Below are 62968 nucleotides of genomic sequence, written 5' to 3' on the forward strand. Positions count from 1 at the left end.
TATATACTTGTTCATATTCTTTTCCATTATGGTTTATCACAGGATATTGAATACAGTTCCCTGTGCTATACAGCAGGACCTTGTTGTTTATCCATTCTATATATAATAGTTTGCACCTGCTAACCCCAAACTCCCACCCCATCCCTGTCCCCAGCCTTGGCAACCACTAGTCTGTTCCTTACATCTGTGAGTCTGTTTCGTAGGTAAGTTCATTTGTGTCATACTTTAGATTCCACGTATAAGTGATATCATATGGTATTTGTTTTTCTCTGTCTGACTTACTTCACTTAGCATGATAATCTCTAGGTTCATCCATGTTGCTGCAAATGGCATTATTTCATTCTTTTTTATGGCTGAGTGATATTCCATTGTATATGTGCCACATCTTCTTTACCCATTCCTCTGTCAATGGCTATTTAGGTTGCTTCCATGTCTTGGCTATTGTTAATAGTGCTGCTATGATCATAAAGGTGCGTGTAGCTTTTTGAATTGTAGTTTTGTCTGAGGACACCAATTTCTTTTTTTTTTAACATCTTTATTGGAGTGTAATTGCTTTACAATTGTGTGTTAGTTTCTGCTTTATAACAAAGTGAATCAGCTATACATATATATATATCCCCATATCTCCTCCCTCTTGCGTCTCCCTCCCACCCTCCCTATCCCACCCCTCTAGGTGGTCACAAAGCATTGAGCTGATCTCCCTGTGCTATACGGCTCCTTCCCACTTGAGGACACCAATTTCTTACTCTGAAAATTGGCAATTAGAAGGAAAGAGTTATCTTGCCTTTCAGGATAATCAAATAGCCCTAACTGAAGAGTGACAGTTCTTATTTACAGAGGAATTCCAGCTAATACATACGAAAGAAATGATAGGAAAGTATCACTTAGCCACCCCTAATGAAATAATTGAATCAGGCAATAGTCATCAAAGGATAATATCACTTGACCAATGATTGGTGGGGAGCTATGATGGAGAGATCAGGCTGTCACCACCCACACCCTTTGATCAGTCTTAGCATCACTAAAAATAGAAACCAGACATTAGGTGCCTCCAGATGTAATGCAATATGAAGAGCACAGCACCAGCTGTAACATATTCTTGCCAAAAAAAAAAGTTAAACCTGAATCTAATCAAGTCTCTAGGGCGAACTAGAAGACATACAGGGGATAGAAAAGAAGTTAAATAAAATCACAGAGATACGAAAAAACAAATCAGAATGTGGGACATTCTATAGGACAACTGGTCTGGCTTATTGAACAAGCCAATTGTGGAGGAAGGGGGAGGACTCAGTTTGATGAAAAGAGCCTTAAAAAGCACAACCAACAAATGTAATGAGTGGACCCTGATTCCATTCTATTTTGAATAATGTGAACAAATATGTTAAGATAATCAGGAGAACTTGATCGTAAAATGGTTCTGAAGAATTACTGTTAATTTTATTACATGTGATAATAACATTGTGATTAAAGAAGAAAATGTTTTTATATTTTAGGGACTAAAATATGCTGGAGGGAAATGACATGTCTAGGATTCTCTTGAAAATACTTTAGCAAAGAAAAAGAAAACAGACATGCATAGTTGAAATAAATGTGGAAAAATCTTGTTAACTGTTGAATCTGGGGAAATGGTATATAGGCATTCATGGCACTGTTCTCTGAAATTTGGGACATGTTTTATAATAAAATCATTTAAAGTCTTTTAGACAATAGATGAAGTAATACAACAAAGTAGAAATTAGAAACCATTAAAATGAGCAGAAAAGGAACAAAGTATCAAAAATTCAGGGGACATGTAAAAAAATATTCACCAGAAAAATTGTAGCCTTAAATGTATTTATTATTTTTTTTAAAGAGTGACAAAGATAAAAAAGAATTTAAAGCTTAGGAAAAGGTACACTTCTGCACATGGTTGAGATGGGACTGGGTTTACCCACCTGCCTGAAACAACAAAAAACTAGGCAACATGTAGAAAACAGTGGTTGCCAACATACTGAACATCAGGCAACAAAAGAAAGTGATCCCAGAGAAACAGAAAACACGAGAGGTGAGCCCTGTGATGAACCCATTTTCTTGCATCAGGTTTCCAGGCCATAGAGAAGTGGGCGTGAACCCAGGACTATGTTCCAGAACTGTGGCTCCATAGTTGAGTAAAAAGTTAAACAAAGGTCTGACATAAAATCCAGCCATTCACTTAGGTGTTTACATAAATGAAATGAGGGAGAACATCTATACAAAGATGTGTACGTGGATGCTCCTAGCAACTTTATTCACAGTAGCCAAAAGCTAGACATTACTCTATTGTTTAACAATAGGTGAATTGATACATTATGGTATATTCATACAACGAAACGAAGTACTACTTAGCAGTAAGAAGGAATGAGCAGGGCTTCCCTGGTGGCGCAGTGGTTGAGAGTCCGCCTGCCGATGCAGGGGACACAGGTTCGTGCCCCGGTCTGGGAAGATCCCATATGCCGCGGAGCAGCTGGGTCCGTGAGCCATGGCCGCTGAGCCTGCGCGTCCGGAGCCTGTGCTCCGCAACGGGAGAGGCCACAACAGTAAGGGGCCCGCGTACCGCAAAAAAAAAAAAAAAAAAAAAAAAGAAGGAATGAGCAATTGATATATGCAACATCATGGATGAATCTCAAAATAATTATGTTATTTATATAAAATTCTACAAAATGCAAACTAATTATCGTGTCAGAAAGCAGACCAGTGGTTTCCTGCAGAATGAGGGTGGAGCGGGTGAAGAAAGGCAGGATGGAGACATTTTTTTAAAAAGCACAAGGAAATTTTGGGGAGTGATGTATATGTTTATTATTTTGTTTGTGGTGGTGGTTTCATGGGTGTCAAATGTGTTGAACATAGAAAATTGTACATTTGAAGAATATGTAGTTTAGTGTGTTCAACTCTATCTCGATAAAGCTATTTAAACAATAACAATGAAATACCATTTAATATTCATTAGATGGAAAAATTTTTTAAAGATTGACAGTATCTAATCATTATGAGGTTGTAGAAGAAAGAACATGATCATATATTATGGTATATGAGTAGGGAATGGCATCGTGGAGGGTAATTGGTCAGAATTCTTCGCGATTTCACAGGTGCATTTACAAAGTGCTGTGAATATAGGGAGCTCTCTGGGGAGATGGTGACCCAAACGCTTCTGTGCCCCCTTCCTCGCCCAACTACTACTTTTTTTTTGCAGTACGTGGGCCTCTCACTGTTGTGGCCTCTCCCGTTGCGGAGCACAGGCTCCGGACGCGCAGGCTCAGCGGCCATGGCTCACGGGCCCAGCCGCTCCGCGGCACGCAGGATCCTTCCGGGCCGGGGCACGAACCCGTGTTGCCTGCATGAGCAGGCGGACTCTCAACCACTGCGCCACCAGGGAAGCCCACGCAACTACTTCTTTTGAGCAAAATAGCTGCTGGGCTTCCAGACTTCCATATTTTGCCTGGGGATCTGCCAGGATTCAGGTGCAGAGGACCTTGCTAGCTTCCTCCTCACTCTCTGCTGGGCTCACCCGCTACAAAGCAGACCAGCTTCTGAGCTAAAATATAAGAAACTTAACCGAAGAAAAAGATTTGGAGCAGTGTTGAATGTCTCATTTGTCATTACTCGAGGCTGGGAGACAGTTAGATGGTATTTACAAAGTGCTGCTGGAAAAGGCTGTAATCCAAGATTCCCACATCCAGCTGAAGAACCATACATCCAGGTAGCAACAGAAACACCTACGTGGACATACGTGGTTTCAAAGATTGAAACGCCGATATTTCATGTGATGAATATACTAGAGAAATCTGGTTACAATAAACGACAAGTAAATTAGAAAATCAACTTCAAGATGAAGTGGAGAGGAAATAGTTTTGAGCGATGACTCTAGTGATATATAGTTAAATCCAAATGGTTGATGGTAGATCGGGTTTCTAGAATTCTGTATAAACGTTAAGTAAGGGATCTTGCAAGAGAAAAGGTGTTCTGCAAAGGAAACCCTGTCAATAGGCTGGGAGTACAATATCCAGTTCTCTTACCTAAACCTGGTACCCACAGGCAGCAAAACTGTCTAAAGATCTTATCTGAGAAGAGGAAAATAAGGGGAGCTAAAAGTCAGAAAGCATGAAAGGAATGACCCTCTTGCCTTCAGCAAGAGGGTCCCCTGCTCTGCACCCCTGCCTTGGTGGGCTTGGCTTTCTTCCGTACAGAGCCCACCTTCCCGGGAAGGAGTGTGCTGAGTGTGTGACAGGGGAGGTGTCCACCCACCTTCTTAGGGACCGTGCTGTGTGTTCCTAGGATTCCACCCCATCCCAATCCTAAGGTCCTGAGCCAACTCTCAGAGTCTGAATGTGTTCTTTTCCAAGTCTCTTCTCCAGAGAATGAACACACACGGTAGGACCCAGCAGGGGGCAAGGGACAGCTCTGTGTGTGTGTGTGTGTGTGTGTGTGTGCGTGTGTGCGTGTGTGCGTGTGTGTGTTGGGGAAGGTTGATGGAACTTGCATGCGTGTGCTGCTGTGTTCACACCCGCAAACCTGATGTCCTTCCTTGGGAGAACGGGCAAAGTTGGGAAGGAAGTGGGGAGGGCTGTGGGCCAGAGTCCTGAGACAAGATTACCCCTCCTGCACTGTCACTTTCCCATGCAGATCTCCAAGAGGTCTGTGGATTCTAAATTTGAGCCCAGGCTCCCAGTGCGTTATGAAGATTTAGTTGTCACCTTGAAGGATGGATAGAACACGTTTTATATAATGGCTTGTTAGTTTATTGATAACTTTTGCATATTTAGACAAATGGTATGTGGGTCTCCCTTTGCATTCTTGCCCTGGGCCCTGTAAATGTCAGGGCATCCTTGTATGCGCAAATGATGAGCCATGAATTCAGAGAAGGAAGAGATGAGGATGGGCTGGTGGGAGCCGTCAAGAAAGGCTTCCTGAGAATTCACTGCCGATCGCGGTATTTTAGGCTAGGAGACAGCTGAGATCATCCCAGCTAAAAAGTCAGGTATGTTTTATTTAGGCTCACATAGGGGAAACCATTAACCTAGCACAGCGCTCTTATTTTACAATAGAAAACCCAGGGAGGTTGGGCAGATAGTAACAGAGCTGGACCTGACCCCATGGTCTCCTGGCAGGAAATTCTGTGCCTCTCCGCTTTCCTGTTTGCTTCAGCTGGCCAGTTGGGGAAGAGTAGCAGCTTTGGAAAAACGGGAGCGCGGAGAAGTTCAAGGAGGGGCAGAGAGGAGACCGAAGCTTCCGAAAGGGGGACCAAAGAGTGCCTCCCCTCTGTGTCTGGAAACACAGCCTAAAGCAGCTGCCTCTGAAATCTCACACCCGATCTTAAAGGGAATGTGAATTGTGTATCCTGCTCTCTAATGAGGCTTTGCAATTAGACTGGGGCTAGAGCTCAGATGTTGCCCCTTAACTGGTGACTTTGGCCAAGTTATCGAAACTTTGAACCTCAGTTTCCACATCTGTAAAATGGGAGTAATAACGCCAGGTTCCACATGAAAAGTCAATGTTATGATGGATATCAAGCGTGCCTGGCGCTTGATCAGTGTTGGCTGATGAGCTCTCCCCGGCATCGGGGGGAACAGAACTTCCCTAAAGAAATGGTCACGCACGGTCTGGTCACATGGCTCTGCATTGTGCCTCAGGATGGTATCATTCACTGTTTAGAATGTATACTGAAATGTATTTACTCCTTTTGGAAAAGGACATGGCAGTAACAGCTGAGTTTTGAAGAACTGATGACATGTTAGCTTAGAATGAACACAGAGTAATGCCGAGTCCTGATAAATTTACTGTGCAGCAGCTCACAATCAGTTGAGATTCTTGGATGAAGGGCGAGCTTTCCTTTCCAGAGTTCCAGTCTATTTTTGTCAGTAAGGAGAGGTGATATGGCTTATTTTGTAATAATTCTTGTAATCCTATGATGATATGCATGTTCTAAATCTACTAATGAGTTGGCTAAGACGCAGTACTATGCCTTGCTGGGTATTTAGGGGGAATGTCTATCTGAGTTGCTGGGAAAACCATGGAATTGTTTATATGTTGTCCAGAGGAATCAGAAATAGATCTTAGACAGTTGTTTTTTTTTAAAACTAGAAAACATCTTAAATATGAAATTCATGTGTCTTAAAATGAAATTAGTAAAAATATAGGAATTTGGTAGTATGTTCTCCCTGCAGGGAACTATGAATTTTAGAAGAAATGGAATGTTAAGTTGTATCAAGCCATCACTGTTGCTGCAAGTAATAGAATTGCTTCCCCCCATCTCCCTCTCCCTCTGGACTTTTTTTTTTTTTGATCCATTTCATGCATTTCGTCTACACCCCACCCCATGCCTCAGACAACCACCAATCTGTCCTCTACATCCATGAGTTTGGGTTTTTTGTTTTTTTGCTTGTTTTTAGATTCCACATATAAGATCATATGATCATATCTTTTTCTGTCTGACCTCTTTCACTTATTATAATGCCCTCAAGGTCCATCCATGTTGTCACAAATGGCAAGATTTCATTCTTTCTTTTAATGGCTGGAAAAAAATATATATCAATCACATCCTTTTTACCTATTTATCCATCAATGGACATTGAGGTTGTTTCTGTCTTGGCTATTGTCAATAATACTGCAACGCACATAGGGCTGCATATATCTTTTTGAATTAGTGTTTTCATTTTCTTTGGATAAGTACCCAGAAGTGGAATTACTGGACCATATGGTGGCCCTATTTTTAAGTTTTTGAGGGACGTCCATACTGTCTTTCATAGTGGCTGCACCAGTTTACATTCCCACCAATAATGCACAAGGGTTGCCTTTTCTCTGAATCCTTGCCAAAACTTGTTATTTCTTGTCTTTTTAAAAATTGAAGTATCGTTGACTTACAATATTGTACTAGTTTCAGGTGTACAGCAAAGTGATTCCGTTAGATTTTTGGCTATTGAGTTGTATGAGTTTTTTATACATTTGGATATGAATCCCTTACCAGATATGTGATTTGCAAATATTTTCTCCCATTAAGTAGGTTTGCCTTTTTTGCTGATGGTTTCCTTTTCTGTGCAGAAACTTTTTTTTTTTTTTTTTTTTTTTTTTTTTGTGGTATGCGGGCCTCTCACTGTTGTGGCCTCTCCCATTGCGGAGCACAGGCTCCGGACGCGCAGGCTCAGCGGCCATGGCTCACGGGCCCAGCCGCTCCGCAGCATGTGGGATCTTCCCGGACCGGGGCACGAACCTGCGTCCCCCGCATTGGCAGGCGGACTCCCAACCACTGCGCCACCAGGGAAGCCCGTGTGCAGAAACTTTTTGATGCAGTCCTCCCCCTTCTCCTCCTCCTCTTTCTTCTTCTTCTTCTTCTTCCTGTTTTCCTCTTGTTTTGCTTTTGGTGTCAAATCCAAAATATCATCAAGATTGATGTCAAGGAGATTACCATCTGTGTTTTCTTCTAGGAGTTTTATGGTTTCAGGTCCTGCATTCAAGTTTTTAATAAATGTTGAGTTATTTTTAGTGTATGGTATAAGATAGTGCTCCAGTTTCATTCGTTTGCATGTGGCAGTCCAGTTTTCTCAACAGCATTTATTGAAGAAACTGCCTTCTCCCCTTTGTTTATTCTTGCCTCCTTTGTTGTAGATTAATTGACCACATATGCATGGATTTAGTTCTGGGCTCTCTATTCTGCTCCATTGATCTGTGTGTCTGTTTTTATGCCAGTACCATATGTTTAGATTACTATGGCTTTGAAGTACAGTTTGAAATCAGGGAGCTTGATGCCTCCAGCTTTGTTCTTCTTTCTGAAGAGTGCTTTGGCTATTTGGGGTCTTTTGTGGTTTCATACAAATGTTAGGATTGTTTTTCTAGTTCTGTGAAAAATGCCATCGGAAGTTTGACAGGGATTGCATTGACTCTGTAGATTGATTTGGGTAGTATGAACATTTTAACCATATTAATTCTTCCAATCCATGAGCATGGATATCTTTTCATCTATTTGTGTCTCGTTCAATTTCTTCCATTAATGTCCTATAGTTTTCAGTGAACATATCTTTCATGTCCTTGGTTAAATTCATTCCTAGGTATTTTATTCTTTTTGATGCAATTGTAAATGGAATTGTTTTCTAAATTTCTCTTTCTGGTAGTTCATTATTAGTGTATAGAAACACAACAGATTTTTGTATATTGATTTTGTATCCTGTAACTTGACTGAAATCACTGTAGGTCCATCTTGCTCTCCCTGGCACAGTACTTGGCAATGACTATTTCTAAAAAATCCTACTAGTTGCTATTATTGAATGATAGTACAAGGGACAATAATCTGGACACTAGAAGTGCATATCATTCAAGACAACACCTGGATGTTATCAGAGTAGCACCTGGGGAAGCCAGTATAGGACATTTTAGTGAAATAATGGAAGCCTTTTAGAATGTGTGCTGGTAGATATTCTCATTTTACCACTCTTGTCATTCAGTTAATTCAACAAATATTTGGGAAAAGAGAATTCTGAGAAGGGGAATAACTAGAGCAAGGACCCTAAGTGGAGGCATACCTAGTATATTCAAGGGACAGAAAGGAGGCCTGTGTGGCTGGAATGTAGTCAACGAAAGAGAAATGTAAGATGAGCTTGGAAAGTTAGTAAAGAGCCAGATCACATAGTGCCTTGGAGGCTGTTGTATGGACTTTGATTTTTTTCTTTGAGTAAAACGGGGCTTCACTGGAAGGTATTGAATAGCAGAGAGTGCTTTCAATATCTTTCTTTTTCTTTTTTAACAACTTTTTTCCTATGTAATGATTTAAAAAATTTTTTATTTATTTTTGGCTGTGTCAGGTCTTAGCTGTGGCACGCAGGATCTTTCATTGTGGCGCGTGGGCTTCTCTCTAGTTGTGGCATGTGGGCTCTGTAGCTGCAGCCTGCGGGCTCTGTAGTTGTGGTGTATGGGCTCAGCAGTTGATCTGGTGTATGGGCTCAGTAGTTGATCTTTCACTGCGGCACATGGGCTCTTCGTTGGGGTATGCGGGTTTCTCTCTAGTTGTGGCACACCATCTCCAGAGTGTGTGGGCTTAGTTGCCCTGTGGTGTGTGGGATCTTAATTCCCCAACCAGGGATCGAACCCACGTCCCCTGTAATTGGAAGGCAGATTCTTAACCACTGGACCACCAGGGAAGTCCCTTCTTTGTTTTTATTTTAAAAAAATTTATGGTGATGTATCTTGGCATGAATTTCTTTGGGTTTATCCTGTTTGGGAGTTTCTCGCTGATTCTTTTGTCATTTCCATTTTCTGCTACTGAGCGCATTCAATGAGCCTTTTATTTCATTTTCCAGCTTGAAAAATTTCAATTGATTCTTCCTTTTACCCTGTATTTCTTTTCTGTGTCTTTATTATTTTTTTCGTTTGTTTCATGAGTGTTCATAATGGCTCATTGGAGCATTTTTATGATGACTGCTTTAAAATCTTTCACAGATTCTTGTCTTTTCTCACTGAGGTGAGATGAGATGTTCCTGGTTCTTGGTGTGATGAGTAATATTTGAAGATATTCTGGACTTTTTTCTAGTTCCACTTTAAATCTTCTAACTGGCCAGCTAGTTACCTTATTTGGTGGAAGTCTGGGCACCACCCTCAGGCTCTGTGGACACTTTAACCCTGGGCTGGTAGGATGGGGGCCCTGTGTCGGCTCATAGACAGGGAACAGTCCACACCCGCACTGTTCCCAGGGGAGAGAGGAAAGGGTGTGATTTATTTGTGATATTTGGAATAGAGCAGGTATTGTGAAAAGGGTTCTGTACTGCTCAGCTTCCCATTCCCTGGTCCTTTGGGTACAGAGATAAGTCTTTTCTTGGGGCTTTTATTTCGCCTGCTCCGTTTGTTAGCGTTTCTGGGCGGTCCCAAACCTATGCCCTGTGGCCACGTGGAATTGGTTTAAATTGTGGGGGAAACACAGCGACATCTGTTGGACACAGCGTGAACTACTAGCTCAAGGAACTTCACAATCATTCAATGGTGCTACATTCCTTTCCATTATGTAAATTCTTTGTGAAGCTGAGGCTTTTAGCTGTTGCGAAAAGAAAAGAAAGTACTGCACAAAAATCAACGTGAAGTGTCCAATCTGATTCCCAAAGTTTGAAACGTTGTGCAGGGCCCAACAGGTATACACATCCAACTAGTAAGTGTGGTTATTTAAGAATGAAATAAAAATATTTTTTTCTTTTGATTTATATTGCTTTTTTTTCAAGCAACTCCTAAGTGATTAAGATATAAATCATAATTAAGTTGTTTGGACCTATGCTACTTAATGTGCAGAATTGTTGGCTTATTTATTTTGCCCTAGGAGTGTAATGAAAAAAACCAGAGGCACTGAAAGCCCTGAGAAAGTTTGGTAACCTCTGACTCAAGGATGAATTCCTGCTGCTTTCTCTATTTCTTCCAAGTAATGCGTCAGGCCTTGCAGGGGTGTAGTTGTGTGCAGTAGAACTAGGAAATTCTCAGACCTAAGTGTACATCTTGCTTATGACAAACACTGTCTCTGTGCTCCCAAGTTCCCTCATTACCTCAAAACACAAGCCTAAATCTCTCTCCCCAGTTTTAACGGCTCATGGCTACACCATCACCGTCTATTGTAACTTGGGTCTTTAAAGCCAAGAGGAAACACATGCCTTGGTTCCTCCAGAGTCTTGTGTGTCTAAAAGAAGGCAGGCCATGTGGGTCACCAGAAGATTTGGCTTGGGGGTTCATCATTTTGCCAATACCCATTCAAAATGGGTAATTCTTGACAGATGGCTTAGGACAAATAATTTTGGCCTCAGAACTGCTTTTGTTTTCTCCAGCAAAGATACCAGGAAGATATGCATGTGCGTTGGGGAAATTAGATGCCCCAGGCTGTGTTTGTGTACGTATGCGTGTGTCTAATCCTGTCCTGTCACAGCGCTTTGCAAAGACTGTCTCTTCTCGACCTGCTAACTGTGAGCTTCCCAAGTTGAGATTGTGCTTTGTTAGGTCCGGTACCCAGGACAAGGCCTGGCACATGGCAGACACTGAATAAACGTTTGTTGCTAGAATATGGAAATTAATTAATTAATGTAATCTGATTTGCATAAGCAGATGTACCATAAAGGCTAAAGAAGCTTGAACTTCAGGGCCCCAAAGATTTGTGAGAGTGAGACGTTTTAACTCCAATTAGTCAAAAGTATTCTTGCTTTCCACTTTGATTTACACTTTGTCACATCTGACTTCGTGTTTGCGGGTTTAGGCTCAGGGGAAGTTGAGTCAGAATGCATTTAGTTTGGGTTTAGTGGGCTACATGTTTATGTGATTGACATTCACTGTTGTCTTATAACTATGCTGGCCATCCTGGTATAGAGATAAGTTCTAGGAATCCTTCTGCCCACTGGGAAGGACACATCCCAGGTCGGGACTTGAGGGTGCAAGGCTATATAGCTTCCTACAGTGCCCAGAGCAAGAGGAATATGTGTCATAGAGGAGAGACAAGACTTGGAAGATTTGGATAGGAAACTGGAAAAGTCTTCCATGCATCAGGTGTGTAAAATTATAAGCTATAAATCATTCTCTACAACACCTAGTCAAAAAGGACGTTCTTTTCCAAACGGAAGAGAAACGAAAGAGCAGATGCATTCACTATACTTTCTTTTTTAATGAGGATTCCATGACATAGAGTTTATGATATTTGTTTCTGGAGTACACACCTATACTAGCACCACAGACAGCAAGGACATCTGGGGCAAAGTAACACGTTTATGCACCTCAGCTTGTCAGCTTGCATCTTACAGTACTTTCTGCATCCTGTTCGGATGAAGTCTGGTGGTTCCAGATGAAATGGTGTACTAAATGATCGCTGAGTCAGCAAAGGTGCTTGAACTTTCTAAATTGTTAATAGTAAACAACAAGTGTTGATCAAGCCCCAGAAGACTGGTTCACTTTTGATCTCTATAGGAAAAATTGTATTACAAAATTGTTGTTTTATGAAGAGGTGATCAAAGAGCATGCAGCCAAAAAAAAAGTAGGAAGAAAGTGTACTAAGCAGTTAATAACAAGTATAAAAAGCAGTTATCGTTTTTGGACTCATTATGGTTTTAGTTTGATCAGCTTTATATAATTTGAAATGTGTATTGATTTCTCACTCTACATAAATATTCCCTTTCATATCTAATTTGGTATTCAAAATTTTGTAATACTTTTCAAATAGATTGACAAATAGACATTTGATGTCTCAGTGCAAGTTCTTCACAATACAAGAACTAGTCACTTAATCCCTCCCTACCATTTATGGTAAAAAATTTTGCTATTTCAGCTGTAACAGCTCTAAGTATATAACAGCTCTATATAACATATAACTATATAACAGCCCTATAGAACATGTAACTATAGAACATCTCTATACAGCAGATAAATATATAATAGCCCTATAGCTGTGACAGCTCTAATTTGCATTGCCAGAAGTGACAGGCAGTCTTCTGAAACACTACATTTTACTCTAAATGGTGCACACTGTGTAATCTATTTAAAGACCTTTTAAGGAACAAGTAGGAATTCAAAGTTAAATAATTTCCATCTGAAATGGGGACACTATCAGCAAACTGCAGGTTGTGGGAAACTCTACAGAACAAACAACCTGGTTTCTTCAATTTGAAGAAAAAACAAAAAGCAATGGAATGGGAACTATTAGAAAATGACATTCATGAGATAGTTGGAAATCATCTGACTGAATATTTGATATTACATAATTGTTACTTCTTAGATATGAGATGGTTGTTAAAAAGTTATCTTGTAGAGATATGTAAAATATTTTTAGATAAAATTATATACCTGTAATTTTCTTCAAAATACTAATGGAGAAGTGGATGAGGCAGGTATGACTATAGGTTAAAGTTTAAGGGCTGAGTGAGGGGCACATAGAGGTACATTATACTACTGTCTTTTTCGTGTGTGTATGCTCAAAATTCTCTATAATAAAAAGTAATAAAATACTCAATTTGATTGTCAAACCCAACAGACATGACTCAGATGCCAAGACCATCATACGGATGACAGAATCTAGTGCGTGGTTGTAGTGCATGTCTTAGGGAGTTAAAGTCTTGATAAATGTCAAGAAGTGAAATAATTTCATTGTTTCTATTATTAAAATTAAAAGTTGTGTGTAAGTTGTATACAATTAGATACTTTCCTTGGTAAAAAAAAAAATTGGAAATTTTTGTAGTTTTGTATTTTATTAAGCATGCCCAAATATTCCACACATAGGAAATATGTATTTTAAAGAGATCAAGTAGCATTTATAATAGAGGAAGCATTGTTATCCTAGCATGAATATAATGGTGATATGAAAAATATAATAATAAAATGATTAACATTATGGAATTTTTATGAGGCAAAAAAATGGGTTTTTTTCCAAATGAGACCAATATTTTATTTACATACAAGAAATAAGCCAGTACAAAATACATTCAAAAAAATTCACTTGGCGCTAAAAATCCCACCACCCCATCCCCAATCTCACACATCTGGGTTCTTCTCCTGGCAGCCCCTGGGTCAACTCAGCTTTTCTGGGCCTCCTGCAAGAGCCTGGGGGCAGGGGGTGGGGTCAGCAGCCCTGAGGGCAAAGGTGAGGGTGCACTGCTGGCAGTGCCCCGGATCACACTCCATCTCTCAGTCATCTCTGTCTACAGGTGGACCTGCTCCATCCCCGACCAGGGCCCTCACAACCCAGGGCATGTGGTAATAGGAGGGCAGGTAGTTCAGATGCACTGAGAGGTGTCTCCCTTCACCTGGCAGTGCTGTGGGGCGGCTCCCTGCCACCCCCCACCCCAGAGGATGCAGTGGCAGGTGCTCTGTGCCGAGGTCCCCAAGCGCGTTGATGCCCTAGCCATGGCAGGTGGTGAGCAGGTATGGGTCACAGAGCTGCTGTGGGTTCCACTTGTGGTTGGGGACAAGGACAAAGCCGTCAGAGGAACCTGGGTTCTCAAAACCAGTACTTATCCCTGTATCTTGTGACATTTGACAATGTTGAACCCTCGCTGCTACTTGAAACTGTCTCCCTTCAGTATCTATGTCCTCCTACCTTTTAGGGTACTCTCAATCTCATGTATGGGCTACAATTCCTCCGACTCACCCTTCAGTCATGGGGGAGTGCGTGGGGAGGGTGGGAAGGGGGCTTCGGCATCTGTGGGCTTCTCCTTTGGGGATTATAAGGAGGTAGCACAAACTGAGGGGAGATCTCACGCATGGCTGGACCAAACGGGAAATCATCTGCTTTCCCATCCATCCCTCCCAGAACTGTGCAAATCTACTGTAGAAATAAAAGGTATCAGTTTAGAAAACACTTCATGAGGAAACCATTTGACTTTATATGATTTTATTTTTCAAAGAATATCACAAGAGCAACCAGCTTTCCCCTCGAGATGAATCTTGATATGTTAACATCATTTTTGATGAACAAAGCTGAAGGACCCTAACAACGACCCCAGCAGCTTTTTGGATGAACTCCATATGTTGCAAGAACTTGAAATCTTGGCCACCAGGGGACTTCTGAAGTTCTTCTTCCTTAAAGTGTTGCGGGGAATAGTCCAGCGAACAGTTTGGGGTATAATCTCCGGCGAGTCTGATGGTATACAGGCATAAAAAAATGGCTGGTTTTGTTCTCTTTCAGAATGGAAGCTGATATCCTCTTGAGGAGGTTTTGATGCTGACTTATGTTTGCTTGGGAAATAATCTGACCTTTCTGACTCATAATCCCGTACCTTCTCCTTTCTTGTGCGTTTCTCTTTATGCTGTGTATAACTGCCATCACATTCCCAAGGAGTGTTGTTCTTTCTAGATAAATACAATTTGGCCTTCTTTCGTTCTTTGCTTTCCAAATGCCTGTGAGGATTGCCTTGGCTTTTTGCAAGATGTAATTCAATATCTGATTCCATTAAGGGGACTAAAGAATAACATTTTCCACTCCTTGCAGTCTGTGAAAGCTTCTCTTCGCTGAACGGAACGGAAGATGATACAGACAAAACCTCTACAGTATTTAAGGAACTGTGACACCACAAGTCAGGAGGTCGCATTTTGGAAGATGACCTATGTTTCCTGCTTTTGTGAGATTCATAAGAAGGTGGTGTCATTTCGGAGGATGACCTATGTTTCCTGCTTTTGTGGGATTCGTAAGAAGGTGGTGTCACAAATGAGGAATGTTTTTGACAGCCTCTAATATGATGGGAACCTGAATCTTCACTGTAAAGTGGTTTCAAATCAGTTTTGATTTTTTTCTTCTTATAGAGATTTTCCACAGGCATGTCTTTCTGTAATTCAAACAGAATATTCTGTGACTTCCAACTTAAATAAGGGTTGGCATCTGAAAATATACATTCTTCACTCTCGTGTACATCAAGAGCTGAGCATTCCTCCAAGTTATCTGAACTCTCAATATTTGTCTGACTATCAGTAAAATCTTCAAAATTCTGAATTGAATGGGAACCAACTAAATCCCGAGTCTTTTCCTGAGTCTTTAAATCAACAGATTCACATGTATTTGTTTCTTGAAACCATACATGACATCCTTTATCTTTTTCTGGAGTCACATGAGATTTTAACTTTGAAAGAGCCATGGTATCTTTCTGCACTGTGTTGTGTTGATCAGGGTCAGAGGCACACACCTGAGTGGGCTCCAAGAAATTTCTGACTAATGATGAGTTTTCATGGAAACTTTGCTTTTTGAAAGAGATATGTTCTTCTAACCGTCTTGTACCAATGGAAAGACCACCACTTTCTCCACTATTGTCTACTTTTTTACGTATTGCAACTGTCTGTAATTTAAGAATATGTTTGGGAAGTGCATTTGGCTTAGGGAACATACTTTTGACTGGAGAGCCCAGGAGAAAACGATGGTATTTGTATTGTAAATCAAGATCTATTTGATGAAGAGATTTTTCCTCAAAAAGTAACAAAACTCTGTTTTTTTGTTTTGGTACTTTGACACCAGAATGAATACATTTAGATAAACGTTTCCTTCCATCCTGAGCCCTGGCCATTGTGTAAGATTCTCTTACAATTCTGGGAAAGGCTTTCATTTGAATCTCCAGTGTTTTCATAGAAAAGTGTATGAGAAGTTTGTTTTTTTCTCCTACTGAATAGTTTTGGAGAATATGAGGCAATGTCATCTCTCTAGCAGAAGTCAAAGGAGATGTTCCACTATCTAGCTCATTTATACTCTTTAACTCTGTAATGATCTTTTCATTGCCCCTTGAAACATTAACAATCAGTGACTTCATACAGCTGACAGGAGGTGAGTCTTTTTGGTATTTGTGCTTTAGGTTAAATTCTATGGTATCAATCCCTTCCAGAGACAAAAAGAACATTTTTTTATGTCTTGGATAGAGCTTCCAACTGTTATGTTTTGAAATAGCCAGTTTTTGATAAAAGTTGAACTTTTGGAAGGATTGTTTTACCACCTCTGGTATCAAATTCAGTTTTATTTCAGGTGCTTTTGACTCTAAATGATTAGTGGGCTTGATTTTTTCTTTGCAAGTAAAATTTTCTAAAATAGGTTTTGGCTGCAATTTGGGACGTATTGTCATGTATGTTGCATCTGGACCCCCTGCCAAAGGTGGTGACTTCCAATCATCAAATCCTTCAGATTTGACTCGTGGAGGCTCTTTCCTTTGCTGTACACTGATCATGAAGTTTGAGGTCCACTGTTGCATGGCCTCTTCTGGCACTGAGTGTTCTGCATTTTTAACAATTTCACTCTCACCAGCAGCTGACTCTCTAATTGCTGTTTTCTGGGTATCTGATGATTCCTGGAGATTCTGCTGTGGACAAGAGGATCCCATGATTCCTGGTGCATCTTTGTCTATTTTGCTCCCTGACTCTAGATAAAGAGGTGCTGATGGGATGGAAAGACAAGTTCTTGTCAGAACCATACATGGTTCATCTTTACCTTTGTGCACTTTTTCCCCTGGCCCTTTAATAACATTCAACACAAATTCCTTTGTACTAAGGACATGTGGTATTGGTGAAATCGTTGCCTCTTTGTGATGTGTCCTGAGCCTCATATCTACTTTTTTCACATCATACTTTTTTTCTTTCTCTGACATATGTTGTTTTCTTTTTATTACATCACTACCAATTCCCTTCGTATCTGGTCTCTTCTTTGCATCTGATAATGCTGAAAGCATTCGTGAAAGTAGAGAGGGTTTTTTAATTCCAAGCCTTCCTTCATCTACTTGTGTACCTTTATCCAATTCCAGCTTAGTTGGAGGTTTGGAAACATAAATGTTTCTTACCACCGTACTGGGTGGTTTACCTTGACTTTCCTGTTTCTTTTGCTCTATCCCCCCAGTGTTCAGATGTAATTCTGTTCTGTGGAGCATATATGAAGAAGGTGACTTCTTGGACTTCAAAGTTATATCTTTGGTGTGCATCGCACCTCTCCTATCTACCATTTTTTCTCTTTCCCTCTCTTCTTTCTCAGGCATAGGTTGTTCCTCGTTTTGAACATCTTTCGTGGTATCACCACTAATTGAATATGTATGTACTATTTGCCCTGCATTTGATATTCTGAGCAAAACAGACCTTTTAAGTGCTAGCATTTCATTGTCGACTTGTATTTCTTTATCTATTTTGAGGGCAGGGAGAGATGGTGATGAAGTAGAACATTTCTTCAGGTTTTGACCAACTTTTGTGGTATCAGCACTGATTGAATCTGTATGTACTATTTCCCCTGCGTACGATATTCTCAGGAAAACAGACCTTTTAAGTGCTAGCATTTCATTATTGACTTGTACTTTATCCAATTTGAGGGCAGGGAGAGATGGTGATGAAGTAGAAGATTTGGTCAGAACCATACCTGGTCCATCTTTACTTTCCTGCATCTCCTTTTCATGATGTTTGGGGAACATGAGGTTTCCTCTTTCTATGCCATCCTCTTCCCTGTTCTGGGGCAAATGTTGTTTTTCTTTTGGGGGACTGATGACAGTATCACTAGCCATTGGCTCCGCATGTACCACTTCCTCAGAACCTGATGATTTCTGGAAGTTTACTGGGGGAAAAGAGGGTCTTGATAACATTGGCATGCCCTTTTCTCTGATGCTGGTGTTTTTGTCAAGGTGAAGAGAAGATTTAGAAGTGCAAGTCTCAGTGAGTGTTGCATCACCCGGCTCTCGTTTATCTTCCTGAACCTTCCCTTCTTGCCCTTTAGTTTTCCACTGAAGGTCACTTAGATTGTATGTAAGTAAAATAGGTGATTTCTTTGCTTCCAAATCCATATTATTGTGGTCCACTCTACTATCCATATCCATATATTTCTCTCTCTCCTTCTCTTCTTTGTGTAGCATGTGTTCTTTTAATTTTTTTATGTATTTCGAAAGTTGTCCCTCATCGGTCTCAGCGTATTCTGATGATTCCTTGGACTGTGCTTGTGGGAGAGGCAATTTTGTAATTCTTATCATGTACCCCTCTCCTCCTGTTGTATCAGATTTAAGATATGGTAGAGCGAGTAAAGAAATATAAATGTTTTTCAGTTTTGTGACTAGTTCACTGTCCTCTCTCTGTACCTTTCTCTTTTGCTCTTTAATTTTCCAATTCAATTCTTTGGTATCACGTATATATGAAAGTGGTAATTCCTTTGCGTTCTGATGCATAGATATCAGGAGCACTTTGTCTTCAATAACTGTTTTGAGTCTATCTTTGTCTTTTAACAAATAACCGTCAAATGACTTAGCATCTGCTTTTTTGCTTGGATTGAATGGATCATAAATCTTCAGTGGTGAAAAACAGGATTGTATTATTCTTTCTGTGTGTTCCTTTTCATTCCTGCTAGTGTCCCATTTCAGGTAAGATGGAGAAAGTAAGGAGGCACGAGTTTCCCTCAGAACCATTTCTGGCTCACCTTTGCTGTCCTGCACTTCCTTCCCTTGCCCTTTGACATTCAAAGGTAGTCTGTTTCTACTGAGTAGATGTGTAAGTGGGGATGTATGGGCTTCCAAAGTTATTATTTTGGGGTATATTCTATCTTTCTTGTCTTTTGTTTTTACTCTGACCTTTGTCTCTTTATATGGCATATGTCCATTAGTTTTTATTATTCCATTACATGAGCTAATACCTTGACTGGAATCTGCATATCTGATTTTCCCTGCACCTGATGACTCAGGGAGCTGAAATGGTGAAGGAGAGAATCCTGCAACTGCAGGCAAGTCTTCGTCTCCTTTGGTTCCTGCATCCAATCTATGGTGAGATGGAGAAGGCGAGGAAGGAGGAGTTTTTGTTGGAGCCACATCATGGTCTTCTGTTCTTCCCTGCCCCTGTTCTACTCTCTCCTCAATGCTCGGCCATGGCTCCTTTCTCCTACTCAGAGCACTGTGCTCAGCAACACTGAACACATGAGGAGGGGATGATGTCTTTGCCTTGAAATCTGTGCCACTGGCGCACACTGAGCCGCTCATGGCTGCTGTTTGTACTCTGTCCTTTTCTTTCGGTGGTGGATGTTGTTTTCCTTTCTTTCTGTGGCTATCAGTTGACTTTGGAGGTGCTATCTGCACTGAAGGCAATGAATCTTGGAGCTCAGGGGGTGGCACATAATTCCTTATGATTCCTGGACCACCTTCTTCTTCTGTTGTTGTGTCAAATTTAAGATGAACTGAAGAAGTGACAAAAGGACAAATTTTGCTCAGAAGCACGACTGTGTCCCTTCTACCTTCCTGCCCCCTTTTCACTTGCTCTTTGATGTTCACTTGCAGTTCCTTTGCTTTGAGTATATGGAAAAGGGGTGATTTCTTTGCCTTCAAAGCTAAGCACTTGGGATGCATTAGGTTTCTCACAAAAATATTTGCTTTACCCTCTTCTTTCTGTGTCATGTATTTTGTTATTTTCAAATCACTTGAGATATCATTCACAGGTGACAGTGTGTATTTTAATTTCTCTGCATTTGATGATTCCCTGTGCCATGAGAATGGAATACCGGGTTTTATTACTCTTTGCTTCTCTTTCTTGCCTTCTGTAACTTTGCTTAATGTAAATTGAGGTAGACAAGGTTCTGTCAGAACCTCATGTAGTTCACTTCTTCTTTCCTGTACATGTCCCAAGTCTTCTCTTCTGTTTGTCTGTACTTCTCTAATTTGGGGGCTACACCTGCCAGGGGTATTGGGTACATGTGGAAGTGGTAATACCTTTGCCTTGGAAGTTGTCTCTTTGGAGTACATTATATATTTCATATTTACTACTTTTCCTCTATCCTCTCCTTTCTGGGGCATATATTCGTTTGCTGCTTGTACATCACTTGTGATATCACCCTTGATGAACTCTTTTTTTTCTTTTTTCACTATATCTGATGATTTCTGGTGTGATGGTTCTGGAAGAGAGTACCTTGTTACTTCAGCTCTGTAGTCTTCCTCTTTTATTCTTGTATCCAGTTTAAAAGAAGTAGCAGGTATGGAAGTACATGTCAAAATCACACTTGGTTCACCCTGAATTCTTTGTATCTTTTTCTTTTGTTCTTTGATGTCCAACTGGATTTCCTGTGAACTTGGTGATTTCTTTTCCTCCAAAGGTAGGACTTTTGCCATTTTTACTCTTCCTTCTTCTTCCTGCATTATATGTTCTTTGGCTTTTTTTACATTGTTTGAGTTATCACCATAAACAGACTTTTTATGTGCTATGTTTCCTGTATCTGATGAATCCTGGAGTTTGGGTTGTAGAAAAGAGGATCTTGTTTTTCTTAGCATGATTGCTTCTCCTTTCCTTCTTGTGTCCACTTCACAGTAAGGCAGAGAAGAGATGGAAACACAAGATTTTCTCTGAATCCCAACTCGTTCATCTTTATGTTCCTGCATCTTTTCCTCTTTTTTTTTGATGTTCAACTGTAATTCCCGTGCAATTGGAGACTGGTTCACCTCCAAAGCTATTCTTTTGGGATTCCTTATGTCTTCCAAAGCCACTTGCACTTTATCTTCATTCTCCTGTGACATATATTTTGATCTTTCTATGCTGCTTAAAATATCATCAGTTGGCTCCCCACATATTATCACTGCATCTGACAACCCCTGGAGGGTCAATGGTGGAAGGCAGAACCCTGACACTCCTCGCATGTATGCCTCTTCTTTCACTGCAGGACCCCATTCCATGTGAGGTGAAGACAGAATGGAAACACAGGGATTATTCTGAACTACAGCTAGATCACTCTTATCTTCCTGCATCATTTTCTCTTGTTCTTTATTGTTCCACTGTGGTTCGTTTCCATGCAGTGTATGTGTAAAAAGTTTTTTCTTTCTTTTAAAAGGGGCACATTTGCAGCCCCTTATATCTTTCATGTATACTATATTGTCTTCATCTTCCTTCTTTTTCTGGGGCAAACGTTGTTTTGATTCTATCATGTTGCTTAAACTGTCTCTACTAATTGACTCTGCAAATGATGTTTTCCTGATATTTGATGATGCCTGGAGGTTTAGTGGTGGAAGGCAGTTCCATGGTGTTCCTGATTTATCTCTTCCTCCTTTTGTTCTTGAATTCAAATTAGGATGTGATAGAGATGGTAAGGAAGTAAACAGGTTTGTCAGTTTCACACCTGATTTACCTTTACCTATCTGCACATTGCTCTCTTGTTTTATAATGTTCAACAGCCCTGGCAATTCCTTTTCATTGAGTATACGTGACAGTGATGATTTCTTTGCTTTCAAGATAATGTTGGGATCCATTATTCCTTTCATATTGACTTTTCTTCTTTCCTTCTCCTTTTTCTGTGATACAGGTTGTTTTATTCTTTTTACATTATTTGAGATAATCTCATCAATTGTCTTTTTATTCAATTTGAGGTAAGGTAAAGAAGGGATGAAGTCATATATACTTGTCAAAATCAAATCGGGTTTGACCTTTCTATGTTTTATATTTACCATTTTCTCTTTTATGCTCCACTGCAGTTCTATTCTATTGCCTGGGCTACCACCGTCAGTGGTATTAAATATATTTGAAAATAACAATTTCTCCAAAGTTCTTTGGGGGTGTATTATGCCTTTCTTAACTCCTCGCTTTAAGTCATTCTTCTGTCTTTTATTTTCAGGCAAAAGAGGCATATGGATAGAAAGAGAATGTGAAAATAATCCAGGTAAACATACCTCTTTTTGCACCTTTTTTTGATACGCTTTATGTAATTGCACATTCTTTCTAACTCTTAGCTTGGGGGAGCTAACATTTGATATTGAATCAATTACCTGCACCCCATCCAGTGATTTCTCTCCTTTCAGCAATGAGACATTCTGATATTTTACAGTTTTAGTGAATGATTCTAAAGGCGGCCTTGTATTTTGTTTTGTTGTTTGCCTTGGAGGAATTGAGGGTACAGTCCATTCCAGGCCACAATCACATCCGGTATTTAGTTGATCTTTAGAAATCAAGTCTAATCCTTTTGTCCTGCTTGACACACTACCTACTTCCGATAATGCTTCCTTTGTCAGAGGTGTTAAATGTGGCAGCAGCCAGGGATCATTTTGAAGGTAAGACGTATGCTCCACAAGATTCTCAGACGGAGTCAACAAGTGCTGCCGGCTTTGTTCTATACTGGGTAAGTTTTGTCTTTCCTCACTTTTTTGAATATATCCAACAATAACACCCATTCCTTTTAATGCTTCCTTAGCCTGTGGAGGTGAATATTCACAGTTCATCCTATTTGTGCCATCTAGTTTTACTTCTTGCACTGGGGTATCAGTTTGACGTAGACCTGCTTGGGGGTGAGATGCAGACTTTCGAAGAGCCTCATAAGTACATTTCTCTTGCTGGTCTCCCCTTCCTGTAATAAGCGAACCAATTCCTTCTGCACTTGGAGTGTAATCCACTGTGCTAACTACTTCTTCTGATGCCTTCTTTTCACACAGCATCTTACTCTGAAATATATCTCTCGAAGAGTCAGAAGCAAGATTTGGACAAATATGTTGTATACGTTCTGGTTGCTCTTCTCTTCCTGCAATAGACAAGCCAATTCCTTCTGTATTTGAAATGTGGTACGTTGGACTATCGACTTCCTTTAATGCTTTCGTTACCCTTAGCAATTTAATCTGAAGTATATTCATCAAAGAATGAGAAACAGATGTTGCAAGAGCCTTGCATATATTTTCTTGTTGATGTTCTTTTCTTTCTCCAATATGCAAATTAATTCCTCCTGAGCATGGAGGTTGATCCACTGGAATATCTGCTTTGTTTGATGCTTTCTCTACCACTGGGCTCAAAACCGTTGGACTGACTCCTTTGGCTGAGACTTCTTTCTTTCGCTTTCCAATATGGAGTTGATGCAATATGCAAGAGGAAACTGATTCCAGAAGATTTTCTTCTTTCTGGTTAGAACTATTTTGTTGCTTTGCCCTCCATTTTTTGGAAAACTTTATTTTCTGTCCATTTGATTTTGACAGACTGTCCATTAACTTTGGTTTCTCTTTTCTCCATGGATTTACATTTGAAACGATAGGGGTGTTAACATTTTCTTTCCCTGTTGCATTTCTTGCCCCTTTGACATGAAGAGGCTCCTCACTGGGGCAAGATAACGAATCCAGAATCTGTTCAGGAGCGTGATCTGGTTTCACTTCTCCTTTCTGCACTGCAGACATATATCGCTGGGCCTCTACATTTGTATAAAGAAATGTCTGTCCTTTTGAACCTTGTAAGATATCAGTTTCTCTTAATCCTCCTCTTCCCAATAGATGTGAAATATTTTTTCTGTCAATGTATGTACCTTCCTCAGAGACCTTTACTGTATTTTCCAAATGAGGAGTTTCCATAATGGGATACAAAGTATGCTCCAGGTGTGTCCTTGAAATACTTCCTTGTTTCAGCAGTTTCTGCTCCTTGCAAGTCTTCTGTTGAGAAGCATCCAACTCTGGGAGAAACATATTCTTTCCTTTTGAACTTAAGGAAATGTCCGTTTTCTTGGATACTTCTCTCCACTGTGGAGTTGGAAATGAATGTTGGGTCATGTCTCCATATCCCTCCTTTACTGCTGGTGTGATAAGGAATTTGTGTTTTGTGTGTAATCTAATTCTTGAGATGTCAAACGTAGGGCAGTTGGTTTCCCTCTTTTGTGAATGTCGATCAGGATATACTTCTCTTTTCAAATCTACTGAGAATTTGACATCGTCAGGCTCTTTCTTCAGTGGCTGGCTCATCATGAATCGGTATTTACATTGTGGGAGAACGTCTGGTGAAGCAATTTGGTACTTTTCTTCTTGCTCTCTAATATATTGTTTCAGTGTTTTAATATTTCTTGATTTAGCACTCTTAGCAATGGACTGTGAAAATGCTATTTGTCTTCTATTTAGTGCTTTCTCCAGCTTTGGCTCTGGAGGAATGTGTATCAGCCTTTGTGCCTTGCCTTTCTCCCTTTCTGCTTCCATCAATGCTTGAATTTGAGGTGGAATAGACCCAGAGTCACAAATAACTGTTTTCAGAACGAACTCTACCTCAGCGTTACCTTGCTGGAACCCCGGCTTCTGTTTCTTGATGTTACACCTCATTTCCTTTTCTTTGCTCTGGGTTCCATACCCTCTTGTGTTATACATCAGGGAAACAAGTGGTTTCTTTGCCTTTGACTTTACCTGTTCAGTATGCATAGTGTTTGTCACACCTGCTGCTTTTGCATTACCTTTATGTTTTATGATTTTAGGATATTTAGGATTGTAAGCATAAGCAGAATTCTGGATGGTTCCTGAGACACATGGTTCTTGCTGTCTAGTTTGTAGAAACTCAAATGGCTGGGTATTTTGTGGAGGTGTTCCAAACAAAACCTGTTGTTCGTACTCTTCTTCCTCTGTAACTCTTGCTTTGTTCAGGGCATTTCTCTTTTCAGAAGATTCTTCATAGTTACCCCAGGTACTAGGTGACTGCTCCATTTTTATGTGCGGTGGAATAGACGTAGAAGCATCTGTAGATTTTAGGTCTGCATTTAACACAGTTTTCTCTCTCTCTATGCCCACCTCCTGTTCCTGTTCTTGTTCCTTATTAATGCTTAAAGCAGCATGACCTGTGGCATTAACTGATTGTAAAATCACTCGGCTTTCAACTGGCAGCTCCATGTGTGTTGGTTGTACAGGACTAAACCTTGATACTCTGTCTATCTCTGTTTTGAATCTGCTTTGCCTTTTAATGTCAGAGGTATCCAATGTGAAGTAAATGGCATTTGTAAATATAACAGCCACATTTTTACCTTGCCAAATCTCTTTCATTTTGGTTTTTAAATTGGATCTAAGTTTTTTCCTCTGCTTTGTGGCAAACTGCCTATTGACTTTAAGTATCTGTGAAATGAGTGGCTCCTTTTTCTTCAGAGCTAAACATCTGGGATTCAGTATGATTTTCTCTTGTACTGTGTTTATCTGGCTTTCAGAGTCAGATAAAACAGGCGTGAACAAATCTAAAGGCCCCAAGAGAGCTGTGGCTAAGTTTTCCTCCGACTCTGCCTTTTTCTCTGTGATAAGACCACCCAGATTTTTGTGACGTGTTCTGTCATTATACAGAGTGTCCCTCGCTGCTGTATCGAATGAGAGTTGATCAATCACTAACTTGGGCGTTGGAATCTTAGCTCCCTCAGTGGTGAGGAGTAATCTCTCTCTCACACTTTCATTCCATTGCCTCTCTCTTATCTTGTACTTAACTTTGTGGGGTTTTTTAATATGGATTCCTGTAAGACAACTTGTGCTATTAAGCACCTGTAAAATTGATGGTTTCTCTGCCTCCACAATTACCTGCTTGGGACTCATTGTATTTTTCTTGTCTGCAACCTCTAATGTGTAACTCTGGCTTCTGGGTTCAGACGAATCAAGGCTGGAGAAATCTAAAGGCTTTAAGGCAGTTCTTACTAAGTCACTTTGATTCCATGTCTTTTTCTTAGAAATAGGATGATCCCATATCCTCCTCGGATTTCCATCCCAGAGACCATCACATTGTATGGAACCAGTCTCTGACTTTCTAGCTTTTGGAAATGGGGTCTTTAGACCTACCATATATTGTATTCCCCCTTGAGTACGAAGACGTTTCTTCAATGTTTGTACTCGAATAAAATTCATCACGTTTCTAGAAACAGCCTCTAAGATAGTTTCTCTAACGTGTTCTTCTTGCCTCATATTTTGCATGGCACAAGACAAATTCCAAGTCCTCCTGCCTTCTGAACAATTCAGTTTAGATTTTGGTTTGTAAGGGCCAAGATTTTTCATATGATGGGAACTGAAATGGAAGTGTTGACTATAGCGCAGAACTGATTCTGCTAACATTTCTGGGATATTTTCCTCTTCCTTTTTATGTGGCACATTCATTTTACCTGTGTTGCTGGATCTGCTTTGTGTATCAGTCAAATTGGCCTCCCATGCTTCCCCATCACTTGTTGATTTCTCTAGCTCTGGATAGGTATGGTTGTGTATTTTCACTCTTGGTCGATCCGTCCCTGTTTTTGGTGTGCTATCAATTTCAAAATCTATTTTGTTATCAGTTGAAACACGTGTGGGAGATAAAAACGCATCACCTATACTTCTATTTGGTTGCATGTCCTTTATCATAGACTTTAAATGGCCTTCCTTTTCCTTTCTACAGTACAGATGACCACTCTCAGTGATATTAAGCACCTGTGAAAAAAGAGGCTTCTTTGCCTTCATTGTTATACATTTGGGACCCATAAGATCTTTCCTTCCTGGAAATTGTAATGCCTTTTTCTGCCTTTTAGAGTCAGGTAAAACAGACATCATGGATATTGTTAGTAAATCTCTCGGCAACTCTTTATGTTTCTTGGCAATACGACCACCCACTTTCCTTCTAGAGCTTTCATTATATGGATCTCCAAGCACTGAGATCCCTGACTTGGGAGGTGGGATATTTTGATCAACTGTGTATTTTGTTATTTTTTGAGTTTTTATGTCTTCCATTTCTTCTTCAAGTTGTTGGGAAGCTGCACTGGGAACATCCAGCTTCTTTGTGGAGCTCTGATCAGATGTAGTCCTATACACTGCCTCATCAATTAAAAGACCATCAAATATTGCTTTCCCTCTTTTTAGACGTGAACTCTTTTCACTTATTCTATGCAGTATGTCTGTTTGTGGTAGGATATTCTTTTTCAGCTCTTCGGTTTGAAATGGAATTATCAGAGGAGAACAAATAGACTCCAACATATTTTCCAAAACTAGTGCTTGTTGCCATGCTTCTTGCTCTGTAATAAGCATATTTTGATCTTTTCTACTTCCGGTCCTATTCAGGAATTGTAGACCTGCTTCGAGTAAAACTTCCTTGCCCATTTTTTCTTTTTCATTTTGCCATCTTGATTCTGATGTGCTGCTTGAGGTGCTCCATTTATTAGAGGTATATTTACACACTCTTTTCCCTTCCTCTTGTTTTAACTGTACAATATTGACTTTTTTTCTTAACGGGCCTTTCTTTGCTTTCAGTTTTTTGTGTGTTTTGATGGCAGGTGAAACAGGTGTAGGTGAAAAAAAGGTATTCATAAATATATTTGACATACTTTGAGATATTTCTTTGGCCATGTCATCCAAGGTGTAGACCTGTTCCTTTCCATAGCTGGGGGCACCAGACCTAGTGATATTAGTTGTCTTTAAAATGGATGCCATCTGGGCTTTCCCAGTTCTAGACTTAGGGATTAGTGCTGCATTTCTCAACCCTTTAATTTTAGGTGACGCTGGCATGTAGATACCAAAAGACTGCAGGGTTCTCACTCGTAAATCCTTTGGTAACCCTATTTTTTCCTCTGGAATAGAACCAGCAAGTTCCTTTGTAGGGCCTCTTTCAGATAGGATATCAGTCGGTGCTTTAACAGTTAAAGATTCACTAAGTGATTTCCCTGTCATTGGAGATAAAATCTTTGGACTCTGCGTTTTTGTTCTTTTTGGTAGCTTCTCAAATGGAAGTGAATTCAAAATAGAGCAAGGCACAGGATGCAATACACTTTGTGTGAAAAGTGTGTGTTGCTGCAGCTCCTGAGCTATGGTAAGCGATTCTGGGATTTTTTCCCTTGCTGAATACTTACATTTTAGATCTGATTTCACAAAGCGAGGTTCCTTCATGTTAGGAGCATGGAAAGTGAGGTGCTGGGAATTCCATGGCGCTGCTTCTCCACCGAGGTCTTTGACTTCCTTCCTGACATTTGAGGCCCTGCCCTTCTCGCCCCTGGAATAGGGACACGAGGCTCTTTCTCTATCTGGCCACTGCTCTTGGTGTTGCAGCTCATGACTGAACCTCATCTTCCACGGCATGTCCGTCTCTACTTTGCTTCTGTCATGCACTTTCATGTCCAGTGAAACGGCCACGGGAGAGGAAAAGGCATTCAGGATGACAGCTGCCACAGACTGACCTTGTTTCCTCATGGTTTTGTAGCTGCATTCAAATTGCCTACCATGGCTTGGTGCACCACATTTTGTGATGCTAAATGTCTTTGAAATCGGTGTCTTCTTTGCCTTCAAAGTTACACATTTGGGACTCATTTTATTTCTCTTGTGTGTAAGTTTTGAGTTGTTTCTTTTTGACACAGGTAAAGCAAGTGTGGATAAATCCAAAACCTGTGGAATTGCTGCTGGTAATTCTTGGGCTACTCCTTCCTTTCTCTCTGCAGTACGATCTTCCAGTACCCCAGAGTATTTTATCTGAATTAAAAAGTCAACAGTCTGTGATTTCAGGGTTTTTGGATGTAGGGCTTTTAAATAACCATTCCCAGGGATATTAAATATCTGTGAAATTGGTGCCTTCCTTGTCTTCATAATAACACGTTTGGGACTCATTTTACTTTTTAAGGCTCTACATGTAAGCGTCTTTCTCTGCCTCTTAGATTCAAATAGATCAGGTGTGGAGGCATCCAAAGACCCCAGGACAGTTGCTTGTACATATTCTTTAAACTCTGCCTTTTCCTCTTTACCATGATCGTACAGGTCCCCCGTACATCTCCCATTACTTGGGACATCACATTTCATTGTATCAATTAAAACTCGACCAATTAGTGATTCCTTTGACTTTAGAAAGGGAAGGGTTGAGCTTGCTGACCACACCGTGCCATTTAGTGTCTGCTGGCTTCTCTTTGGCTCCTCTGCCGGGGTTGGATCTGGAAGCTGTGTTTGTCGTGGGACGTCTTGTTCTGTAACAAACAGAATTTTCCCACGTCCTTTGTTTCCCCATTTGTGAAGGTCAAGCTCCTTCCTCTGGCCTGAACAGAAGATGAAATGCTGGCTGTGCTGTGGAATTATCTTTAACAACATCTCCTGTTCACCTTCTTCTTCCTCTTCATCTTGAAGATTGGTTTCTTTGGTGTCACCTGGAGTAATATTACCTTCATGTGGTGATATCTCTTGCTTTACTTGTTTAGAACTGAGTCTTTTTCCCCCTAACATGTTTTTTTCCCTTTCTCTCTTGCTATACCTATTAACGGCAGGTATAATAGACGTGAGGGAGTACCTGGCGTCTGCCATTTTTTCACCTTGACCCACCTCTTTCATTTTGGTTGTTAAGTTATATCCCAATTCTTTTCTATGATTTGGGCTACCACCAGCCTTGATATTGAGCATGTTTGAAATTGATGGTTTCTTTGCTTTTAAAATTCCACATTTGGGCTTCATTAAGGTTTTCATGTCTGAATATTGTTTGAAATTTCTCTTGCTTTTGGATATAGATAAAGAAGCCAGGCAGAAATCTAAAGTCACTGTCTCTTTCTTTTCAATACCATCAGCTTGTTCCTTTTGATGGTTTGCATCAGATGGAACACCACATTCTCTTTCAGAAACTATTTGTTCATCAATCTTTGCTTCTCCTGACATTGGAGGTGAAAACCTAGCATAGCTCTCTAGCTTTCTAAGTTGAAACTGATCCAATGTAGGGCATGAAGCAGAGCTTAAAATAGTCTGTGCAAAATGTGTTTGTGGTTGTACCTGAATATTTATACTTCCTGGTTGTTTCAGTTCCTCATCTGATTTGACAAGGTCATGATCCTTCTTCTGACATATATTGAATATGAGGCCTGGGCAAGTCTCTGGAGCTGGTAAATCTTGTTCCTGTGCCTTCTCCGCCCCATCTTTCACACTGTTAGATAAACTACTCATATTGATAGAACCTGGGCAACATATTTTTCTTCCATTTGGCGATTTCCCTTGCACTAGCTGCATATGACTAAGTCTTGTTACCATTTGCATATCTGTCTCCACATTTAATCCAATACTCATTTTGATGTTGGGCAAAGTAGGCACCTTGAAGTGAATGATATCCAAAAATGCATCTGCTATATTTTTATTTTGCTGTGGATTCTTCATCTTTATTTTTAAATTGCATTGCAGTGCCTTGCTCTGCCTGCCATTAAGCATATGAAAAATTGATGGCTTTTGTTCTCTCATAGTTCTATACCTATGACTCACTGTTTTTTGCTTCCTTGCTAATTTTAATATGTTTTTCTTCCTTTTAGATTTAGAAATAAAGGGGTCAACCGAATCAGAAAACTGTGGGAAGGTCACTTGCAAATTTTCTGGTAACTCTGAATTTTTCCCCACAAAATAAGAATCTAGTTCCCTTTTAAGGTTTCCACCAGATGGTAGGCCACACTCGGTTGTAGTGTTCAAAAGTTTATCAAGTGATGAGTTCCCTGCCTCAGGAGCTGGAATCTCCAGACCCGTAGGGGCTGTTATGTCATCTTCTGGTTTGTTGATCTTCTGGAGTTCCTTAGCTTCTTGAGGACCCATCTGGAGGCCAGTCTGCAAAGCAGTTTGTGTAAAGCATGTTCGGTGCTGTATATCTTGTTCCTGTGTTAAACGGTCCAGTGCTGGGTCTGGTTCGGCAAGGTGGGTCTCTTTCCCTTGATACCCATTGATCCAGAGGTACTGGGTATGTTGTGGAGCAGTTACTAGCAACGTTTTTTGCTCCTCTTCCTCTCCATCTTGTACTTTTTCTTCTCTGTCATAGAATGCACTACTCTTATCAAAGAAATCAACATACTGTGGTCTCCCCTCACCTGCTAGTCCCTGGAGCTTTACCTGAGCATGGCAGAAGCTGTTTGTCTCTTCTTGTAACCTGCTGTACACAGGAGAGTAAAGGGTGTTTAGAAATTCATAAACCAGCCCATTAGCTTGGTTGATCTTTTCAAACTTGGCCTTAAAGTCAGATTCCAGTTCCTTTCTATGACCTGTGATATTACATATTTGTGAAATTGATGGCTTCAATGCCTTCATGTGTACAGACTTGGACTTCACTCTACTTTCTAAGTGTGAGAATCTTACTCTATTTTTCTTCACTTTAGAATGAGATAAAACAGGCATGTGGCAAATAAAAGTCTCTGGGAAAATTGCTGGTAAATCTTTGGGTAACTCTGCCTTTGTTTCTGTAAAAGAATAAACCATTTCCCTTGTATCACTTCCATAATCTGGGACATCACTTTCTCTTGTTGTTAAAGGGTCTCCAATCAGTGATTTTTCTGATGCTGGAGGAGGCATCTCAGAATGTGCAGTGCATCTTAAATCTGTTTGTGTGGTCAGGCTTTTCTTCATATTCTCAGCATGAAATGGATCTGTTATGGCCGAGTAAACAGACTCCATCATGATTTCTGCAAATGTGACTGGTTGTTGCATTTCTTTCTTTGTTTTAAGCTCTTTCTCTGGATATGCATCCAATCTGAGGTTCCAGCAATCCTCAAGGACAGCTTCTGGTGAAGCTTCTCTGTCCCCACTCATTTCATCTTGCAATTTAGCTGCTTCTGGTGTGTCTCCAGAGTCACTTCCTTTAGTAATGGTATCTGAACACTTTTCTTCTCTTTCAACTTCTGATATCTCTTGTTTTAGCTTGGTATGACTGTGATTCTCTGCATTTAATCTGCTGTGTGTTCTAATATGAGGCAAAATAGACACGTGAGGGTCAAGAACACTCAGAAGCATATCTGCCACAGTTTCTTGCAGTATTTGTTTAATCATGATTTTGAAATCGCCTCTCAATCTTCTTCTATGATGTATTGGTGGTGTCTTTACTTTCATAATTACACGGTTGAGACAGAGTACATTTTTGGTTTCTGGTAATTTTTTTCTGATTCTCCGCCTTTTCACACTTGATAAAGGAAGCATACGCCTATGGAAAGACCCCAGGGCAACTTCAGGTAAAACTCTTTTTAAGTCTTCCTTTTTTTCTGCAGTTTGATCATCCAGGGGCTTTCCAGGGCTTCCACACAATGCAACACCATGTTCTGTTGTTTCAGTTAAAACTGGCAAGCTCTCTGACACTGTAAGAGGATGCACTGGATCTGCGGTTTCCCTGCCTGTAGGTCTGTCTGTGCTTTGCTTCACCTTCTCAACTTGAAATGGATCCATTGTGGGGCATGGACCAGTCCCCACAATTGTTTCTGTAGAAAGAGTGTGTGGTTGTACCTCTAGCTCTTCATTTTGAGTTGTTCTACTTTCTGAACAGCTATGTCCTATTTCAAATTTGACGTACTTGGGCTTCTGCTTTAGTTGTAGACTCAACCTGAAACCTGCTGTTAGCTGTGGATCTGCTTCTTGTAGAGCCTGTTGTTCTTCCTCTCTGTCATGTTCCTGTGGTTTTTTAAATATACATCTCTTCTCAATGTATTCTGCACTCCATGTTTTCTTGTCATCTGGTAATTCGTCTTGCTTTACGGCTGAATGACTAAGCCCTATTCTTGATGTATCTGTCTTGGTTTTTAATCCACTCTGCGTTTCCATATGAGGTGGTTCAGAAAGGGCAGTGTGAGTGGCATCGTGAAATGCATCAGATATTCTTTCATCTTGCCTATTTTTTATGCTGCTTCTAGTGTTGCATTCAAGTTCCTCACTTTCACTTAGGTCACCATCTTCTGTAACATTAACTATTAATGGTTTCTTTTCCTTCTCAATTACACCTTCTGGACTCTCTTGAATTTCTCCACCTGCTGATTGTTCACTGCTTTTATGCTTTTTGGTTCCTAGTGAAATGAGCAAGTTGACATCTGAAGACTCCAGAACAATTTCAAGAAAATCTTTTTCGTGGGTATTTCCCTTTGGAAAGCACCTTTGCATTTCTGATGTACTAGTTGGTAACTTCTCTCCATTTGTAAGTAGAAGATGTGAATTCTCTGTACTTTTTAGGTCCTCCCATGTTTTCTTTCTTCTGTCTGACTCCATTTTGGGAGAGGAATCAAATTTCTGCAAAGGTGCTGATATAGCTTCTTCTAAAGGTGTCTCATGCTTTGCAATATGCAGGTCAGATGTTTTTTCACTATTTGGGGCACAAAACTCTGCAATATCGATTTCCTTTGTTTGTAAAATTGGGTCTTTAAGAGACTCTTTATTCTTCCAGTTTGTTTCTATTAATGAAGAACAAGGTGCTTTTTGTTTATAAGCATTGACCATGAAAGACTCTTCTAGCTGAGGTGGAATTTTTGGTGAAATGTTTTTTAGTTCTTTATTGTCTCTGCCATGATGCTTTTCGTTTTTAGTACTCCCTGAGGTTCCTCTTTTCTCAACAGGCCCTGCATAGTTGACTTTCTCTGCATACAGTGACTTATTTTGCTTCAGCAGAAAATGTCTACATCCTGTTAAACCTGGCATAAATTTCACTAGTCTTTTCCTGGAATACTTCCTAATATAAGGAGGAACAAGCTTGAAAGCATAAGTACGACACAACGCTATACCTGATACACCTTTTCTTTGATGTAACTCTTTCTTCTTAGTTTTATACCTGTGTCTTAACTTGCTACATTCTGAAGTGTGACATACTGTGATTTGAAATACTGGCGAAGTTGATGTTTTCTTTGACTTTTGAGGTGGAACTTTGAGACTAAATTTACTTTTACTGTGTAATGTTTTTCTTCTGTTTTTCTGCCTGGTCATGGTAGGTGAAAGAGGCACTGAGCCATATGCAGGATACTGATTTAATTTTGAGCTAGCAATTTGTTTCTGGCCCTTTGTCTTTACACTCTTCAGTTGTGGCATCACTTTAGCAACTGAATTTGGGCTTAGAGTTAAAACTAGATGTCTGGCATTATTAAAAATATTATTTTGCCCTGGGATTGAATATTGAATCTTGTTTGAATCTTCAAACCAAACAGAATATTGGGCCTCTTCTGAGTGTTTTGTATCAGACTCTAGGTCCTTGATTGAATCTTGAGTCTCAACAGAATGTGGGACTTGGACCAAATGTTGGCTCCTGTCCCTATGTTGGGTCTGGAAGGAGCCTTGTGTGCTGCTGGTAAGTGGTTTCCTCATCAAATCTTGAGGCAGAGCAACGTATCTGGCCTTGATATCAGGCTGGCTATTGATTGATTCCTGGTTGTTAACAAGTTGTTGGGCTTGACTAGTAAACTGGGCTTCAGAAAAATCCTGATTCGGAAGAGCACTTTGTCCCGGAAAAGAATCTTGTGCTTCGGCAGAAATGTCCATTCTAACAGAATGTTGATTCTGAATCAAGGGCTCTTGAGACCTTGAGTACAGATAGGTAGTTTTACTCTCTAAAGTAGCTTTGGATGTTAAAGGCATTTTATTTCTCACATTTTCTTCCAGAAGTCTGACTTGGTCTCTAGAAAGAAATAAATGGGCAGGAGGGTGTGGTGCCACATCTATATCTTCACTTTCTATAATGATTCTAGAAATTCTTGAAAAGTTAAAGTCAGAAGAAAACATCAAATTTTTATTTTCGTTGGCTTTCATTATGGAAGATAATTTCTTAGATGAAAACTGTATTGTTTCATGTTCGTTTTCAGGACACCCTCTGCACCTTGGAAAAATTTCCTGTACTTCTGAATGAAACAGTGACAAAGACGAGCTAGTACCATCTGAAGATGGCTCATGACTTTCACTAAAGTGACTTATGCGATATTTACTTTCACTGGTACTTGCCCGTGTTGGTTCATCTGGCAGTGAAACTCTGTCTCCAGGGTTACCTTCATTTCCTTCAGATGTAAGTGATGAAGTAATTGTTCTTTCTGAAAAGTCATCAACTCTGAATATAAGAAAAGAGTGTGTAAATCAGTTGTCACTGAGGACCTATTTCCTACAGGAACTCTCTTTTAGATTTAAGGAAACCCAATAGAGTATATAAAAACATAGCTCAATATAGAGATAAATTGGAAAGTCATTGTCCACATTACAAAATTATTCATTACCTAGTGTCATTCATTTAATAAATCAATCCACTGACAAAGTGAAGTAAATTATTTTCATATCTAGGAGAATGAGGGATTTTTTCCTCAAAAACCTGTCCAAAAGTCTACTTTTGACTTGTCTATTTTGACAGTCAAAGTTGCAGGTTAAGATTATATCCTTTTAAAAGGAATATCAGTTTGTTTCTGTTCTCTGTATGAAAGTTTTGACAAGAGTAAAAATATCCTTATGGAACTTTAAGAGGTACCACAGAAGAATGTCCAATACCATAAACTATAGCTTTCTATAAATAAGTCCAGATTATTTTAACAGCTGTTTGTTTTTGATCAAGAGAAAAGCCTACATTTTAGGGTAGTGCTTCTCAACATACTTTTGGGTTGAAATAATGATCATGGATGTGGACTCTCCAATATCCTTTCTACCGCAAATGATTAGGCTTGGTCTAACAATGCTCAGACCAGCAGCATCAGGGTCACTTGGGAAATGATCAGAAATGCAAAATCTCAGGCCCCACCCTAGACCTACTGAATCAGACACCTGGGGATGGGGCCCAGAAATCTGAGTTTTAACAAGCTTTCCAGGTGATTCTGATGCACCGTAAGTTTTGTTTAATGGTAAGGCAGCCTAAAGTCATCAACTGAAACTCATATAAGCTAAGTCAGAAATTCTGGTAGCTGTTTGTTCAGGGAACATAGATTATCTTGTACTTTACTGGAAGAATGACCCTACTTTTAAATAATGCTTCATCATAAACAATGAAGATAATATATGAAATCATCAAAATATACCCCATCACAAAAATCATTTTTTCTAAATGCTTTTTTTTTTTTTTTTTTTTGCGGTACGCAGGCCTCTCACCATTGTGGCCTCTCCCATTGCGGAGCACAGGCTCCGGACGCGCAGGCTCAGTGGCCATGTCTCACAGGCCCAGCTGCTCCACGGCATGTGGTATCTTCCCAGACCGGGGCACGAACCCGTGTCCCCTGCATCGGCAGGCAGACTCTCAACCACTGTGCCACCAGGGAAGCCCTCTAAATGCTTTTTTATACAGGAAAATCTCATTGATTTGGATTCTGCTAATTAGGATTTGGAGTAGTTTAGGCTAAACTACTGATTGCCTTTTTTCATAGAGAACACAAAATTATTAGGTGAATATTTAAAATATGTTAAATACTTCTTCAACTTCTCTCAACTGTTAAGAGAATTTATTAACATCTAATATACAGGCTGTATACACATCTTTGTTACCAACTGTGATGATTAATTTTATGTGTCAACTTGACTGGGCTGAGGGATGCCCAGAAAGCCAGTAAAACACTCTTTCTGAGTGTCTGTGAGGATGTTTCTGGAGGAGATGAGCATTTGAATCAGTAGACTGAGTAAAGAAGATATGCTCTCACCAACTGGGTGGGCATCATCCAATCCGTTAAGGGCGTGAATAGAACAAAAAGACGGAGGAAGAGCAAACTCTCCCTCTCTCTTCTTGAGACGGGACATCCATCTTCATCCATCCTGCCCTCAGACATCAGAGCCCCTAGTTCTTGGGCCTTTGGACTCTGAGACTTACACCAGTGCTGCACACCCCCTCCCCGCAGGGCTTCTGCCTTGGACTGAATTATATCACTTGCTTTCTTGGTTCTCCAGCTTTCAGAGGGCACATCATGGGACTTCTCAGCCTCCATAACCATGTGACCCGATTCCTATAAATCTCCTTTTATATTTATCTATCTATCTATCTATCTATTAATCTATCTTCCATTGGTTCTATTTCTCTGGAGAACCCTGACTAATACACCTACCCATTATCTTTAGTATCATGTCACCTCTGGTAACACCGTTTGTCCTTACTACTAGAGCCAAATTGGGAGTTGCAGTAATGATCATGGATGTGGACTCTTCAACATTCATTCTACCCCAAATGATTAGGCTAAATCTAACATGGTAATTAGATTAGGAATGGGCATGAACTCATCCCAGCATAAGACAAAGATTTTTAACAACTTCTGGGAAAAGTTGCCTTGTTCCCAGGAAAGACAGAGAAAAAAATGGCCTCTTCCTCTGGACAATGCTGGTCTGATTTTGAAACTCTTGTGGCCATCTTTCTGTTCACCTTAAGGTAAAACCAACATGAGGAAAGGCAGAGGGAGAGTTACAGGACCTTAATGAAGTTGTTGAAGCACTGTATCAACCAATTTTGAAGCAAATCCTACCTCAGGATTTCCTATTATATGATTATTATAAATTCTCTTCTTGGTATGCCAGTTTGAATCATGGTTTTCTGTTACTTGAGAATTAAAATATTCTAACTGATACAGGCAGGATGCATAAGCATTCTAGGGAATCCAGGTGACCCTAACAAGTTATAGCAGTGTCCAGACATAATTAGGATAAAATTTCCTCAGGACAGGTGTATTATTCACTTAGGAAAGTGAACAGTGAAAATATGAGACATATACAGAGTTAGTTTTTTGCACATTTCAGGGAAAATATAGAAAAAAGCTGAAATGCAAGACCAATATTTCAACAATTTAATATTATGATTTTAAACATAATAAAACAATGCTAGATGTATGTTGCACCAACCTTGCATTCTTGAGGATAATCCCACTTGGTCAGAGTATATAATCCTTTTAATATGCTGCTGAACTTGGTTTGCTAGTATTTTGTTGAGGGTTCTACATCTATATTCATAAGGGATATTGGTCTGATACCTAACTTGTATACCTTATATAACTATTTGTCTTTCCTGCTCTGGAGAGCTTCCAGACCACATATTCTCCTGGGTATCCTTCTAACCCACTGGTAGCTCTTTGTCAGTCTTCTTTGCTGGTTCCTCCTCTTCTTCCTGCCCTCTTTGAAGCGCCCCAGGGCTCAGCCCCTGCTCCTCTTATCTTCTCACAGTCCCTTTGTAATCTCACCCTCTCTGTGGCTTTTAATACTGCCTATGTGCCAAGAACCTCCAAACTCACTGTCTCTACCAGACATCTCTCCCAGACTACTTACTATCTCTATTGGATGCCCAGTCAATCTAAGACTCAACAGTTGCAAAACAAAATTCCTCATCTCCCCATCAAAACCTGCTCCAGGGCTTCCCTGGTGGTGCAATGGTTGAGAGTCCGCCTGCCGATTCAGGGGACACGGGTTCGTGCCCCAGTCTGGGAAGATCCCATATGCCACAGAGCGGCTAGGCCCGTGAGCCATGGCCGTTGAGCCTGCATGTCTGGAGCCTGTGCTCCGCAACGGGAGAGGCCACAATGGTGAGAGGCCCACATACCACAAAAACAAACAAACAAACAAACAAAAAAAAACCCTGCTCCACCCACAGCTTTCATCATCTCAGTTGATGACAACTGCACCTTTCCTACTTGCTCAGGTAAAAATCTTGGAGTCATCTTTGACTCCTTTCTCTCACATCCACACACTCCACTGATTCTACTTTTTGAAGTATATCCTAACCACTTCTTACCACCTCCACTGCTACCACCCTGGTTTAAGTTACCTTTATCTCTCACTTGGATTACTTGCAAAAGCCTGCTGTCTGCTTAGACCCTTGACCCAGTATAGTCTACTCTCAACACTGCAGGCAGAATAATCCTTTAAAAATATAAGACAGCACATATAATTCTCCCACATAAAACTCTACAATGATCCTCTGTTGTCACTCAGAGTAAAAGCCACTGTCTTTAAGATGGCCTGCAGGGTCCAACCATGATCTTGTCACCTATTCTCTAACCTCTCTAATACTCTTCTACCATTTCTGTTTGGTTAACTCTCCATCCCTCCAAGGCTTTAGTCAAATCCCACCACATATATTGCACCTACCTCTCTTCTCCTACTTCTGGCACCCTGATTCCTCTTACCCTACACTATCTTTCGTTTTACCATATTACATATAATTATCACTACCTCCCATATAATTTATTTATCATGTTGTCATTTACTATCAGACTCTCCTCTGTCTAAAACATAAGGTGGGAAGCAATGTCTGTTTTGTTCACCGCTGTATCTCAAGGGCCTGCAGCACATTGTAGGCCCTCAGTAATATTTGCTGAGTGGCCATTTTCACCTCTAGCTTTCTGATGGCTAACGCTTGTCCATAGCAAGCTGATCCAGACATACAACCCAACCCGTTCTTCAGGTTCAATGAAGGGGGAAAAATACACATACACAAACCACCCATACATGTGGCTAACTTTAAGGAAAAGCTAGAGGCAGATATAGAAGGGAGTTAACTACAGCAATACAAGCAACTCCCACTTAACCGTTAGGTATGTCTGTGTATTTTTAAAATGTCCTTTGGCCTCTCCCCACCAGGGAATCTCAACTTGCCTTTGAAAATTTAAAAAGAGCTCCCCATACTCCTAGGAAAAGACTGACAGCTCTATAGCCATGGCAACAAGTACTAGAAGTGGTTGTAAATCAGTTAAATCAATCAATGGCGTAGAGTCACAGCATAATCCTAGAGTCACAGTAACAAACACCAAACCTGCTTTTAAACAATTTTGTCTATCAATGGTAACTCGCTTCAGGAAATACACTTCTGAAACCAACCAGTGACAGCTTTAATCTTTGAAACTCAGGCAACTGATGGCAGACTTTCCCAGGAACACACATCTAAGGCTGAGGTCAACCCTGAAACAAACCATTTCCCAAAACTCAATGGATATAAGATCAGCAGTTTGCATGGCTCACCGAGACTCTGCCTGGCCAGCACGGCTCTCCCTGACTCCGGATACTGAGTGGTAGGCTCATCCTTTGACGTCCTTTGTGCCATTGGGTCCTGAGCCCCACATGCTTCCCCCGCTCCTCCCTGCTCTCTGCCCACCCCTCCCCTTTCTCTTCTCTGTCATCTCATAAGCAAGACAAAACCCACTCAGTCTCTGATGCAGTGCAACTTTAACCATTTTTATGCTTGAGGTTCTACCAATATTTAAGCCCTTTTACCTCAAAATAATTTAAGAGGATCTCCCAAATATAATTCTACCCCAAAAAGGAATTCTGGTGCCAAGGTAAAATATTTTTGCTTTGTTAACACATATCATTTTAACGAATCTTCATGACATTCCTAAGAGGTAATTCTTCTAACTGCTATTTTGAAAGTAAGGAAAAGGAGTGAGTTTAAGTCATTTGCCCAAGGCCATGCCATCATTTAGAGGCAGAACTATGACATACACCTAGACCTTTGTAATTCAAAATGTGTTTTTTCACTACAATGTAGTACTGCCGCCATGGAAGCCATATCTCTTTCCTAACCCTTTTCCCTCAACACCATCCCCCCAATCTCTTCTTCTCAATTACTTTTCCCTAAAGCCTATTAAAAGTATTTAATTGCGCCTAAGCAGGAATGGAATAATGGCACAGAGGGATGGGGAAACTCTCAGATTATCTTGATCCTGGTGCTAAAAGTCCTTTTCCCCCCACTTCCTCTTGTGGCTTCCTCTCTTGTCTGTCAATCCTCTGGCTTTTAGTTCCATGAGAATCTTCAATCTCAGTGCACACCTAAGCGCTGTACGCCTCAAACACCAACTCCTGGTCTGTCCAGTTGACTTCTGGATGGTCGTTTATGGTGGATGCATTTCTGAGGTGTCCTGGTTTGCTCTGGCATTCCTGTTCCCAGCCAACCCCGACCGGGATTCCAGCTCCCTGTACTTCCAGATACTGTTACTGCTTCTCAGGACACCCACTTTATAACTAGATTTGCTAGTACTCAATATAAAAATAGAGCAACCAGGTTAAATGATAAAGCCGCTTTATACCTGACAACTGAAAGAAATTAATTTTCAGATGCATACTCCACACAGCTAGCTACTAGTGATCTAGCTATAACACAAAACTGTGTCACTCCTACGCTTAACCACCTTCAGTGGCTACTCACTATCAGAATAAACTCCAAGCTTCTTAACAGGGTATAGAAACTCCCCCATGATCTGACTCCTGCGTATTTTTTCACCTTCATCTCCCACTACTCCCTGACTCGTCCTTAGCATTCTAGCAACTCTGGTATCATCATAATTTATTGCACATACCCTGTTCCTTATTTCCTTGCCTCTGCTCATGGCTTATAATTGCCTTTCTTATCCTCCTAACCCACTGTCTTTTTCTGACTAATTTTCACTTATCCTTTAAAATTCAGCTCCATTATAACCTTCTTCATGAAGCCAGCCCAACACCCCTATGCTGGCTTAGGTACCTCCTAGATGTTCTCATAGTACTCCAATCACTGTGTTACTGAACTGCAAGCAATCATCTCTAGATCTGTGTCTCCTCCACAAGAGTATAAGCTTCCGGAGAACAGATACCATCTTATTAATTGTATCCCAGTATAAAACCCAATGTCCATTGTATAGTGATACCTAACGATTGCTGAACGGACTTTGATGAAACCAATTAAGATACTGATAGCAACAAGAGTAGTGATGTCTGTATTTAATCTCTAGCACTCAGGCATCCTTAGGATGCTGATGATATAAACTAATTTCATGTCACTCTTGCAGCACTTAGCTCAGGATCTGCTCGGTTCACAGTAGGTGCTAAATGAATATTTTTCAACTGAATTTTCAGAACTGGTGATTATTACTTCTTCATGTGTATTGAAGAGAGAGGATGGGGTAAGGAAGCAAGCCACTTAACCTCTCTAAGCTTTATTTTCCTCATTTGTAAAAACGGTAATGAGTCTACCTACCTAAAAGGATAATTTCAGCAGTCCATAAAAAGCCATTTAACACAGCTTGGAACAGAGCAACCATTTAAAAAATCAGAGTTCGACTGAATTATGATGTTGAACAGCTGTCATCCTCTATACAAATGGGAAAACCCTTTTCTGTAATTCAGATGTAATTTTGAGTAGAACAAAACTAACCTGTTTCATCTAATTTCAAAATACATCACTTACCTTTCTTCTGAAGATGAATGAATTGACCAGTTACCTAGAGATAAATGGGAATAAAAAATGTCAGAGCACCAAAAGGAGCAGCTCAGGCTGAACAAGTTTTATATTAAAATATTAAATTGTAGGATACTTACCAAATTTCATGCTTTTAAGGCAACTGTCTTCTTTCTGTTTCAAGGGAGACAATAAAATATTAGAGTAATCCAAATATCAAACTTCCACAATTTTATAAGTTATTCTTATGTGTTACTTTGAAAAAGCAGGGAAAAGGAAATCAAGCATTTGTTCTTACCTTGTGGGCATCTGTATTATTCTTTTCTGAAGGAAGTGCAGGCTTCTTCTGAAAGGCTGTACAAATCTTTATGAGTACGATCTCAAAGATAATTCCCAGAAAAATTATAAATAAGATTGCCATCCAGTTATCTTGAGAAGTCCAGGACTCTAGAAGGTCCCATAATGTCAAAAATGCATTAGTTTCCAATCCACCCACTTTTTTTAAGAAATAAAATTGCTTTGACATTTTTATGTTATGTGAAATAGACTGATGTCTTCATTCCAAAGTCCTCGATTCTGGATGCCCCAAAACACAAAAAGGTGGTATGCCCATCTCATAACCACATGCAATGCTCTGCCAGAAAAAACATGTCCAGTGCCGCCCAGTGCCTTGTCAAGTGCAGCAGTGATTGCTCTGGGTCTAAGAAAAGTGAGGACGTGTCATAGTGGGTATTTAACTGAGCTCACATCAACTTGATTTTTTAGTAAAATACAACACCTCATTTTATATTTCTTTTTGTTAGAGGGGTCTGTCAGCTGTGTTCCTCTTCGACAATCTACTGTGATGCTGAAAACCCAAGTTAGATTTTGGTAGATTTTGGAGTGGTCTCCTGGTGAATTTCCTCTTCACCCTGTTTCTGTTGATTCCAAGGAGCAGCTGCTTGTGACGCTTGCTGATGTCAGAATTAGGGTGGGGCAGAGCCAGATGTAAGCACTGCTCGCCTTCCCTCAAAGTCTAGAGAGTAGTTTAGTCACAAGTATACAAAAAAGTCTGGACTATTAATGAAAATATTAATACTACCTTGGATTTAGAGCACTTTCCCTTTGAAGACGTAATGAATTAATTCTTCCTTTATCTTCACTTATTCAAGGTCAGTTGAGGAAAGAAGTATAATTCTTTACACCAGAGTTAACTGTTCAGGCCTCTTCTGTCACATGACTTTGAGTGCAAGAAAGATTTATTGAGCTCTTACTTCCCTTGAGTATTAGAGATAATGAGATTAATGACGCATCCTAGTTTACACTCTCCCAGTCTACTGGACCATAGCCGACAGGTATTTATGATCTTAATTTAGTTTAACTGTGATCATGGGGTTTGTCTTTGCAAAGTATAGCTCTCCGGAATGCATGGTAGGCATTCCTTAGTTCTAGAAGAAACTTCAACAATTCCTCTGGATTTTTCTAGGGTAAGGTCCACCCTCCTCTCTGACTCCCCATCCATATACACGATCAGGGTGATTTTATTTCTGCTGGGGTTTCCTACAATATTTAATGCAGCTGGCAATATACTCAATTTCTCTTGCCTGATGGCAGACATTCTCTAATTCATTTAATGTTAACTATCTTAAAGGGGGTTGAGTGTTTTAACATTAAGGAACTCTCTAATTCCTTAGATCTTTTAGGGCTTGATGACACTGAATCCCTAATTAGTATACCACGAATAGCTCTTATAAGAACTGAAAAGGAACTTCTGTGTACCACTCCCGCTGATGCTTAAGTCTGCAGAGAGGTAAAGAAGAGTATCCCCATCCCCTCCAGGGCTTTGTCATTTTTGTTATTTAAGTACTTGACTACTAATAAAAGTACAATTACCTATTTTTCAGCATAGACACTTCTGTCCTTTGCACTAGAAACCTCTTCTTATGTCAATCTCAAGTGAGCAGCAAAAAAAAGTAAATGCTATGTTTATTTTTAAAAGTCACGAAGACAATAAAAAAAAAACAGCAGAGAAATCCCATTACTAACAGTAATATAGAAAGAAAACACCCAGAAAAAAATTCTATTTAAAAAAAATATATATCTACCAATGCCACACTCTTTGAACTATTTGGACATTGTGAACTAGGTTTTTGTTCTTTACATGTAAAGAGAAAGTCCCAGTAATAAGTGTATAAAATAGCATATAAAACCAAGGTTATTAATATCTTAGTTCAATACAAGGATTTATTGAATAATGAATAAGGCACTGAGCAAGTAACACCAAGTGCTTTATGGATACAAAGATGAGTAAAACCATTCCCTGACCCGAAGCAGCATGTAATTAGTTGTATAGAGCAAATATGTCAATAATCTCTGAAAAGGCAGAGTGTGAATAGCAACAGAGAAGATATTATGTGGCTTTGAAGGAGAGATGGCTGGAGTAATTCAAGAAAAGCTGTGAAGTGGGAAAGAGAATTTAAGGGCCTTGAAGGATGAGTATGATTTGGTAACAGACAAAGACTAACAAAGAAAAAAGTTTCAGGAAGAGAAGACAGAAAGACTTGTTCATAAACTTTGTGTATCCAGGTTAGCTGGAGTACTGTGTACAGGTTCAGAGTATGGGGGAGAGAAAATAAGGTTAAAATGTTGATAGGGCCTATTGTGGAGAGCCTTGAACTAAGGTCTTTAATCTTAATAGTCACGCTTGGAGATCCACCAACAGTTTTTGAGTTAGAGGTGTCAAATGGTTTATTGAACCAAGGAGACAATAAAATAGTAAAATGAATTAGGCTACTGTAATTCATTTTACAGTACGGGGATAGAATCAGACTTTGATACTGAAAACACAGGATTTGGCAACTAAAAGGAAGCAAATGGATTCAGAAGTGGTGCAGAAAAGCTAATGGTGAAGGAGAAAGGATTTAAAGACAATCCCAAAGCTGGTTTGTCAAGGACTAGCTTCCTCAACCTAGGCATTACTGGCATTTTGGACCAGGTGCATCTTCATAATGGCTGGTTGTCCTGTACACTGCAGGATATTAGCATATGCCTTTCTCCTACCTACGAGAGGCGAGTAGCAGCCCCACCTCAGCCGTGACAACCAAAAATGTCTCCAGACCTTGTCAAATGTCCCCTAGAGAACAAAATCACTCCCAGTTGAGAACTACTGATTTAGGTGAATGGTTGTGCCATTAATCAGGGCCTACCAGAGCCGGCGCCAGGATAGCTCTTTGACCATAATCTCAAACTTGAAGGAGCTGCACCCTTTCCCTGCAAGATGTGTCAATTCTGTGCAGAAGAGCAGATGGGACCTTTTCACAAATGTTTATTTTGGCCTTACACGTATCACTCATATCTTTCTCTAGCAGTTGTATCTTCCCCACCCATGGCTAGGTACACAGTTCTCAAATGACAAGCTACTTCATCAATCAAGAATAGTAGTTTTGGGCTTCCCTGGTGGCGCAGTGGTTGAGAGTCTGCCTGCCGATGCAGGGGACACGGGTTCGTGCCCTGGTCCGGGAAGATCCCACATGCCACAGGGCGGCTGGGCCCGTGAGCCATGGCCGCTGAGCCTGCGCGTCTGGACAACGGGAGAGGCCACAACAGTGAGAGGCCCACGAACCGCAAAAAAAAAAAAAAAAAAAAAAGTAGTTTCTCATAGATAACTTAGGGTAAAATCAACTTTAAATGACCTTCTACGACATCCCTATATTTATAGTAGTATCTTTGGTCATCCATATTATGCCTATAGTTTAATTTGAAAACTTGAATATTATAATTACATAGCTGGTTAGTAACATTTTAAATCTATTTCTTCATTGTACTTTTATATTATAGTCTGCTTTATAGTAAGTTTTCCTTTGTATTTTCCTTTTTAGTTTCACTTCTGGTTTATAGTATTAATATTTTCCAATTGATTTACACTTTAAATAGACATTATATTTGTCAGCTCTGGTTAAATATTTTTTATAATATTTTGATCACTCTTGTTTTAAAAGTTAAGAATTATATACTATTTAAGTTAGGGCCTTGTTCAAGAAATTCAGTCAAAAAGTGAGTAACTATTGAACACTGAGTGACACGGAAATTTCAATTTTGTAGTTGTACGTGATTTCATTCTATAATACACACAATTTAGATACCGTTATCTAGGTTTTCATTCTTTATGCACTATTTAGAAAAATTAACAAGTAATTAAAATCCATTAACTTCACCAGGGCAGGAGGAGTGAGGGACCTCAAAAATCTGCAAGCTTCCCAGGCCACCCTGGCTGTCTGAAGGGCCTAACTTTAGGGCAGTAGAGAAACCAGGGAAGGGAGTTAATTTCCTACTATAGAAAACCACTGCTCACTACAAACTTTATATATATATCATCAGCCTCATCACATTTTCGTGTTCTTTACAGGAAATATAGAACCTATGTTTTTAATATATAACTCAATACCATTCAAGTCTAGTCCAAGTGATACTTGCACTTCTCAAGGCAAAATTAAGTGCCCGAACTCTGCCTAGATACAGCACAGATGTTAGTCCCACTATTTACTCCTTATTTCATTCTTCCCTTAATCAGAGAGCTTTAGACATCAAGTTCCCCCACTATACCAAACTCCAAGTGTTTACTCATCATTGCAAACCTAATGAGGCTTTGCCTATAACAGGCCTTCAGTAAACATTTAATGAATGAAAGTTGTTACTTTATTCTAAAAACAATGTTCAGAGTCCCCATATTTGAAAATGTATCTTCATCCATCCCTTGAAATTTATTAAAAGATTAGGTTAATAGATGTATACATTCTATAAAACTGACTAAATTTACTAAAGTGTTGTTTTCCTTTCATAAAGATGACACTGCTCTGCAAAATTAAGAGTACTTTCTCAGTTGCGCAGCAATAAGACAAAAGTTCTGTTGTAACAAAATTCAATGTTTAATTTTTCAAAACTTAACTATATTAAAGAAAATAAATTATATTTAGACCACCTTCAATATTTGTACATCATCTTTATACAACTATAACAGTGCTTTCAAAAGACACTTTGTAAAGGGCATTAATTTCATAATTAAAATGCGTTTTAAAAATGGGAGAACATTAAAGGACATTAAATTAGTCTGAAATGTATCTCATAATGCCGAGAGGTATGTTGTTCTTTAACAAATTAACTGTATTTGTATTCAAAATAACATAGCTTGTAACTACAGACAATTATTTCTTGTCCATTTCAGTGATTTCCTGGATCCAAAACAAAATCTGTGTATTTATTTCTTTGAAAACATCATTTGTTGACCGTCCTTTCACTGCCATGGAATGACTTGCTTTCTCAATCCAGTGGATTTTATTAGGAGCTTGCATTTTCTGTGCCACTTTCTCCAACAAGTTCTAAAGGGAAAAAAGAAGAGGATACTAGACTAATGTTCTACTGGTGTTCAGTAAAGATTTCCTCTCTCCCACCACACCTATACTGGCATCCATTCACTAAATATTAAAACCTAGTCTACAGCTAACTTTTGAGGCAATGGAACGTGCAAGAAGTGGCAGTCCATGTTTTTCAGATACAGCATACAGCAACACAACAGAACAGATTAGGCATTCATTACTGATGCTAAAAAGTCATTAAGTAAACTAGAGCCAAAAAAATTCTCTTAAAAAATGTTTTCCCCAAGGAAATTATTTATATGCTCTGGGAAATACACTAAAATTTTGTAATATGTACAAGTTACTTTTTTTTCAAGAGTCAACTTTATAACAAATTGAAAAGATCTGCTTAAATGTTGAAATGATAAACCAAACGTACAGTCTAGTAATCCGAAATTCACAAGATTCAGATATTAATCCTTCATTTTCTACGTGAGAGTTAATCCATTTACCAACACTCTTTACAGGGGGATGAATATTGTCAGTATGCTTATATTTTTAGGTTCTCCAAAGCAACAGGGTTAACTAAGGAAAAAAACTAGCATTAGTAAAATCAGCATCTTTTTAAAAATTATTTATTTATTTATTTATTTACTTTTGGCCACAGCATGTGGGACCTTAGTTCCCCAACCAGGGATCAAACCTGCACCCCCGGCATTGGAAGCGCAGAGTCTTAACCACTGGACCACCGGGGAAGTCCCTAAAATCAGCATCTTTTTAAAGAGACTGAATGTTGCAGGTAATATCTTGTTCCCAAGATGTTTCTTTCATTCTTTCTCTCTCATTCACACAAATATCAAGTTATAATTCACCTTTTCACACATTTCATCTGCTGAGCCTGACACAAACAGTACAGGATCTTTTATACGAAAGAGATCTTCATCTCTAAGTTTATGCTGCTGCTTTGGATGGTGCAGTGGATAGGAAATACAAATGAGACCTCGAACAAAATCATCAGCATCATCTGGCTCAGTATGACACATTACAGAAGCAGCTGCTCTTGAGCCCATTGAACGACCTAAAACCAATTAAAATTAAGTTCAGTTTGAAATATAAACATTCACATAAAGTAGTGGTGATGATAATGTGGCAAGTCAGATTTCATTCACTGTTCATCCATCATATTGCTTATCAATAAATATTAACTACAACAGGTGCCAATTAAAAGGCTGCAATACCCAGAGACTTGTGAATAGCTAAAAACTGATCCTAAGTCAAATCTTAAAAAAAAAAAAAAAGGAATTATTTTCCAAAAGAATACTTGAAGTGGTGAAGACAGTCCTTGTGAAGGAATCATTTGAGAGGGGGTGATTCAGGGATATAAATAAAAGGAGACCTCTTCAGGTTATAACACATATATATGAGGTTTAAATTAGATTTAAATATTAAAGTATCTTGGTGTTACACAAGGAAGTGACTTACCGAAACAAAACAAAAAATCCTTAAGTCTCTTCCTGTCATTAATTTTAATTCTCGATTACCTATTCCTATATTAATATGAGTAGACTTTAGAACAAGTATTCACAAGTATTGAAAACTTACCTCCAAGGAAAACACCTGCAAGTTTGTATTCTCCTGAGGTCTTTAGGTAATTCTAGAAAAATCGACCAAAAAATTATCAATTCTTCTCCCATGAAATATTCCACTGGAAAACCAACATATATTTTCTCATCATTACGAAATGTATGAAAATTTTTGCAAAAACAAGAAACTTCAAGGGATTCTTCTTGGAAGAGGTAATCAGTTCTTTGCTCTCTGGTCATGCCTTCACTGTCAAATCATAAACTGGGTAATACAGGCAAATAAGTGGGAAAAAAACACTGTCTAAAACAAATTCAAGTACTAAAATATTTTTAAAGAACAAATCGTGGAGGGAAGAAAAGCCAGTAAAAGCTTCCAACTAATACAAAATGTGATAATACTAACATCTAATTTAAAGCTCTGAAAAACTCAGTAAGCTTGAAGTAATCTGGATTAAAAGAAATTTCAGATTTGTTTTATCCAGGGATTTTATAGTTTCTAATAGAGAAATCACGTATTATTTGTACATTCATAGTATACAAGGCAAAATACCTAGAACTATATATCCTAAATTTCAATATGTAAATTACATCATAAGTAGATTCTTTGGCAGTATCACGGAGAAACATTTATGATGTAAGCACTCATCCCCATGGAAACTAACTGATGGCAAAAAAGAGAAATCTGACCATTACACAGCCTTCATACACTGCTGAGTTTCTAAGAATACTCATTAAAGGATTTTTAAATTAAATCAAACGACTGCTAATAAAATGTCTTAAATTTATTATGAATTTTAAAAACAGAATTCTGTCATAAGTAAATATAAAGAAATTTTCTTACCAAAACTGATTTATATGCCTTAATTCTATGTACAATATTAAGGCCTTTACAGGTAAATCTCAGGCTAAAAAAACCATGAGATGCAAGATGGGATGCCAGTGACATCAAATGAGGAAGATTCATATCTCCTGATGCTCCATGTGTAAGAATTATTCCATATGTTAAGCTCTTGTTAGGTACCAAACAAACAGCATCTAGTAATTTATTTCCAAAAGGTATTTTTAATTTAACCTGGAATTCAAGAGAATAAATGGATCAAAAATTACTTCCTTGCCTATTCAGACAAATGAATAACTATATATGCTTGTTCTGCAAGACCCATGATTCAAGTCACAGCCTCCAAATAAAAAGCAATGATATTAATAATAACTAATACTTAAGAAATACTTATTGTGTCAGGTACTATTATAACTGCTTTATATGTATTAAATCATTTAACATTCCTAAGAATTCTAAGAGGCAAGTACTGTTACTATCTCCATTTTATAGCTGAGAAAACTGAGGCACAGTAGCTTACATAATGTGCCCAAGGTTATATATCCAATTAGCTAGGATCCAAACTCAGGCAGTCTGCTCCAAAGTCCTCACTCTTAACCACTAATGCTATGCTGTCTCTCACAGTACAAGATGAAAATAAGAAAATTACTCTGGAGCCATATGACTACAAAAAAAAAAAAAAGGAACCTTGAAGATGCAGAATGTATGAAAATATGTATTACCTCTGTATGACTCATTTTCACTGTTGAATAACAAACTTAAAGTGCATTACATCTGAGAAGCAAAGGACATCTCCCTGAAAAGAAGATTCTGTTGTGAAAGGTGGGTTGGCAGACACAAGAACTATGAATGAACACACTCAGTAGCTAAAGTAAACATTTAGAACTACTTCTCTAAGAACTGATGTCTTTACAAGCACATTATTTATTTTCATTCCTAAGGTCACTCAAAGTTTGTTATAGGACCAGGTGTGGGGCTGGCAGATGTTATTTAAGATAAAGCCAGTGTGATATCTTCACATGGATGCCTTAAGAAAATTCATATCAAAGTAGGATGCTGTATCTTGGTAATGCTGTAAAAAATATATATATATGTATTTTTTTCCCTAAGCATCTTTATTCTCAACCATCTTCAACTTAATTTCACAGCATCTTTCTATTAACCCATTTTCTTCGTCTTTATCATTCCCAGCTCTTCCTCCGACCCTGCAATGGAAGTACACATCCACACCCTTTGTCCTGAGACTCTGCAGAGCCTCCCAGTAGGCAGAGTGTAAATCTCCACCCTATTGCCTTTGGGCTTGGCTATGTGACTTGCTTTAATCAACACAATATGTCTCAATGTGCCACTTCTGAGCTGAGGCATGGCAAATTTCCAGAAGTGCTCTTGAACTCTTGCCTTCAGCCCTGAGAAAAACATGCTTCATGTATTTTTGCTTTTTTTAGCCTGGGTTCCAGAATGAAGACACATGGAGCAGACCAGAACCCAAAACTAAAGTCTGGAGTCCAGCCTAGTCCAACCAACATCTAAACCACTGAAGAACCATGAAGTGTCTACCTGAAGAACCAATAGCATGAAATGCCGGGAGCCAGAGATTTCAGGGTTGTTATGCAGCATTCCTTCCTATAGTATGAGATCTTTTATTGTTCAGGATATCATCAACGTCAGAATCTCCATTGTTCATCTTTTTTCCCATTAACATTTACTAATTCATTCACTGAATAGATAATAACATGGTCCAAAGTTAAAAAGGTACAAAAATATACAGTGGAAACTCTTCCTCATTCCACTTTTGCCTTACCATCCAGATCCTCTCTTCAAAGGCAACCAATATTCTGCTATCTTTCAGATATTTTATATATATACCTACAGACACACACATCTCCTTTTTCTTTTTATAAACTGGTGACCTACTTTTCTGAACCCCCCCCCATATGTATCTTGGTGATTACTCATTTCCTTATACAACAAGCTTCTTGTTTTTTTTATGGCTATAGAATATTCCAAGGAAGGGTTGTACATTATTTTACCATCTATCAATTAAAATGAGATTGTTTCCAATCTTTTGCTAAAACCATATTGCAATGAGTGGCACTGTACTTAACATTATTTTCACATGTGTGTAGACATATCTGTAAGAGAAATTCCTGTGTCAAAGGGTGTATTCACTTACAATTATTTTTTAAGAAATACATTTCATTTTTGAATAGGTAATATACGCACATGGTACACAATTTTAAAACAGTTAACAGTAGTTAAGTCTCCTCCCATTTTTCCCCCAGCCACAATGTTCCTTTCCCTTCCCAGAAGCAACCACTGTGACTAACTTACTGTGTATATCTTTCCCTTTATGTGTGTGTGTGTGTGTGTGTGTGTGTGTGTGTGTGTGTGCGCGCGCGCGTGCAGAATTCTCATATTTGAGCCTGAAGGGTATCAGACTGGCTGCAGAAAGTTCTGGGGTTTAAACTGGGGGATGATGGACTTCAATCTTCATTGTCCCTGTTTTCATAAAGGGAGCCTAGTAACTGTGCCCGGGGTCCCCTGGTTCAAAGATCCTGCTTTACGTTCTCAAGAGACCAGCCTCCAGTCTTCTAATGGGAGAGAAGCAGAATCCAACGATGTGACACGGGGAGAGAGCGCCGGCGGTCTACCTACTTCTCCGGCGCGTTTCATCGAGGTACAGCCCTCCACATCCATCCCCAGCGCCATTCCTTTCGCTGCCACCTTCTGCACATTTCGGAGACTCTGTTTCTGACGTAGAACTGTTCCCCCAGCACTCCCTGCTGCTGGTTTAGAATTAAGCTGATCTGCTAAGGCTTGGGCTTTCTGGAGCCCAGTATCTTATTGCTGTTGTTTCCTGTCGCATTTTCTTCATCCTTGTGGGTGTGCGCCTTTTTGAAAATCCCTTTGCTGTACTTTTAGTGAGATTTCAGGAGGGGGGAAAATTAGGTACACACGTATTCAACCCACCCTCTTAACCTAGAGTGCTCTGCTATCCGTCTGCCGGCCGTGGGCGTTTGGCTTTTTGCGCTGCCGCTGCCCTTTTTCTGGAAAACGCCCCTCCCTTCCAGACTTCACGGTGCACGCACAGTCTGTCCTCCCGCAACGGTGCGCGCAAGCTGGGCTACTCGGGAAACAGCGAAACAGCTGCAGGATGTAACGCCAACCTGGCCTAGACCGTCCAGGCTGCAGCATGCCGGGCTCTGGGGGTCAGACGGGGCAGCGTCTCAGCTGCAAAGGCGGCCGACGCCACCAACCAACCTCGGGGAGGCTGCGAAGGTTCATCGCATGGAGTCGCGTGCCCACGTCGCGAGCGTTTTCACGCCCACGAGGCGACGGCGATCACATCTGATGCCGGGGGTCAGATGCCACCCCTCCCGTAGCCGTCCACGGGCAAAACGCCCGCGCCTCATCCACCGCGTCGAAGCGGGACGCTGGAAATCGCGGGGCTAGACGCCAGCCTTGCGAGTTCAAGTCCTCGGGGGGGCGGGGGTGAGGTCGATAACCTGGCCGCGTCAACAACGAGCGATCAGAGAGCCGGCACTCCCGGAGCTCGGGACGCAAAGGCGCCAGACGACCGTCCGATTCCGCCCGCCGGCGCCGGGGCCCCGGCGACCCTCCCCGCTCGGAGACCGCCGATGCCCGGCTCGCGGGACCCAGGCCGGAGCCGCTCGGCTCTCCCCGCCCGCACCGTGCCCTCACGCCGCCTCCTGACCGGCCGGCCGGAGCCCCAGCGGCCGCGGCCCGCGGGACTGAACCGACGCCTCACGCCTCACGGAGCCTCCCAACAGCCCCTGAGGGGCTACGGCCATGAGCCCGAGACGCCTCACGCGGGGCCGCAGGAAGCCCCCGGGCCCCTCGGAAGCCGTCCCCTATCTGGCGGCCCGAACCGCCACCGCCGCCGCCGCACTTACCAGGGACGGGAAAGTGACCGGGAGCACCTAACCTCCCTCACTCTCTTCAGGGAGCGAACTTCCACACTCGAACTCGAAGGGACCGCCTCGCCGCACCCGCCAGTGCGTCCCGCTACGGCGCATGCGCACGCAGACCCCGCCCCCACACGGGCGCGCGAGCCGGCGCGCGGGGCACGCTGGGAGCGGGAGTTTTCCCGCCGTTGTCGGCGGGGCGCGGCGGCGGTGGTGTCCGCTCTCCGACGCGGGGGACGCTGATGTGCCGCCACCTGTCGCTGCCTCAGTCCCGACTGCGTCCACTCAGGACCCTTCCCCGTCCCAGCCACTCCATTCCAGCAGTTGCACGGGCCAAAAAACTCGGGGTCAGCTCTGATTGTTCTCTTTTTCACACAACCCGCAGTCAATCCAGCGACCCCGCTTGTTCGACTGGCAAATATGTACAGAATCCAACCACTTTTCACGCTAACACCAGACCCGCCGGAGCCCCACCACCGTCTTTGCCCGGATTATTGAAAGAGTCGGCCAAAGGGCCTCTCGTTCCCACGCCCGCCCGCCACCTTTCCGCTACTTATCGACGCAGTGGCCAGCTGGACCCCATTGAAAGGTGAGCCTTCATCTCAACGCTTTTTGCAAAGGCTTCCCGTCTCGCCCGTAATCAGAAGGTTTCATACGATCGGTCGCTTCCTCTCTTACCCGTTTCCTACTCATCTCGTTTCCCCGGCTCCTTCAGCTCTAGACGCCCGGGCCTCTTCACTCCCCTCACACCCAAACCCACCAGGCGAGGCCTCACGACAGGGCTTCTGTCCTGGTCTTCCCTCCTCTCGGAGAGATCTAGTGGCTACCGGTGCAACTCCTTGGGGTCTTCGCTCAACTTGTCATTTTCTCAGTGAGGCCTTTTCTAAGCGCCTCACGCGCACCTTGGTCCTCCCACCAAAGACCTTCCACATATCATCCTTCCACCCCGGTCACCGAACGGACTGTGAATTTGTCTCCTTCCCGGACCGAAGGCAGGGGTCTTTATTGTCGTTGTTATTTCGTCTTGAATCTCCCGCTTATGGAAGAATTCCTGGCAAATCAATACGTCTCGGATGAATGAATCTTCCCCAAGCCCAGGGCAGTTAGGAAGCACCCTCTTTTCTGTCGCAGCACAAGTAAGGAGACACAATGCAGAAAACCACTGATGGTCATTTATCTCAAGAGTTTTCGCGCATTACAGAGGCTTAATGAACGTTTCTCTACATGTCTCCTAATTTTCTAGCTCAGATTTTAAAAAACGGCTTTATCTGCGTGCCATAAAAGCCACTCACTTTAAGAGTACCTTTCAGTGGTTTTCGGTAAGTTTATAACCATTGGCAGCTATCAGCATAATCTAAGAACATTTACATCACCCCCAAAAGAACACTGTGCTCATTGCCTTCTACCCTTAAACCCGGACTACCACTAACCTACTTTCTGTCTGTAGATTTTCCTTTTCTGGGCATTTCCTACAATATGTGGTCTTTTTATGGCTAGCTTCTTTCACTCAGAATCATGTTTTCAAGATTCATCCATACTGTAGCATGTAATAGTACTTTATTCCCTCTTATAACTCATTTCTTTTTATTGCTGAATAGTATTCAGTTTTATGGGTAAACCACATTTTGTTTATCCATTTGCCAGTAGATGGGTATTTGGATTCTTTCCACTATTTGACTATTATGAATAACACTGTTATAACACTCAGGGAGAGAGAAAGCAGTGTGAGGACAGAAGCGGTGAGAGATTTGAAGACACTAAGCTGCTGGCTGGGAAGATGCAGGAAGGGGCCACAAGACACGAAATGTAAGAAATGCGGCCCTAGAAGCCAGAAAAGGCATCCTGCCCTCTGCCTCAGGAGGGACCCAGCCCCATGAACACCTTGACATTATCCCAGAAACACTGATTTCAAACTCTAAAATCCAGAACTATAAGAGAATAAATTTGTGTTGTTTTAAACCACTAAATTTGTGGTATTTTGTCACAGCAGCAATAGGAGAGTAATACAAAACATTATTTGCGGACACCAAAACTTCAATTTCAGATGAGTTTCACATGTCATCATCATCATCATTATTATTCTTTTGATTTTTTTCAACCATTTAAAAATGTTAAAATCATTCTTAGCTTGCAGGCTGTACAAAAACAAGTGGTGGGCCAGATTTAGCCAAATATTAGCACAATTAATCCATCCATGGATTAAAAGAATAATACATAATTAGATGTTTGGAGTTTTTATAATGGAGTTTTTACAATGTTTCAAAATTAGAGCACTATTAATGTAATTCATTATGAATTTAACAAAAACAAATCAAAATAAAACTCAAACATTTAAATAGATGCCTAAAAAGCATTTAATAAGATTTTAATGCTCTTCCTTTTTAATAAGTTAGTAATTGGAAATTTCGTATTTTAATAGCGGTTGTTTATGATAAATCATAACAAACATTTTGCTTAACAGTGAAAAACCAGTAGCATCTTTGGTCACCCAGTCTAAAGTAGTCACCACCACCCAGCCCACTTTCTCTCTGTAATAACTGGTTTTATTTATCAGTCCTTAATTGTCCTGCTTATTTATTTATTTTTACAGGTTTATTTCATTCTTCTTTCAGAAGAGATAGTGACTGTTCCCTGTTGTATGCCCAGAACCTAATACAATGTCTGGCACATATTAGGTGCTTAATAAATACTTGTTGAATAAAATCCATTTGTGATGGTTAGTTTTATGTGTGAACTTGTTTGGGCCAAGAGGCCCAGATATGTGGCCAGATATTACTCTGGATTTTCTGTGTGCTGTGGGATGAGATTAACACTGAAATCAGTGGACTCTGAGTCAAGCAGGTTGCCCTCCACAATGTGTCGAACGACTGAAGAGAACAAAAGACTGACGTCCCCAGTGTGAGAGGGAATTCTGCCAGCAGACAGCCTTTCGCTTCGAACTGCAACATAGGTCTTTCCTAGGATTCCAGTGTGACGGCCTTCAGACTTGAACTGCAGGTTGTGGACTTGCCAGCCTTCATAATCAGGCGTGAGCCAGTCCTTAAATCTCTCTGTATACACACAACCTAATGGCTGTTTCTCTGGAGGACCCTGACGAATGCACCACTGATGTCTGAAACAAGGTAAGAATGTTTGTTATCACCACAATTATTCAACATTGTGCTAGAAGTCCCACTCAATGTGATAAGGCTGGAAAATAAGTAAAATTATAAATATGGTAAAGAAGATACACTGTCATTATTTTCAGATATGATTCTTTGAGAAAATCAAGTGAAGTTTATTAGATCTGATAAAATAGTGCAGTATGTAGTTGGGTACAGGACAGAAAAATCTACAGTTTTCTTAAACACATTAAATAACTAGCTAGAAAAATATAATTTTTTTAAAAAGCCTAAGCAAAATAGAAACAATTGTAGAAACTACCCAAGAAAAAACATAATGTAAAACATTCAAGATCTTATATGAAAAAAACATAAAATTTTACTTAAGAGCCACCCCCCTTTCCAAAAAAGACCTGAATAAATAGAAATATGCACCACTTTCCTGATAGGAAAACACAATAGACATTTTAGTTTCATCAACCATTCAAATTAATGAAATTTCACTTGGAATTTTTACAGTGATTTTAAAGTTCAACTGGAAGAATAGACAAAAAAATTTGAGAACAATCTTAAGAAGAGCAGTAAGAAGGGATCTTTACTGCTATCAAAAGATCCTAAAAATTTACAGGATCATATTTTAAAATAATTTGGAAAATGTTTTTTATGTTTCAAGGTGAGAAGGTCTTTCTATGTCAGATGCAAAGCCAAGAAATTATAAAGTAACAATGGACAGATCTGACCACATAAAAATTAAGAACATCTATATTTATATAGGCATTGTGAGCAAAGTTAAAGGACAAAAAAGACTGGGAGACATTTGCAGCAAACATAATAGAAAGCGTTGATGTCCACAATATATAAAGAGTTGAAAAAAGTCAGTAAGAAAAAATTTTAAAAATTGAAAATTTGACAAGGCCGAAAAGTCAAAGACAAGGAAAAAAAAGATAGTCAATTTCATAAATAATCAGGGAAATATTTTAAAAAACAATTTTTGTATTCAAATTGACAAAAATGAAAAAGATGAATAATACCTAGTGTTTCTGACTATATAGAAAAATGGGATTTTAAAACCCTAGTAATGGGAGAATAGTTTGTATAGTCCCTCTCTGTTTTGCTTTATCTATAAACATTTAAGTTACCCATTGTTTCAGTAATTCACTTTGAGAAATTTATCCTATCGTACTACCAGCAGGCAGCCTTCTTTTTAGGAGAGCTGAAAATTAGAAACAATCCTTCCTACCTAGTAGAAAGGATGGAGAAGATAAATTATTGTGATCTGGGTCCTTGATGGACCTAACCTCCAAGTTTATGGATCCAAAAAATGTCTGAAAATCTACTTTTTAACAGGTGTTCTACTGAGAAGAAAGTAGGGATTGGAAGAAGTTGATTTTTTGTTATTATGAGCATGTATTACTTTTGAAATTTTATTAAAAATAAAATTTCATTTTGAAATAATTATATATTCATGGGAAGTTAAAAAAGTATCAAAACTAGGAGCTTGCTTGACATTATACAATTCACAGAGCTTATTCAGATTTCAACAACTATATATGCATTCAGGTGCACATATGTGTGTGTGTGTAGCTCTATGTAGCTTTATCATATGTGTATATTTATGTAACCAACTCTCTAATGAAGATATAGGACTGATCTATAATCACAAGCAACCCTTACACCATACCTTTACAGCCACGTCCTCTCTTCATATCCAAAATATTCTTCTTAAGAAAAATGTAAGATTATGGAAAGAGAGCCATGATTTATTGCTGAGTGGAAAATTGTTACAGAAAAATGTTTTTGGGGAGGGAAAAATTTATGTACGTTTATATGAGCATATGAAGCTTTCAATTCAATTTCTTATACCCTAATTCAAATGTTCAAACTGAAAATCTGGTTCTCTAAACCAAACTTTGAAACACACTGACAGAGGAGACTTGTCAAGTTAATCATCCATCAATAGGTCACAGACTCCAAGTTCAACAACCAAAGTCAGTCCTCCTGAGTTCCTTATTGGAATCTCAACTCTGTTCATTTAAACAAAAGATTTATAAGACAAGCAGAGATATAGTATGAACACCATCCTGTCAGAACCTACTTTTCACTTATTTTTACAAGAGGCAGTGTTGACAGAGGAATTCCTGCTATGCTAATGTGTCATCTGAGGTCCAATGAACATACGGGCCATTTATGGAAGTGCCACTGTGACGGATTAAAATGGCAACCTTCTCAGGGTGAAGAAAAACAGTTTTGTACAATGAGAAACACATGTTCCAGAAACTTCTGGAGTTGGCATTTTTTGATAATGTTATAAGGCTTAATTTATCAGAGCCACAAAGTGAAGGAATTAATAATTCTTCAGCCACTGCAGCTGCCAGCATACTACTATTATACTATAATTCAGACACAGCCTCTTTGCTAATTACAAATATATATATTTTAAATTAATTAATTTATTAATTTTTGGCTGCGTTGGGTCTTTGTTGCTGCACGCGGGCTTTCTGTAGTTGCGGCGAGCAGGGGCCACTCCTCCTTGCGGTGCGTGGGCTTCTCATTGCGGTGGCTTCTCGTTGCGGAGCACGGGCTCTAGACGCGCAGGCTTCAGTAGTTGCGGCACGCAGGCTTCAGTAGTTTTGGCCCATGGGCTTTAGGCGTGCAGGCTTCAGTAGTTGTGGCACGCAGGCTTCAGTAGTTGTGGCTTGTGGGCTCTAGGGCACAGGCTCAGCAGTTGTGGCTCACAGGCTTAGCTGCCCCAAGGCATGTGGGATCTTCCCAGACCAGGGCTCGAACCCGTGTCTCCTGCGTTGGCAGGCGGATTCTTAACCACTGCGCCACCAGGGAAGCCCACCTATGTTATGTTTTGCCTTTTGTCACTAACCCTCCTGGAATTATCTTTGGATAGAGTGTATGCTGGGTATCCAGTTGTTTTTCTTCCATATATGGATATCTGTGACATCATGATTTATAATAAGAAATATGTATTTTGTCTTCCTTTGTCCTATTTCTGGCACAGAGCTCCTAAAACCTTTGGAATTTCTGAAGTAACAGAGCAATGAAGAGGTCTTTTGTTATGTTAATGAGTTGACTTTTGGAAAGTACCAAAAGATGGGAGCTGGTTGCCAAGAGAAACAACCATGTGATTAGAGCGTTGGAACTTTTAGCATCCTCCTATCCTGCTCTGGGGAAGGGAGGGGGCTGGCCAATGATTTCATCAATCATGCCTATGTAATGAAGGCTCCATAAAAACCCAAAAGGGTGGAGTTTGAAGAATTTTCAGGTTGGTGACCTAGATGCTTCCACAAGTCATTAAGCCTGGCCCCAAACTCCATGAGGACAGAAGCTCCTTTGCTTTGGCCCTTGCTCTGTGTATCTCTTCATCTGGATGTTGATTTTTATATTTCTAATATCCTTTGTAATAAACTGGTAGTCTAGTGACTAACCTGGTTTCCTTAGTCCTGTGAGCTGCTCTAGCAAATTAACTGAACCCATGTTGTGAGCACCTCTGATTTATAGCCAGTTGGCTGGAAGCACAGGTGGCAGCCTGGACTTGTGATTGGCATCTGAAGTGAAGGACTGAGCCATTAACCTGAGGAATCTGATGCTATCTCTGGGTAGAGAGTGTCAGAATTGAGTTGAATTGTTGGACACCCAACTGGTGTTGGAAAGTAGCCTGGTGGTGTGGGGAGAACCGCCACACATTGAAATTGGAATCAGAAACATTAATATACTACACAGTCCCAGCTCCATTCACTGAAATATGCAACCTTTTTCCAACTCTCTGTAGTTCTGGATCACAGATCAAGTTTCCAGTCTGTTCATGCATCGCTCTCAGGTATTGCTCTATTTTTTTCTATTCCTGCAGCAGTATCACATGGTCTCAAATTCTATAGCTTTATAAAGTGTCTTGCTATACGGTGGGAAAGTTCTTGCAAGTCATACTTCCTCAAAAGTGTTCAATTTTTCTTGGATTTGCAGGTCCATACATTTTCTAGAAAATTTTATAAAGTTCCACGGAAAAAGGGGCAGAGTACATTTAGATTGGGAATACACTGACTCTATATTATGTTGGGGAAAGTTGACATCTTTAATATTGAGTCTGCCAATCCATGGATATGTAACATCTTTCGATTTAACTACTTTTTAAAGAGATTTCATAATTTCCTCTATAAAGATCTTGGACATTTTTGCTAGATTTAATTCCTCAAATAATTACGTCATAGTTTTCAGAGCTACTGTAAATTTTACCTTAAACATTTTTATTTCTGTTACTAGCTGGTGTATTAAAATACAAGTGAATTTTATATACTAGTTTTGTATTTAGCAAATGCCAACTTTAAAAAAAATAAATTTATTTATTTTAGGCTGCGTTGGGTCTTTGTTGCGGTGAATGGGCTTCTCATTGTTGTGGCTTCTCTTGTTGCAGAGCACGGGCTCTAGGCATGTGGACTTCAGTAGTTGTGTAATGTGGGCTCAGTAGTTGTGGCTCGCTGACTCAGTAGTTGTGGCTCGCTGGCTCTAGAGCACAGGCTCAGTAATTGTGGCGCACAGGCTTAGTTGCTCCATGGCATGTGGGATCTTCCCGGACCAGGGATCGAACCTGTGTCCCCTGCATTGGCAGGCGGATTCTCAACCACTGCACCACCAGGGAAGCCCAACAAATGCCAACTTTTCTTGTTAATTCCAACAACTTAACTGTAGATTCATTTGGATTTTCTGTGTACCATAGCCTATCACCTGTTTTTCTTCTTTTTAATATTTATTTATTTATTTGTTTGCGCCGGGTCTTAGTTGTGGCAGGCAGGCTCCTTAGTTGCGGCATGCATGTGGAATCTAGTTCCCTGACCAGGGATTGAACCCAAACCCAGGCCCCCTGCATTGGGAGCATAGCGTCTTAACCACTGCACCACCAGGGAAGTCCCCTATCATCTGCTTTTAATGATAATTTTATTGTTTTTCAATCCTCAACTTTCTACTTCTTTTCTAGATTTACTGTGCTAGCTCAGACTTCCAGCATTAGGTGGAATGGAGTGTGTGATGATGGGAATCCTTGTTGTTCTTAGTTTCAAAAGGAATGTTTTTAGAAGATGTAGTGGGTAAATAGTGGCTCCCCCAAAGCTTTGTCCAAGTCCTAACCTGACTACTTTGAAATGTGACCTTACTTAGAAACAGGGTCTTTGCATATGTAATTGAAACTCCCAAAATGAAATCATCTTGGACTTAAGAGTGGGCCCTAAATCCAATGACGAGTGTCTTTATAAGAGACAGAAAAGGAGGATATGGAGACAGAGGGAAAGACCATGTGATGACAGAGGCAAAGATTGGAGGGATGTGTCCATAAGCCAGGGAACACCAAGAATCGCCAGCAGACTAGACTTTACAAGAAAATGCACAGATGGGCCAAGAAGGTTCAGGATTCTTTTTCAGTAGTTACATGAGTGTGTTCTTATAATTATTTTTAAGCTGGAGGTTTATGTTTTATATACTTTTGTATATGTGAAACATTCCACGATTTAAAAAATTTATAACACATTATTTAACTGGAAGATGGGTAGAAGGGAAACAATTAGGAAAGGAATTTGTGGGCCATATGCTACTGTTCAGTGTTAGGATTTCAAGTTCCTTTTTAATTCTCTTAATCACATTTCAGGGTAATTTTCGTTCAGTCATTCATTTCGTTTTATTCATCCATTCAATACTTATTGCATCTTTCTAGTTTCAGGCACACTATGAAACAGAAGAAGAGCACGGTTTCTGTTATTAAGTTGCTTAACATCTGGTCAGGGAGAGAGACTACAATTTAGATCATGACCCCATAGCAGGGAAGAGATAACAATACAAGTACACAGATGGGGAGATTCAGGGGAGTGATTCCTGCAATGAGCATTGAAGGATATCTAAGCCAGAGGAAGAAGAGGGTCATGGCATTCCAGACCAAGGGGAAGCACGTACAAGGAAGGTAAGGAACAAGGCACAGAAGGAACAGGGATGGATTTTGCTGGACTACAGGGTACATATTAGGAAGCTGTGAGAGATTTGATTAAAGATACAGGCAGAGGCCAGATTAAGAAAAGCCTTGGAAGATGTATTAGTTAGAATTAGGTTTGGCTGTGAGGGACTGATTATCCAAAATAATAGTGTAAATAAGAGAGAGGTTTAGGGACTTCCCTGGTGGTTCGCCTTCCAATGCAGGGGATGTGGGTTTGACCCCTGGTTGGGGAGCTAGGATCCCACATGCCTCGCGGCCAGAAAACCAAAACAT

The 62968-nt window shown here is 40.2% G+C and overlaps 3 protein-coding genes across 3 annotated transcripts; all 3 read right to left on the bottom strand.

The window, feature by feature from the left end:
- Positions 1-14408: 14408 nt before the first annotated feature.
- LOC307176616 (leucine-rich repeat transmembrane protein CCDC168-like) lies at positions 14409-17393 on the bottom strand (the record flags this gene model as incomplete). The annotated part of the gene is made up of 1 exon (XM_079902946.1): positions 14409-17393. One exon carries the CDS (start codon positions 17391-17393, stop codon positions 14409-14411), a length of 2985 nt encoding a protein of 994 aa, XP_079759072.1.
- A 113-nt stretch (positions 17394-17506) lies between these two features.
- On the bottom strand, positions 17507-43143 carry LOC307176617 (leucine-rich repeat transmembrane protein CCDC168-like; the record flags this gene model as incomplete). Its single annotated transcript, XM_079902947.1, has 6 exons — positions 42233-43143; positions 42075-42108; positions 41944-41977; positions 18860-34890; positions 17819-18010; positions 17507-17529 (listed from the first exon to the last, which is right to left on the bottom strand). Exons 1-6 carry the CDS (start codon positions 42458-42460, stop codon positions 17507-17509), a joined length of 16542 nt encoding a protein of 5513 aa, XP_079759073.1. The 5' UTR covers positions 42461-43143.
- Positions 43144-46891: 3748 nt separating this feature from the next.
- Positions 46892-53798, bottom strand: TEX30 (testis expressed 30). Its single transcript, XM_079903069.1, has 6 exons — positions 53600-53798; positions 50408-50481; positions 49689-49919; positions 48867-48918; positions 48137-48342; positions 46892-47288 (listed from the first exon to the last, which is right to left on the bottom strand). Exons 2-6 carry the CDS (start codon positions 50420-50422, stop codon positions 47115-47117), a joined length of 678 nt encoding a protein of 225 aa, XP_079759195.1. The 5' UTR covers positions 50423-50481; positions 53600-53798; the 3' UTR covers positions 46892-47114.
- Positions 53799-62968: the final 9170 nt, after the last annotated feature.

This window comes from Stenella coeruleoalba (genome assembly GCF_951394435.1).
Source record: "Stenella coeruleoalba genome assembly, chromosome: 18".
In the NCBI taxonomy this organism is placed as follows: domain Eukaryota; kingdom Metazoa; phylum Chordata; class Mammalia; order Artiodactyla; family Delphinidae; genus Stenella; species Stenella coeruleoalba.

Bases quoted from the DNA above. Each gene is read 5' to 3' on its own strand.
- TEX30 (XM_079903069.1), bottom strand. The intron at 48,919-49,688 runs GTAAGAAAATTT...CGATTTTTCTAG, and splicing joins AGGCATATAAATCAGTTTTG to AATTACCTAAAGACCTCAGG. The intron at 47,289-48,136 runs GTGAATTATAAC...TTTTCCCTTTAG, and splicing joins CAGATGAAATGTGTGAAAAG to AACTTGTTGGAGAAAGTGGC.